This window comes from Harmonia axyridis, chromosome 7 (genome assembly GCF_914767665.1).
Source record: "Harmonia axyridis chromosome 7, icHarAxyr1.1, whole genome shotgun sequence".
Lineage (NCBI taxonomy): Eukaryota > Metazoa > Arthropoda > Insecta > Coleoptera > Coccinellidae > Harmonia > Harmonia axyridis.
The window spans coordinates 23,467,428-23,539,516 of record NC_059507.1 but is presented as its reverse complement, the minus strand read 5'-3'; the positions used below and the strand labels follow the sequence as shown (position 1 = coordinate 23,539,516).

At 33.3% G+C, this 72,089-nt stretch overlaps 1 protein-coding gene and 1 long non-coding RNA gene across 3 annotated transcripts; both read left to right on the top strand.

Moving 5' to 3' along the window:
* The first annotated feature begins 51,015 nt into the window (after positions 1–51,015).
* LOC123684822 (facilitated trehalose transporter Tret1-like) lies at positions 51,016–53,951 on the top strand. Of its 2 annotated transcripts, none has more exons than XM_045624295.1 (2): positions 51,016–51,217; positions 52,423–53,951. In XM_045624295.1, the coding sequence occupies exons 1-2, from the start codon at positions 51,160–51,162 to the stop codon at positions 53,712–53,714; spliced, it is 1,350 nt and encodes a 449-aa protein (XP_045480251.1). In that variant the 5' UTR covers positions 51,016–51,159; the 3' UTR covers positions 53,715–53,951. The 2 variants fall into 2 exon arrangements, with proteins under 2 accessions (XP_045480251.1, XP_045480250.1); XM_045624294.1 differs by lacking the exon at positions 51,016–51,217 and adding an exon at positions 51,581–51,765.
* A 6,055-nt stretch (positions 53,952–60,006) lies between these two features.
* On the top strand, positions 60,007–61,406 carry LOC123684821. Its single transcript, XR_006748192.1, has 3 exons — positions 60,007–60,242; positions 61,093–61,206; positions 61,281–61,406. It is a non-coding gene; the product is annotated as an uncharacterized LOC123684821 (long non-coding RNA).
* The last annotated feature ends 10,683 nt before the right edge of the window (positions 61,407–72,089 follow it).

The window sequence follows — 72,089 nt, the reverse complement described above, 5'->3', positions numbered from 1 at the left end:
TTCTTAGTAGTTGTTGAACGACGCATACAATTTCGATTCTTCACATCACTAACTTATCCCAACAGCTTGAATTTTTTCACCAGTTTCACTATAGTCGGCTGAGAAAGTGCTCCACAACGAGCCAAAAGTGAATTAGTTTTACGAACTCCAACTGCAAAATTTTCACCATTCCATAGTGAATTAGAACAATATCAATGCGTTTTTGAAGAATGTATCTTTCTATTTTCTGTAATAGCGTAGTTTTTACAAGTCGAATGTTGAGAGAAAGAAAGCCTCAAATATGAGTTGTCCAGATTGCGGGCTATTCAAAATGAAACCTCTTATTGGGGAATCCATCATAACTCCAATATTTCGTAGGACTTCAAAAACTAGTAATTATGTTTTGAAAACGCAATACTACTTTATGAATTTATTCACTAAATGGCGAATGCGCCAGGTTACCTTAATAATTAATTGAATTTCTTTACTGAATTTAACTTTCTTTTGCAACAATAAACGTTGTCATGCGAGAAATTCAACAATTTTGATTAAAATAATCATTTGAATTATTGAACAAATATACATAATGTTTAATCACTTGAAATAACAAACTTGTCCTGGTTTCAAGTTTGCCGTTGGCGCCTCGGCAAAATAAAATTTCGCCGCCCTGCTTCGCCTTATTCATATAAAATTTCTCTGAAGGAGCCTCTGTTAAGTGCTTGTACTTTCAATTTTATATGAAATAGTGTTTTTGAATTGAATTGAATTGAATATCAAATTTATTAAAGACGGTTTTGTCGATTTCATCAAAAAGTGGCACGAATTGGTTAAAAGTACGAAGCTATATGGTTAAAATAAACGTAGTTGTAGGTGAAATTCAGTACTAATACGATTTCAATTTTTATTTTACTACGAAGAGTGGTATTTCCACTAAGAAACCTTTTTGTATCGAAAAGTATCAATTGTTTTATTACTTTGAGCCTCTATAATATGGCGCCCTGGCAAAATGTCCGTTATGCCGTTCCTGGCAGCGGCTCTGCTTGAAACATTAATCATGCTTCTTCTTGATATCGAATTTTATACCAAAATTATAATTCTCAAATTTTTTTCAATGCGGAATAACCATCCCTTTCTATGTTCGGCGCTAACATAGTTTCTATCAAACTGACACCAACTGTCAAACTCCTTTGAAAAATTATCTATCCCAACGTCTAGTGTCAGATAATAATATGGAACCTGAGACTGTCATGATAGAATTGTCATAATATCCGAAAAACATCATACCTTTTCAGCCTTTTCAACTTCTCGACTTCTTTATATTCCTAGTATTATTGATTTTCAAAATTTTTTTTAAAGTATTTCTCAGATATTTTGATGATGATTCTGTTATCTGAGACAGATTTACTACATACTATAAGACCACCAAAAATCAGATTTTCAAAAAAATGTTGAGTACCAGATTATCTCCATTTTCAATAAGATACCACTAACCACTACATAATCGAGTAAATGGAGGTGATAAAAAGATGAAAAATTATTTAGTGTTAAAGGCTTATTATGCTACTGAGGAATTCATGAATGATGAAATTCAATTTGCTGATGAATTTTGAGTCATCATTGTTTGGATTATTATTGTTTCATTGGGTTCATATTTATAAGTTTGTAAAATTATTCATTTCTTATTATATTGATTCAGTTATATTTTAACGGGCTCTAAGCCCACTATGTGGGTTATTATGTTTATTGAGAGCGGATAAATTTATTGTTATTTGTTTCAGTAGGCAGCAAAGATTTCCAAGGCAATCAATCTAATTTGCTACCGAGTTGAACATATAATTTTTTCTTCGATTGCTTCTTAGATTTTCTTCGATGATACATGTAGGATATTGTATTTGCAAATTATTACAGTTCCCGTAATCGTTCTATTTTTTCTAAAGTGATAAATTAAAAAAAAATTGATAAAAAGCACAATTCTTGGAATGGTTGGTTGCTATGGAAATCCATGATAATTATAGTCTGACAACTTATGAAATATCTGACAGTTTTTGGGAAAAATATCAGATATATTTATATTATGGACAGTGATAGTGACTTAGAAGTACTCACTCCTCCAGAATTGAGGAAGGTGGCAAAAGATATTGACTATCAGAAAATGTCGAATGTTTTATTCGCAATTGAGAATAATCACTTTGCTGCATAGGCAGGAAAATTGTTATTTTGCTGCCTAGGCAAGATATGCTGATTGATATGTGTCTGCAAAATCAATATTTGCTGTCAATTATAGAATAAAATATTTTAACCACTTTATCGGAAATATATCTTAGTTTTTTTTCATAATGATATAATTTTTCAGACAAATTTAAATAATCGGGAAAATTCACTGGTTTTCTAGAATAAATAATATTGTTAATATTATTGATATATTATATATTATCAAAATTAATATTATAATTAATTAATATTATCAAAAAAGAAGGGAATTTGAATTAAATTCAATCTGAGACCCAATTCATATAATTTTGATTTCGATTAGGATTATTTTCAGGAACAAGTTGGTTCGAGGGAAAAAGAAAAGTCAATAATATTGGTTGAATTCCTCAACCAATATCCCATCGGAAAAATTTATTCTAAATAATAGCGATCCAATCATATAACCACATAATAAGTCATAAAGAAAAAAAATAATCAAAAATATTCAAAGCGATACCAAATAAAAGTAAATTGAAATAAACAAAAAATAAACATATTTATACCTAATCAAAAATAAATATTTTCCAATCATTCAATAGAACACTCATGAACAAAACATAAACCACTATACGCATCAAAGTACTTCAAACTAAATTCAACAAAAACAAATCTGAAATCGAAAGCAAACGAAAAATTTCCAATACCAAGTATCCCTTCAGAAATTCGACTGGTCAAATCTGAAACGACCAATAGCCTGTCCACTCTTCTAAGGGCTGTACCAAAATCCTCCTTCCCATTGGTCAGTCCGAGAAGGGTCACTTCGGCATAATTTGATCCCTTGGTCCTCCGAGTCCGATTCACACTGCAACAAATTGAAAACTGTCAGGGGTGTCCAGACTGCTTGGGCATTGTGTTGGATTGTCCGCTCTACGTATTGATTAACAAGATGGGGTTGCTCTTAATGGAAAAGGGGTAGGATTCAGGAAGAAGCCATTCTAAGAATGCTTAATATTTAGCTTTTGGTGTAACTACGGACTGTGTTGTTCTTTCTACTTGTAGGGGTTCAGTATACAGGGGGAACCAAAATTAATTTCAGGATGTGGAATTAAATTAAGAGTTCACAATGGAAAATTGAAGTAATAGTGACATTGAGAATTCATCTCATCGTAAAAATAGATATAGGGTTTTCCAATAGGAATTATATAATTTAATGAAGTTACAATGACAACACTGTCCAATATTTTTCAGATATTACTTATGTCATGTGTGTTCTGTTTGTTATGTCATTAAATCATGGAATATTACACGCTTCAACAACTTTTTTCATCAAAATTCCACTTCTTAATATTGTGGTAAATTTAAAAATAATTCATGGACGAGGTTGTTCATTGCACACTATTTGTCGTATTGTGAACAAATATGAAAGTGAATTTTCTTCACACGAATCAAGATTTCCAAGTAATAAGCCGTACTCGGTACCAAAACTTTGTTTACCATCAGTTTTCACAAATGAGTTTTAATTTTATAAAACAATTCAACAATTTCTGACGTAGTCCAAGTGTGTTTCTTTCCATTATTTAATAGCGTAAATATCGATCACGAATGAAATGTCAAAGAAAAACAGTGTTGCCCTTATATCCATTTTAAAATTCCTAGTGAAAAACCGTTTATAATGAAAACAATTATCATTTTTGACTCATTTCTACTCTAAACATAGAAATATTAGAAATATTCGAATCAGTATCAATTTTAGAACTATAGTCATTTTAAAAATAATTATTCTTGTCTATTCCTTTCACTATACGAACAATTTCTTGTCAGAAATGGGGATCCTTGAAGCATAATGAAGTGTAATTATTTCTTGAAAAAATGTTTAGAGATTCTGATTTTTTATACGTTATATACCTATAAAATCAACCGCTGGAACTATAAAAATATTTTGTCCATAATTCAGCTTGGAAAATAGTTGAATATAAAATAGTTTCATTATGTTAATTAATTCGAAATTATTTTACATGAAACTATTTTTTTTCAATTCTGTGGTTAATTCATTCATTTCGCCACATCTTATTGAACAAAATCGTGCAAGTATATCTCAGATTCACACATATTTGATTATTGTATGTTGGTAGTCGGAACTCTCCTGCCACAGTTTTATCTGTTATCGGACAAATTTGCGATACAGAAAACTTTTCTGTAAAATCACAATTTTCAAAGCAAAAATCATTGAACGATATTTATGGAAGTATGCCATTAATTCTAATAAAAATTAAGAATTAGAGAAAGTAATGTAAAGTACTCTTACATGATAATGAAAACATTTTGGAATTCATTATTGGAATTATCGAGATACGATTGAGAAATCTTTCAATTTTCAAGGTGACATAGAAAAAAAAAAAAAATCAGTGAATTAATCTCAATTGCAATGCGAAGATTTCTCCCAAAAATTGAAATAATCGAGGAAGCGACTTCAGCATTGAATCAAAATTAATCTGTACAGAAGAACTTAGCGAGAGAGGTAGTGTACCTACACCATTAAAGTTAGATCAGATTATTATTTATTATTGAACCTTTAAAGATGCGACAGATCTTGAGCTTTTCTCAAGTTAGCTAAATAAAATTTCTAAAAAAAAAATGTGGCCTCTGCTTGGTCCATTTTACGTTGAGACAACTAAGGAAATACATACAGAGTAGTCAATATTTCTGTGCAATTACTTTGGTATCGGATAGAAAAACTCTTTTCATGAAAAAAAGTTCTTATAAACGTATATTCTAAAAAGCTTCATTTTCGAGACCTCAGAATTATTCCATTTCTGAAATCAACAGAGCTACACTAAGAAAAAGGTCGGCTGATTTTTTTTCATAGATTGTTCCATTTTCGAGATAATCGAGTACAAAGCAAACACTAGGTATCCACGAAAATCTACAAGAATTAATTTTTCAAATTAACCCATTAGTGAGAAATGAAAGTACAAAAATTGACGTATCATATATCATAACGTTTGGTATTAGATTGAACATTTTCGAAAGAACATTTATAAGACACAAACCATAAAAGATATTCACAAAAATTGTTTATTGTGTTATAAAGTTTTATAATACACTACTAGTGTTATAATACACGACGTCAATTTTTGTCATTTAACACTAATGGGAAAATTTTAATAATTTATGTGTTGGAGGAGAAATGTTTTGTTAAGTTTTTATTGTCCTCTTTGGGGAGATGGGAGGGGTAAAACAGGCATTCAGTTCCCTATCTCTTCCCATTTTTCCGGGGAGAACTTTTGAATTTTCATTATTTTTTTTTTTGTTATAATAAGAAATGAAATTTTCAAGAATATTTTTTGTTCATATGGATGATTAAATTGAAATTGAAATTTTCATGGATATTGTTTCCTTTTCACTCAAATATTTCAAAAAAATGTCAGTTCCTTTAGTGAAGCTCTGTTGATTTCAGAAATGTAATCATTTTCTCAAAAAAAAGACAGTGGTGTAGATTTTCAATGAGAAAAGGATAATCGAACCCCTATATCTACGCCACTGAATAATTCTGGCACGAGACACTTACCTAATTCGGAACATTATATCATCTAGACTTCAATACTTAAAAATTGAAACAATTAATGTAATAATATTATTATTACATTATTAGTTATAAGTTAAAAACTAATTTTTTCTTTAAAATTTAACACCCTGTATCTCGAAAACGAAGCTCGTTATGATATATGTTAAAATAAACTTTTCTTCATGAAAAAAGTAGTTCTATCCGACGCCAAAGTTATTGAACTAAAATCTGGACCCTCATGTAGAACTGAACGAGAACTCCAACTCCAACGCTCTTCTGGTACATTTTCGGTTGGGCAGTGTACACACGATCGCACCCTCGTTTCTTTCAACTACATCGTAATAACAGGGGTAACATAAACTCCGTCTACTGGCCATAAATTACAATTTGGCGGACCAGTCCAACAACCAGTACACCACCGGGTGGTCGAACAGTCACCTGGGTTCAAAGGTCGCAAGGTTACGGACATACAAGGGAGTGAACAGGCCGCAGAGGCCCTAATAGTAGTCAACTGTCAACACATTACAGATATTAATCATAAAGAGTTGCCGCTAGCTGTAAACATACCCAGAAAACGCGAATTTTCGAAATTTTAGATTTTGATAATTTTTTTATGCGATTATTCTATGTTTGTTCGTTCTTTCTATGGTCTAGGTGGGTGGGGTAAGGGTTAGAATAATAGGAGGAAATTATGCGAGGGATTTTTCTACCTGGAAAAGGGATGCATTGATTATAAATGCGTAATAGAATTATATACCTCCGTAACCGTTTGTATCTGTTACAGCACAACTTGGTAACGGTCATTTTGGACCCTTGGGTGTACTGACCATTTGCCAGGTAATAATCTACGAAAAAAATCGTTGGATAGAAAGCATTCTAATTCTCAGTGCACATGTCAGTAGAACCTAATTATATATGGCTAGTAGGCTCAGCCGTCGTGATACTGCCAGAAAATCTGTCATGTAATCATCAAACATTTAATTCCATTAGTCAACTATAAAATCATTTTCATTTTCAAGAAACATATTAACATAATTTTATTTTCAGTTAATATTTCAAAATTCTAACGCATGTAATTTTTGATAGTCGAAATCCCAGAATTTCATAAACTGAAATTATAATTTTCACCTACTTCCGAAAACAAAAATCCCTTCTGATCTACAGAAACTTCAACAGAAATAGAAGATTGTACACCAAGGGAAAAAAGTGTATCTATGATTTTCTGCAAGGTGTGTTTGTACAAATCAAGTGCTTTTTTGCTCAGAAGAAATGCTTTACCGAGAACTCTAGAAGTATATACTATTTTTCACACACAATGCCCCAATCAGAAATTTCGAATTGAAAATCATAATATAATAATAATATAATAATAATAATAATGTTTATTCAACATAGATAAACATGGTGAGTTACAGAGGTTTTTAATTCTAAAATTAACTACCTGTGCGTAACTAAATTGTAATAACGTAATTGAAAATCATATAAGAAATCAATCGATAGTTAATAAGAAATTTCACAAAAATCCTGGAAAATTTACGAAATTACCTTCAAAGAATTTTGTGATTGGTCTCTGATGGAACAAATATAGACAGAATTCATAACATCAAAAACATCATCAGGATGGATATCATTAAATATTAAAAATTATTAGCATTTTTGAAGAAACGAAGTGTTAGATACCAGCAATAAAATAAAGAATTCTAGACAGTAAATTGATTTCTAGACGAAGCTTCAGATGAAAATTTCCTAATGGCTATGGCTATTCGAATATATAAGATAGCAACACTTATGAGCATTGCTGGGGTATTAAAATGGAATGAACTGATGGGGCTGACCACAAATATCTAGAATTTGAGATCAAGCATTCTGGTATCTGTAAATCATACCAAAAATTATGTAAACAGAGCGTTTATGATAGTCTCCATAGAAAACGAGTCAATTGATTTTGTTGCCAATTCTAAAAAATACATTGACTTCTTTGTAAAGTGTAAGAATAACAAATGCTCTACGCAGTCAGTAGATAAAAGCACTCTTGGAGGATGGCCAAACAAAATAAATGAATACCTATGATTATCTAACAATATAATGTAAATTTTAGTATTGAATAAATTTCATGAAATAATCTGAGTTGAGTCGGGTCCCTTCTTTGAGAGAGTAAAATAGCGTATTATATGCAAGTCCTCCAAAAACAGATTTTTCCCAATATACTAGATCATTTTAATGTATAATCACCTGTTAGTATCATCATAATTCATTTCTGACATCAAATTATCACTCCATAACTTATCTTTCATCTCTTAAATAATTCACCCCTGAAATGCAAATAAGTGCTCAGAGATGAGATCATAGGTCTCATCCTCTCAAAGGATCACCTGCTTGTGTTACATCCTACCAGGTAAACGAGTCGGACAAGATCAGGTTGTTTTGGGTTCAGTTACAGCTTCCATTCAATTATCCACTGGATTTTTATGGTTATGTAAATTGAGATGATATATGAGTTAGGGATGCTGAACACACGACCAAATTGAACTTTGATCTTGGGATCAGGTAGACTGGTCCAGGGGTCAAGGGAAGATTTAACCCCACTTAAACGGTGATTTTTATCTCAGGTGTTATCGAGTAGTGGAAATGAATTGGTCTTTATTTATATACATATTATACCTACTAGTTGATTCGGAGATGTCAAACGATATTTATTTATTATATATTATTGGTTTTTTTCTTATGATAATATAACCGAAACCGCTTACCTTTCTAACAGGCCTAACAATAATCGTCTTTTCATAAATAATTTTCGATAGAAGTAACATAATCGAAACAAATTTTGGATATAAATATCCAAAAATAATGACAAATATTGTTTTTTGACTTTTTTTCTCAAAACATCTGCACTTCACAAGATGTTCAACTGAAATTTAGAGTTAACATCACTTGATACGCCAATTTCTATCGCAAAATCATTGTCCAGAGCTTTTCTTGTGAATAATGAGATTCACCTACATTTGTTTGAGATCTTACATTGATATTTTCTGTTTTAGATTCCGATTTATATCTTCTTATGACAAAACCTTTTTTTAATTTCCTTCTGTTCTAATTTCCTCTTCTCTTGACAGCATCCTTCAAAGAAACACATCCTCCCATTCAAGTTGAACAACGTTGAGACAGACCATACACTGAAAAAATTTGTTCATTGAAATGAATAATGGCAATCATCAATTTAATTTAATAATTTAATATGGTTTCAGACCCGGAGATTCCACTGAAACAGCAGCTTTTACATTTACATTTTGTTCAAGGCGTTTATGAAAACTTAGATAAAGGAAAGTGCGTAGCTGCTTTGTTTTTCGATCTGACAAAAGCGTTTGCCACTTTGAATTTCTCTTTTATGCTTTGTGAATACTACAACCTAGGTTTCAGGGGTATTTTTCTTGATTGGCTGAAAAGTTAGTTATCAAATCGGATGATTATGAAGCTGATCTCGGAGTTCCACAAGGCTCAGTACTCGGACCACTTCTGTTTCTTCTGTTCTGTTCAAAGGTTTGCTTCATATTAAAAAATAATGAAAAAATCTAACTAAGCTATCAAGTTACCATTCTTACTCAACAAGGAGCGGTGATATCCTAGTTATTCTTGGACACAGAACATCAAAATACGGCCAATCTCCTACCTATCATGGGATTGTTATGTTCAAGTTCAATCATTTACCAGTCTCTATAAGAAGTAGAAATATATACTATTTCAACAAAATGTTAAAGAATTTATTTATTTTTTTATTAATTTCTTTTATTTATTCACTCTATCTAAGTACATTCACCATACATGTTCAAATTCGTTACAATTAGACCATAATAAAGGTTACTACTTTGTAAAAGAATATCTAGAGGATAATCTCAATGACTTAAAACTTTACGAGTAACATAGTCAATAGCAAATTTTGTAAAGTTTAAACTTATTGAATTTTCTTTCTTTTGCTTTATTATGACCTGTCCTATACCTACCTGTTTGTCTTTAAGGATCAATAAATATTATTATTATGAATCCCTGTTCATCAACATCACGTTTCTGAAATTGAGTGTGTTGTTTGAAGGAAATATTCATTGGATAAAAGAACTTATTCCATTAGATGAAGGTATAAATAGAATTTCAATAAACAGTATTACATTATTGATATAAAGTACAACCGATAGAATATGTTAATAATGAAAATTTCATCAATTCAATGGGAGTTTTTCCTTCATACAATGAAAAAAATTCATCATTAAGATTAACGTATCATTGTATTAATGTTTCTGTTTTTCCTTTGAAAAATGATTACTGAATTCATCAATTCAATGAACTTTTTCATTGAATTCATGTACACTTTCGGTTCAGTGTAGAGATCCGGCGTCCCTGCATTTGTCAGTCGGCACTTCCAAGGACACTACACCGTCGGCGGTTAGGGCCAGGGGCGGCGCGCGGGGGGGACTCGAAACTTCGGGTAACTCGGTCCGTCCAAGTGTCATTACAAGCAGCGGCCATGCCGGACCCCGTCTCACCCCCTCCAAACCCTCCCCGCAGCCACCCTCAGACCGGAGAGTCGGGGATGAAACAAAAGACGGAATAATCCATAGGGCCGTTGACCAATGGCAAGCAGGCAGCTCCTCTATTAACTGCGGGATCGTGTTTCCTGGGTTCTGTCTTGATAATTATCACGGCGTTTTCTTGCTCTTGGTCCTGCGAAGCTGGATATGGACCGGGAAAAGAGGATGTTTTCGTCTTAGTATTTTGTCGTATTCGAAGGTTCTTCTTGTGAGAAAAATGTAATACTATGTTATGATACCAACTAGGAATTCTGTGACTTTTTAAAACATGAGGAAGTTGTTCTTGAAATGGTATTGGGTACTGACGAAGATGGGCCATAATTTTAAGAAAAAAGTTCTAATAATAATATTCTAAAACAAGTTGCAGAATGGGCTCCTATTCCAACACGAATGAGAAATTCGAGGAGCGAGTTTTCGAACAAATGGGTGTTGGAATTGCCTTCTGCAACGAATATTAGACGATATTTTCTCAATTTTTTTTAATACTGTCGAAATTCAGTGAGAAATTCAAATGATAAGTACAAAGTACAACCTAATGACTTTTGTATTGTATCTTGGCAGTTTATGTTACTGTTACGAAAATTGACAGATTACGGAATTTGAATTGTTCGTTTCGAATTTTCAACCAATTTATAATTACGCATTGAATTTGTGAATTATGTCTGACGAAATCGATTTAACACCACCAGAATCAAGAGAAATTGCGAATAAAGTTGTAAATCATTTCACTATATCCAAATTATATTATAATGACAATTGAAAGTGTGTTGAGATTTGAAAGGATCGGAAGTCAATGTAGATAACCACAAAACAAAAAAAAAACAGAAAACAATGCTGTAATGAGTTCATTACCTAGGGCGTAGAAATGCGGGAAGGGGGGTTCTGGGGGTAATTACATCCCCAAGATATTCAAAATATAAATTTTAAGAAATCTCGCAAGGACGAAGAACAAATAACGATATATACAGGATGTTCCTAGATTAGAGAAAAAATGTCCTATAACATGAGTCTGCAAACGCTTTGTTTTTGAGATACAAGTGTTGAAATTCAGGTTTTCTCTCAAAGCACCTTCCCTTCACAAGATATTTGACTTGAATTGGCATAGATTTAATTTAAAGTTTCCATGATGTGATTTTGAATGCAAATCTACAGGGTGAATTTTGTTTGGAAGGTTGCCTGCTTCTTTCCTCCAGAATTATTTTTTTGTAAACCACTGGTAGTATTTAAAAAGGATATTTTGTTCAGTACTACACTTTTTGGTTTGTTGCAGTTTTGTCGTATCTGCAATCGATTTCGAGAAAAAAATTCAAACAGCTCTCTAGAGTAATTCTCAAGAAAATCCAATTTATTATAAAGATCCAGTTAGGTAGCTGTGATAAATGACTAGATTATAAGTTTTGTTACTTATTTACCAACTCTGTAGCGAAGATTGATAAAGATTCGATAACTGGTTAAGCATCACAAAAAAGTAGGACTACTAGAAATACCCTGTATTTCGAAAACAAAGCGCTTGCGGGCTTTGTTTTTGCCATTTTATTTTTACAATTATCCAAGGAATATCTTATTTTATTTTTTTTTATTTTAACCTCATTTATTGCCTCAAAATGATGAAACAAGTACATTCTGCTTTCAAAGATACCTATCTATTTCGGATGAAATCTCTCTTTTTATTGAAATGTATGAATTTTTGTGAATTGAATACTCCTTCATCTTGCCATGAACTCGAGATCAAACGAAAATTTTAACTCTCTTTCATCTACTATAATTGGAAATTTTTTCAAATTTTCATGCAAACAACCAGAAAAATTCAATATAAATCAGTCCGCGCTTTGAAAGATATTTTGTAATTCAGAGTATTTGCATATATGATAAATCAAAATAATTCACGGGTTCGACGAATATTATATACACACAGAATTCTAAGGAGTGGATTGCAGATTCTCGAAAGTTACAGTCACTTGAGCAGAAAAAATAACCTGCTGTTCTTTTGAAACAAGCGCGTAAAAATACAATATAATATTCTAGAGCTTCGGAATATATGCAACTGATTTCAAGAGGTGGATATTCTAAACAATTCTAATTTTTATTGTGTATATACTCTTTCGAGTCCAAGTACATAAATGGTTATTGCAGTTTAAAACCCTGTAGAAATTATAAAAAATTCAAACACACACTGAACGAAACAACATTTTGACGAGTTGATACATAAATACGGTTTCGAAAATACATCAAACCCCAATGGCATCCAATATCACCCCTTTTCCTCCCATTCCTCAGTACCAATAAACCGAAACTATGTCCCCCTGGGATCCCCCCAAACAAGAATATCCGTCTTCAACAATAGATCATATCGGTATGTTCAACATAAAGTGGCAATAAAGTTCCAATTTCGAAATTGCGAAAAGGCCATTGGGAAAGTATTCCTATAATTTAATAACTTGCCAGACTCCTCTCATATTTTCTACATACTTTAATATCAGGTACAGCCTGTCGGAATTCATATATACAGCCGGCCATCCAAATACTGCGCCATACAAATCCAAAAATTAATTGTGAACGAGTCTGCTACTGTTTTGAGCGATTGCTTTGATATGCAGATATCAAGAATGAGGGAAATGTATCCTGGCAACACAGCCTTTTGTGACGTCACCCAGGTAACTAAATACGGGGCAAGTAAGCCCCTAACAAAGCTTCCACTTTTCCTTTGGAGTATTTTATACCAGATTGATGTCGGGTTGGGAGGAATAACATTCAGAGGCAGTTCGCAGAACTGAAGTTGCCGTTTTTGGTTTTTGTTCGATGAATTTTTCTTTCGGATATCAAACCGCTACGCTGGATGAGATGTGAAAGATTGAATGTACCATATATTTTCGTTTGTTTCACGTTTTTTCGATTTTTTTTTTATTTGTAATTAGGGAAATGTGGATGTTTGAATGTTTAGGGCACTTACGGATATTGTCGAAAGTACGTGTCATTATTCTTCATTTCCATTTTCCTTACTGGCACCGTTTATTTTCGCATATTAAAAATTTCAGTCTAAGTCAAGCTGGAAAGTTTTTCCAAAGGCGATTTATAAACTGAAATTCAGGGAAAATTTTTTGTTTCCGTTCAATAAAGGTATATCACATGACCCAAAATAGTGGCCAATTATTCAACACAGCATTATTCAATAAAAAATACTCGAATAATTTTTTTTTAACTTTTCTGGACAGAGCACTAGCCCTGGAAAAGTGTCACCCTTGAGAATTACTTGATTCATTTTCTCCGGAACTAAGTGTAATTAATGAAAATTGATGTGACTCTTGTCAGTTAAACTACTTCTATGAACAAAGTACGAAAATTTCAATCAGGTGCGTCTCAAACTGAGGGATTCAAAGGTAAATTTTACAACAACTCTTTCGCACCTCAATATTTTCAAATTTTCTTTCCATTTCCTTCTTAGGGAATATACTCTTCTCGTTTTTCTATCGGATGTGTTTTCAAGAAAAAAAAATTGAAAATTTCATAGAAATATCGCCTCGAAATCGCATGATTTTTTCAGAGGCGCACTCAGGAAAAAAGCATGCTCAGGCGTAGATACTGTTTTTTTGAACTACCCAATGTTGCACGAACCAATGATTTTAATGGAAAAAATATGACATTTTGAATCAACACAAAATCTGGAATGCATACAAAACAAAATTTGATCAAATTCACTGACAAAAATAATTTTTACATCGGCAAGTATTAAAAATTGTTAACATTATTGAAGAGATAAAATAAGTGGCGATGGCAAATTTCAAGAATAAAGAGGGGATAAGGAGGGGTCAAGGTTGTTTTGTTGAGAGGGGGTTTAGTTATGTCAAATTCATGTTGCAATACTTCAGGAGGGGAACATTAAAATGTAGGTGGCGGCCGGTCCCCAACTGCCCCCCTTAGCGATACCACTGGACAAAATGTTGAAAACAATTCAAAAAATCAATAACAATAAAATGATATTTATTATTAAATTATTTTCTTTTTGGCCATGACTTCTGAAGAATGGAAAAAAATACTTCAATAATGTAAACCAGAATCAGACCTTTCTCTCGAAGAAAATGATATTTCGGCCTATATCTCGGGAAGAAAAAAATTTCAGAGCAGTATAGTATATGTGTTACCATAGTATGAAGAATTTCTTAAAAAATTTCTTATTATTTATATGCATAGAAACCATACGATGTGGTATATTTTTGAAATCAGTAAAAATTCAAAAAATGTTTCGAAAATCTAGTAATCTCATTAAAAAAACAACATAACTTTGGGTCACAGCTTCGTAATTGAAAATCCTTCGGGAAAGACGAGCATGCCACTGGATTTTACGAAAAAAAGGTGCCTGTATAATTTTTTTAATTTCAGAGCTCGTTCATCAGTATTAGCGAAGATATAATTTTTTTTTCGATACCACCTTTTTTCCAATTTTCGCTTATAACTCGAAAACAAAAGAAAGTGGCCGAAAACGAATACCATTCTTGTTAATTTCTCAAAGAAAGAGAACGAGACTGGAGTATCAGATTTTGTCTGTTTCCTGGTTTGAAAGGTGTACTCTGAAACATCGAAATTGGCTCGCCCTGTGCCTACATTATACCCAGGGCTCCAGACTACGCATCCATACTCAAACATTGACCTCACAAGCGCATTGAATAAAGCATTAGTTTATTCTAAAATCAGTTGCAGAATGAGCTCCTATTTTAAAACGAATGCGAAATTCATATTGTTGTTCATGGCTGTTGGAATTGCCTTCTGCAACGAGTATTAGACAATATTTTCTCCAATTCTGTGGTTATTCCGTTCATTCTTCCACATCTTGTAGAACAAAATCGTGTGAGAATATATCAGAAACGCACAGTTTTCATGGTTATATTTTATTATTATATGTTGGTACTCCGAACTTTCCGCCACGGCTTTATCTGTCATTTCATCAATTTGCCTTAAAGAAATCAGTTCTACCAACCAACATATTTCAATGCAAAAATCACTAAATGATATTTATGGAAATATTTCATTGATTTCAATAAATATGCAATGAATTAGAGAAAATAATGTATAATACTCGTACAGAAGGCTTATTCTACCACTCGTTCATTCAAAAACTCGCCACTTCGTGGCTCGTTTTTGAATTTTGAACTCGTGGAAGAATATCAATGCCTTCTGCACTTGTATTATAAATAACTATTCTCTATTTCAGTCGAGTTTTGTAAAATATTGTCGAAATTCAATGAAAAATTCAGATTATACATCCTATGTATATTCTGTATTGTAATTGTAATTGTATTGTATATCTTGGCAGTATGTGTGACTATTACCAAAATTGACAGATTACGGAATTAGAATTGAAATCGAACGTTTTGAATTTTGAAATAATTTATAATTACGCATTAAATTCGTGATGTCTGAAAAATATAGAAATTTTCGCCAGTAAAATGACAAAACCACCACATACACCGATCTCTTGACATTCGCCGTCAATTTTCTCCAACTCATCAAAACCCCCTCATCTCCATCATATCTGCCCAAGATGAATATTTATCCGTTAGAGCATCGGACAAGTGAGCATCCCCCGCATGAATATTCAGACCACCCCAGGGCCAAAATTCCTAGTCGTGTCGAAATTATTCGAATTTGCCTCAGTCGCGTTATATGACACGATTTGTATCTCTGTCCGCAGATGCAAATTACTGCGAAACCGTCCGGATTAATTGCTATCGGAGATCGAGCTGGCCCTGCCGGTGTCACCTTGTCTCGCGCTGGAAATCCCCACTTCTGTCTTTCGCTCGCACCCTCCGGCTTTGATGCCAACCCTTCACGACGCGTCCGTCCCCTCTCGTCGGACTGTCCTGCACCAGGAAGCTCACGGCCATCGCAGATTCGGTCCAGGGGATTCTGGGCAGGCTGTGTTTAATTTGGATCGTTATTTATCCTGATGAAATCACTGTAATAGTACAAGGTTACCTGATTCTCTTTTTTGTCAGGTTAGGTCTGAATGACTTGTCATATGAGGCACTGCCTCAACCATAGAGTAATAAACATAGATAGAGAGAAAATATGCAATTTCTACATGTCCCCAACATGGTTAGATTACGTTGTTGGATTGTGATATATTTTCAAATCCACAATTTCACTATATCATTATAAATGTATGTTATATTGAATTAAATATATTCATTTGAGTGATGCCCGATTAAATATGAAAATTTGGAATCCGATATTTTTCCTAATTGTCGAATTTATAATAAGCAGAATAGTTATTATTTTCTGTATCTATCTGCTGAAATCCAAAGTTTAGCAACTTTTGCTCTCCTTGTATCATCGGTTGTTTCACGTCATTAGGCGCGCTTGAAGTTTGATTTCTCAATTTCTGATATATTTAGGTATTTATTTCAATATATTTTAGTTGATATGAAACGTTGATTCGCTATGGGACCTAAGAAGTGCGTTCTTTGTGGAGAAACTCCTGAATTGAGTGAAGTATCATATATCACTGATATATTTTCATTTCCGCGCACTTCATGTCAAATTTGATAGTTCATGTTGGGGACAAAATTTGCTTACTGACAATGACATATGCTCCCTCTATCTATGTTTGTTACTATGAGGCCTCAACAAATATATCACCAAATGAATTCTGGAAATTACATGTATTAATCGACTATTTTATTAATATTTAACTTGGATTTCAAATCATTCGGTACGGCTCTGGGTTTCTATTCCATAATATCCATCTCAATTTCACGATTCTTGCTTATTCATCTCACTTCCTTTTCAAGAAGTAAACGGTCTGAGGCATGCCTAAGCGCTTCCTTGTCTAGCCTTTTATCTACATCGGCACGGCGAGAAATCGAAAATATTCGTACACCTTTGAAGGCGTACTGCCACTAGCCGCCACTGCTATGATTGCTCATGGATGGAGAACGATTTCTTCTACTTCCGATTCTTGGCCGATAGGTGGGCAAAAGAAGACCTTGAAATTGCGCAGCATTGACTTACTTTTGCGGTATAGAAGTAAGTACATTCTTGGTATCATTCTTGCCAATAAAATATAAAACTAATAAATGTGGAACTATATTAACTAAAACCTAATGGGATATTTCCAAGCTTATACAATGCAAGTATATCCATAAGATCGGCAGTTGCTGATTTCCACATCCTTTCAAATTCATTAGATTACAATAATTACAACCAGGAGATTATGCACGCAGAATTCACTTTTTGCAAAGGATTTATTCAATGTTGAGTGTTGAATCCAAAAACTTTTCTCTGGGGGAATTTCTATATTTAGGAGTGACAGTCAAAAATTCGTTTCGATTTTGAGAGATTGTTTTATTCTTTGGAGGGGTATCGGTCATGTTCTGAAGGGTATTGCCTAGTGCTTCCCTTCGGGGTACTCCTCTGGATTCAACTATGTTTATGATAAGGCCCCAAGAAAATCGTGATATTTTACGGAAAAAAATCGACATGTTTGGTACAAACCTTGTTTATTAGGTGAAGAGAGCGAAGCTGGAAGTTCCGATTTTTAAATAATACGAATTTTCATCATGATAATGAAGGTGTTAAGGCCAAATTCATTTTTATGTTTTGATTTGACAACCGAGTAAACTGGAAAAAAACAGAGAAATTAATTTTTCGATAATTTGGAGTTGTCAAGTTTACTAAATAATGGAAATGCTAGTTCAACTAGTTTTTATTGAAGAATTTCACAGAAGGATTTTATTTTCAACTTGGGATAATATCGAATGGATATTGAACGTTTGAGGAAATCACGTAGTCGTTTTTATTGATATCTCAATGATTTTTTTTTCACAGAAGCAAATGTCTGTAAAATTTCGGAGCGGAACATTCAACCCCGCTTTGGGGCGAGTTGTTCCACCTTCGGAGTAAATTGTTCCGCTTAGATTCTGACAATATTTTGTTGAAATAATGAAGGTTGTATTGAATAAAACAATAATTTCTATTAACCTGTTTATGTTAAGTTTATTTTACGCAGAACTCAACTGAAAAAACAAGAACAAAATTTTATTTTACTGGTTCATATAAAGTTTTTCAATTATTTAAAATGAAATTCCATAAAATCTATAAATCTTATCTAATGTGTAAATATACTTTCAAAATAAAAAATATAACTGGTAACTTCCATATAAACTTTTCATTCATGACTGCCAAATTTGCGCTCCACTTTAGAAGAATAATTTGCATGTCTGTCTATCTCTTTTCATTAAAATGTTATTACCATCGGAACAACTTACCCATGGACCTCCGCTCTCCCCTACCTACTCCAGTTGTTTCAAATCACTTATCTAACTGAAAATTCGTAAACATAACAATTTCCTAAAGGTTCTATATTTTCATCGACGCCTCTAAAATTATTTTCGGTAAATTCCTTCACAATTTCCACACCGACCGCCCAAGGTGGTGGTGCTCTTTGAAGGGGATATTTTCGCAAACCAAAATCCCACCCCGTCTGTTTTCTAACCGAAAGCCGCACTATATAGATACCAGCAGAACAGGGCGGCAGAGGAGGGAATAGCAGAAATTTGCCTTGGGCACCCCTCAACATAAGTTTTCCGCTAACATAAACGCTAAGTGCTCTCAACGTTTACCCTTTCCAGCAAGTATTTCTCGACGGAAGTGAAATAGATAAACGACCGGCCAAAACTTTCCTCTCTGAAGAATGCACGTAGAAAATTGCCAAACCGCGATACTGGTTTTGAGGTTATACGCACCTGTAAAAATCGAAATTATTATCTTGCTAGTTCATAGGAACTAGCAAGATAAGAATATCATGTGATCTGATAAGGACGCTACGCATTTCACCCAAAGTCTGTTACATATTGTCATTCAATCGAAAGTTTCGAAATCTGATGAATTGTTATGAATATACTGAACTAAAGGTATACATAAATTCAATGAAAATTTTAAATTTAATGATGAATTCATCATATTCTAACCGATGAAAAAAACATTAATATTACAATGTAAAGTCGTTCATCATATTGATGATTTCTATTCTTTGTAAAAAGGAAAACATTAATATGATAAGGAGCTTTCTCCCTACCTCAGGGCAAAGAAAAAAAAATATGATAAGAAGGCTACAAATTGCACCAAAGGTCTGTTATTGTCATTGACTGGATATTTTTTAAATCTGATGGATTGTTAATCCTGCACAGAAATGAAAGTGCACATAAATTCAATGAAAAAGTTAATTGTATTGATGAATTAATCATTAATAATTTTTTAACCGATGAAGAGAAACATTAATACAATGAGATTTCGTTCATCATATTAAAGAATTTTTTTCCATGTACCTATAAAGAAAAACGTTAATCTGATAAGTAGGCTACAAATTTCACCCAAAGTATGTTATTGTCATTGACTCAATATTTTTTAAATCTGATAGATTGTTAATTCTGCACTCAACTAAAAATGTACACAAATTCAATGAAAAAGTTAATTGTATTGATGAATTCGTCATTTTTTAATTGATGAAGAGAAAGAGATGTTAATCCTACACTGAACTAAAAGTGTACATAAATTCAATGACAAAGTATTGATGTATTCATCATTTTTAAACCGATGAAGAGAAACTTTAATGTGTGATGAATCTCTAACATCATAATGAAACAAAAGAAATTGGAATGTTTGTAATGATATTAGCTAATATTTTCAAATGTAAATATTTTTGTCATAAATTTCAGTTCTCCTGAGGATGATTTATATATTGACAAAAAATGTGTTTATTCTATTGAAGAATGACAATCATCAACTAGATTTCATTGATATAATCGTTTCAGAAGATGACAATCATCAAGTTTATTTCATTGATACTTACTATGTACTTTTTCATCAATGTAATGAAATTTCATTCCCTATTCCTTATCAATTGATATTATGAACTAGGTATTCATGGCTTGGATTGATTTTCAAGATTATTGGCTTGAGCTTGACTAGATTTCAAGTCAAGTTCAAGTCAAGAGCTTGACTTTGAATCAAGTCAAGCTCAAGCCAAGTAGTAATTTTTTCAATCTCAAGTCAAGTCAAGTATTTATTTATCAAGTACTTAAATCATATCAAGCTACTTGATTTTTAGCAGTTTTATTGTGTAATGTCACATCAATAAAAAAATGATGAAATGAGAAGGAACCTTGCAAAAAACAATTTTTTTAATCAGACTTATTGTAACAGAACCAAACATATCAATATTTTTCAAATGGAAACATAAATTAAATCATTTTATATCATAACAAAATAAAAAATAATAAAAAAATAAAGTTTCTTAGTATCGAGAAACCTCCAGGCTTTGTTTGATTTCATAATTTTTCATCCAGTATCTAAGACACATGAGGCATCTTATAGATTTTTCGCCCAACCTATTGCGGGTTTTTGTAACTGTAAGAGGAGCTCTGGAAAATTGTCTTTCAACAGGAGCTGAAAACGCTGGCGTTGATAAAACATCCTTGGCCATTTGGGCCAAGTTTGGAAAGATATTTCTTTCAAAACTACCAATAGATTTCATAGAAATGTGGCAAAACTACTAATAGAATAGAATAGAATAGAATAGAGTTTATTCAAATATTACATTGATTGTTTAAACTCTAGGAAAAACTGTGAGTTATTTATAATAGCTGTTTACAGTTGTTTAAAATAAATTTCACTCTAACTAAAACAAATTTATAAAATACTAAAATAAAAATCTTGTTCTGTCCCAGCTTCCTCTCCTCGTCACGCCGTTTTATATATTTCGTCTTCATCGGGTTCACAGTAACGTTCGGGAATATCTGTCACAATCGGGATATTTTCATTTTTCTTAATTCATATTTAATTTTTTTTTTTCATTATCATATTATTATAGTTATTCTTTATGTTGAATTTATTATTCTATGTATCATGGATCTATCTTCTGAAGTCAACCAGTTCTTTATTTCCTTCTTGAATTTCTTTATGTTTCTTAGTTCTCTTATTTCTTCTTATTTTATTTATTAATAAAGTCACACTGGCGAATGTTCAGTCTCTCGGCGCTCGAGGAATCCCCTCATTTAGTAAAAGCGCGCACGAAATTGCAGAAATATATGCTGTACGACGTGTGCATATCAAGCTCAAGTAATATCAAGTAGCTTGATATCAAGTCAAGCCAAGCTCAAGTATGTAATTTTTCACTAGCTTGATTTTCAAGTCAAATAGTTGGTTAAAATGTCAAGCTACTTGGCTTGATGAATCCCTGCTCATCAAAAGCTAGATGCTGAAATTGATGTTGTGTCTTCGTTCTTTCGATGTTTTTCATTGTTACTTATTGGTAATTTATGATTTATTTGGAAATGGTATGTGCAAAGAAAACTTTTTTATTCAGCCAATTTCTAAATGAATGTTCTATTTTCCCAAAAACCTGATATAATAACATTTCTCCAAATCTGTCGAAAATCCGTTCATTCTGTAATACCTTGTAGAACAAAAATATGTGCGAGAATATCTTAATTTCAAACAGATTTCATGGTTATATTTCATTATTATATGTTGGTACTCGAAACTCTCCTGTCAAGATTTATCTATTATCAGCCAAATTTGTGATACAAAAAACAGATCTGTCACCCAACCAATGCAGAATTCACTAAATGATATCAATGGCGTCAGCACTTGTATTGTTAATAACTATTGTGTAAGTTATTTTAAGGATATTACATTTTATTATAATTTGTTGTCAAATTATTTAACATGTACCGGGTTTTCACCATAATTTGACCCCCCCTTTATTTTTGTACTAGAAGAGTTACAAAAAAATGTTTTCTACAAAAGTTTCACGAAATCGACTAGTGTTTTTTAAAATGATTTCACAAAACGAAATATATACAGAGTGGGCAATATTTTGATAGCAACTTCATTTTTTCAAATGGAACACCATCTATATTTTTTTATATTTTACTAGCTCTTTTTCCCCTGATTTCGAATATGTAACAAATGTTTGGCCTATCTCTCTTATTCTGAGTACCACAGAGTTTCAAATTCTAAGAACCACCTGGCAAAAGTAATCAATTTTCAAGTGGAAAGCTGCGATAACTCAAAATGCCGTTTCTTGAGTTATCTCATTGGCAACGATGTGACATACGTTTTTCACTATAAATTGGAATTAGATCATTTAGATGCAACTCCATTTATTCTCTCCTTGTAGCTTTCTTTTTTTTAAGGTTCTTCACATAAAGCGAAAATATTTCAAATTTTTCCGCTTCTGTGTAGTGCATATTCGATGAATAGTTTCATTCAATGACAAACGTATGTTTCATATGGTAGCCAACGATATAACATAAAAAAGAGAATTCTGAATATCGCAGCCTTCCAATTGAAAACAATTACTTAGCTTGCCAGGTGGTTCTTAGAATTTGAAACTCTGTGGTACTCGGAATAAGAGAGATAGGCCTAACATATGTTATATATTCGGAATCAGGGGGAAAAGAGCTGGTGAAATATAAAAAAATATACAGGGTGTTCCATTTGAAAAAATGAAGTTGTTATCAATATGTTGCCCACTCTGTATATATTTCGTTTTGTGAAATCATTTTAAAAAACACTAGTCGATTTCGTGAAACTTTTGTAGAAAACATTTTTTCGTACCTCTTCTAGTAACAAAGTTGAAGGGGGGGTCAAATTATGGTGAAAAACTCGGTACTGTTTTAGAGTCATAAAACTTTCCGCCCTTGAAAACAATCCAACCGGCCATATACAATCCACCAAATTCAGCACATAACCTCCCAAATGAGTAATTTTAATTCGCCGAAACCCTCGTTCGATGCCTGGGGCTATTCACCAGTTCACACCACGTTATCTTGACGTTCCCCGCACTTCCTGCCCTAGCCCCATCGTGAATTAACCCTTTCTGAACGTATATACGCGACGCCCCGCGTCCCCGCGTCGCGACGCCACCTTCAGCCGATCCGATACTCGAAGGACCAGGACAAAAGTTCATAACTTTATCATCGCGGCCTCCCCAGTTCCTAGCCACCGCCATTTCCTACTCTCTGAATTTATTTAAATTCAATTCCGCACGCCCAGGAAATGTATATTCACACATTTACACATTTGCATTTGCGTCACCTTTGCCGCGGACTGTCGGTCCTCCCACGCAATTTTCGACAGGAAATTTTGTCTAGATTGGACCATTCGAGCCTGCTGCGTGAATTTTTATGAGAGGCAGGGGGAATTATTGCGAGTGTTGCGCTTCGGGCTTTTTTTTTGTGTGAATTGGTTGTAAGATTGGGCTTGAAACGATTTAACATTCAATTCGATTTATTTCCATCAAATTAGACTACGTATTAATCAAAATATATACAATTTTGCTGCTAGAATGAATTTCAAGATCGAATACATTAGCCTAGGTATGATAACCTGTCTTCCATGTATCCGATCAGAGAAATTTTAAGTCGAGTGTACATTCATTTAACATTGTGGGAAGAAAACCAAAAAATCTAAAAATAAAATAAAACGAAGTAATTTCCACTATGTTATTTAATTGTTAGCAACAATTGTTTCGCCACACTGTGGCTTCATCAGGCTACATTTCTGAACTGATAAGAGTACAAAGGTTTTCGGAATCTTATATAGGAACAAAATTGGCACAAAAATATTCGAAAGGGTATAAATTACAAAGTTATATTGGACCATTTACGGCCTGGGATTTCCAAACTATCGGAAGAAATTCAATAAAGGGGATGAGTTTACATCCGTTTGTTCGTTCAACAGAATATTTTGGGTATTATACCTGTTTATTTCTAGGGATTCTAAGAGTGTTAGTCTTAAGCTCTTGTTTTCTAAATGAAGAATTTTAAAGTTATTATTGAAGGTATGGTCCCATTCTTTTAAGTGATTCGCGTAGGTTGAAAACGAACTATCAGATGTATAACTCTTTTGGTGTTCCTTTATCCTTTTATTGAAAGATCTTCCTGTTTGTCCAATATAAACCATAGGGCAATCATTACAGGTTAACTTGTAGACACCGGATTTAGTTTCTTTATCTGTTTTGTCTTTATTGTTTTTAATGAACATCTCTAAGTTGTTACTTGTTTTGAAGGATATTGTGTAATTGAATTTTGTTTTCAAGTATTTAGCAATCTTTTCAGAAATATTATTAACATAAGTTAACGAAAAAAATTTAGTATCAATACCATAATTTACCTTAGGGTATGTTAGACTCAAAGCTTGCTTTCTTTGTTTATTCCTCAAAATTTGATCAATAACATGTGGACTGTAACAGTTATTCACAGCTATAGCTGTGAATAACTGTCAATAACATGTGGACTGTAACAGTTATTCACAGCTATAGCTGTGAATAACTGTTACAGTCCACATGTTATTGATCAAATTTTGAGGAATAAACAAAGAAAGCAAGCTTTGAGTCTAACATACCCTAAGGTAAATTATGGTATTGATACTAAATTTTTTTCGTTAACTTATGTTAATAATATTTCTGAAAAGATTGCTAAATACTTGAAAACAAAATTCAATTACACAATATCCTTCAAAACAAGTAACAACTTAGAGATGTTCATTAAAAACAATAAAGACAAAACAGATAAAGAAACTAAATCCGGTGTCTACAAGTTAACCTGTAATGATTGCCCTATGGTTTATATTGGACAAACAGGAAGATCTTTCAATAAAAGGATAAAGGAACACCAAAAGAGTTATACATCTGATAGTTCGTTTTCAACCTACGCGAATCACTTAAAAGAATGGGACCATACCTTCAATAATAACTTTAAAATTCTTCATTTAGAAAACAAGAGCTTAAGACTAACACTCTTAGAATCCCTAGAAATAAACAGGTATAATACCCAAAATATTCTGTTGAACGAACAAACGGATGTAAACTCATCCCCTTTATTGAATTTCTTCCGATAGTTTGGAAATCCCAGGCCGTAAATGGTCCAATATAACTTTGTAATTTATACCCTTTCGAATATTTTTGTGCCAATTTTGTTCCTATATAAGATTCCGAAAACCTTTGTACTCTTATCAGTTCAGAAATGTAGCCTGATGAAGCCACAGTGTGGCGAAACAATTGTTGCTAACAATTAAATAACATAGTGGAAATTACTTCGTTTTATTTTATTTATAATGAATTTCCGCCAAGTAAGGACCGAATCCATTAAATACAAAAAATCTAACAAAATAATAATTAATAATAATAATTCTTTATTGATCCCTTTGACATTACAAAGAATGTATGGAACAAGTCATATATAATGAAGTATAAATTAATAAGCTATTTCTAAGAAAATGAACACAAAGATATAATATAATCTTAAAACATAATAAATGAACAAAGATTATCTGAATTGACCATCTTTCATGTATTCCCCCACACTGTAATTAGCTTTTTCAATCAATAAACGCTTTATGGCATCCCTGAATCTGAACTCATTTAAAATCTTAATCCTCTCAGGTAGATTATTGAATATTTTAATGCCCTTATAAGATGGGGACAGTTCAAATTTTGTTGTCCTATGTTGAGGAAGACACAATGTTCTTTGGTTTCTCGTGAAATAATTGTGATAGTTCGACAATCCAACCAAGTTTCTCAGATTACGTCTTGTATTCATAAGAGATTTGTATATATAAATACAAGGAACCGTAAGGATGCGATGTTCAATAAAGAGCGGCCTGCAGGAGGAAAGTGGGCTGACATTGAAAATCATACGCATTATTCTTTTTTGAGCTATAAATATTCTGTTTACGTCGACAGAAGCTCCCCGTAATAAGATGTTATATTGTAAATGACTGTAAACTAAACTGTAGTATACATCCAGAATAGAATTCAATGGCAGACATAGTTTTAATTTATATATAGCGTAATAGGATGTATTGAGTTTTTTACTCAATACATCAATGTGTTCGCACCATTTCAAATTACTATCGAGATGTACACCTAAAAATTTTACAGTTTCTGTAGAAGAAATTTGTACATCTCCCAACTGAAGGGTCAATGGGACAGAACCCCTTATGCCAAAAGATATAAGGTTTGTTTTTTGAATATTTACAATAAGCGCATTTGCTCCACACCAATCAATGAAGCCCCTCAATAGACTGGTACAGCATAATTGGAGCTCATTAATATCTCTAGATGCTACGGCAATAGAGGTGTCATCCGCAAACAAAACTAATTTAATCAATTTATAGCCATTAACATATTCAGGCATATCATTCACGTATAAAATAAACAAGAGAGGCCCCAACACCGATCCCTGAGGAACACCGATATTGACACCATATTTACTCGAATATGAGTCACCCACCCTGACAATCATGGATCTTCCCGCCAGGAAGCTATGCAACCATTCTAAGAAAATTCCTCTAAATCCTAAATTATATAATTTATCCATTATAAACGGTATAGTTAGGCAATCAAATGCACGCGATAAGTCGAAAAAGATACCAGCGACACATAGGCCATCATCCAACCATCTATAAGTTTTTTCAACAAATGACACAGCGGCGGTCTCAGTTGAGCAACCAGCCCTGAATCCGTGTTGACAACTTGTGATGATATCGAATTTATTCAAATAACATCTGCTTAGCAGATTTCTAATATTGTGTAATTGCCCCACACAGAGAAGGAGACGCCAAACAATGGTATGTTTATTTTTTCTTCAGACAAGTAAATAGGGAATACCACCACATTACTGCTCAGTTCAAAACGAAATGAAAGATTTTTGCTGTTACGACCAACGATTTTTTTTGGGATTTCCACATAATTTCTTTAAACAATAATCTACATTGTTTCGTTTTCCGCTAAATAATTGATGATATGTTCAATGTACAAAGCACTGATATATTTTCAAAATATTCGTGAAAAAAACCTACATAAATCATTACAACAGCGGTATAGCTATAATTTTGGGAAAAAAATAATCGACAGTCGTACAGTCCTGCTCTCTAGGTACTTCTATGCTTCCCAAAGAGAAAGAAGATGTGAAGAAGTGAATGTTCAACTTCGTACACCGTACGTAATTTGGTCATCGCAGGAGGGCCAGAAGGAAAATGCCACTTAGTGGTAATTCCTCAAAAGTTGAATTTAGTGTACCATAAAACATCTCTGGATAATTCTTAATATACTTTTTTGTTTAAGTATTATGTTCCTTCACTTTTGAGATATGTTTTAAATCAATTGGTAAGATGTTAAGAAATTTGGAACCGAAGAAAAGGGTTGCGGATTCGAGTCCTGCTCGAGTAAGTACTTTTTCCAGAATTGAAAAATTGTCTGAATGCCGTGAAATTAATTTAATTTATTGAATATTAACATTCATGTATTTGGTAGAACTGTTTATCCTAATATTTTTCTGGTTCAATTTCTCTTGATTTATGAATATTCTTCTCATACATTGGCGGACCTATATTTTTTTCAGAATAATTCTTGGCATACTATTCATGTATACAATAAACAACATGGGGCTCAACACCGTCCCCTGAGGAACCCCAATCTTCACTATTGATTCCGTACTACATCATTCCCAAACTACATCCCACACACTACTGGCCCCAGTAGACATAAATTCATCGATCGTTGGCACAACTGATTTCGAAAGTATGAAGAGCATGTAATCATCAAAAAGGACACACTGCTCCACACTGGCTATGATTTGTTGTACTGTAGTACTGTAGACAAATTTGAAAGTGTTTCTAAGTACTGGTGAGTACTTGGTACTGGTATTCTTATACCATGTAAAGAAAATTCACTTTCAAATTTGTCTACAATATGACGAATGGTTAGTCGATTAACTGAATTATGTAGTCCATAAATTTATACAACCTGGTCAGCTTCTCCTCTCCCCTCATAGTTTCTGAATTTCCACCACTGTTCAGTATAAGTGAAACAATCTCAAACGTTTCTTTGATTTACCGTCCCCATTCACCACGAGCACGAATTCAGATTAAGTTTTAGCGTTTTCATTTTTGATTTTAAATAAACCGCATTATCAGCCTTTGACAAGATTTTTGGTATAAAATTTTCATGTGAAAATACATGAAAAAAATATACAATAATTAAATCAATTAAAAAATTATTGTTCGTTCGGAAAGTTATATCATGCATATATTTATTCTTCACTAAAAAATTCAACTAATTGTTTTTCCATTCCAAAAAAAATCATATACAGGGTGATTCACCGTTATAAGACGTTTATGGAAAACTAATTATAATTTTGTGCTGAAAATTTGCATGTTGTGGTTGGAGATAATGATCTCTCTCCCTAAATTATTTTCATATCTCTCAATTTCTGGTTATACCGGAAACAGACCACTACTTCCTAATTTCAAATGACACACCAAGTTTATTATTGCATCATTAGATAGTTTAATTGAAGAAAATTTCAGTAATATGTCATACCTTGGGTATAAACTCATTCTTATGAAAAAAACTGTGCAGGCGACGAAGTTCACATTCTTTTAAATATTTATGCACAAAAAGTTTTTTTCAAAAAAATCTTTTTCATTTTCGATTCTGCATTTGCGAAAATGAAAACCTACGTACTACGTATTTGTAGTTCACTGTTCACGGTTTGGACCAAAAATTTACAGGGCGTTAATCAGAAGATTCATCAAACTCAAGATTTTCAAAAAAGAACCTATATTTTTTATTATTTCAGTCAATTATACGAATAAAAAGAGGGGGGTTACTTAAACAATTTCTAACTGTGTGGTGTAGTCTGTAATTTCCAGAAAACACAGGAAGAAGCTAAAATTCGATGTTTCGTTAACTAAATTTGACATTTCATGAATTTTCATTAATTGTTCGTTAGGATTGTTGAAAAATTCATAAAACAATAAACATCTAATTTTAGATTCTTTCTGTGTTTTCCGGAAGTCAACGACTACTGCACATAGTTAGAAATTGCGGTTTTTTCTCATTTAAATTTCTTCCTTGATAACTCTCAAATTATTCATTTTTGGTATAAGGTTTGCTCAAGAAAACCTTCTCTTTTAACGTGAAATTGAGTGAAATAATGCGTATGATGATGTTGATCATTAAAAATCTCACCACGTATTATACAGAGTGTCCCGTAAAGACCACGTCAAACTGAGAGAGAATGTAGATCATAGGATGACCCACCTGCTATGATAAAATTCCCATTATAATAGTCTTACCGTTTTCGAAATTTTTTTTTTGGAAAATAATGAATTTTTGCCCCTTTCAATAGTTTTGTCCTTACGGTTGGTACAATTTTAAACCTTTTTGTTTAATTTTTCCAGTAAAATATTGCTGAAGAATGACTTCAACGTTTACATTAAAAACATCCTCCGAACATTTTAAAGGGGGGCTATGAGAAATATTTTTATTGGAAATTTTGGTAGTGGATTATTTGGCTCATGAAGTTTAGCCCATCGTAATGGAACCAAAATGTAACGAGCCACTTCTGCACATAACACCAATAAATTGTCTATTTTAGAGTGATTTCAAAAAGGTATGACACAAGTCATTTCGTTTTCAAAGAACAAAGATATGGCTGTTTTTATCCAAATAGGTACGTTTCTGACAAAATCAAGTTTTTAAATTCTATTAAGAAATCTTCTATGTTGCATTACTTGGTGAACAATAGCAATTGTTTACTTGCGAAAATATTACACGCATAATTATTCACAGCAGTAGCTCGTTACATTTTGGTTCCACTACGATGGGCTTAACTTCATAAACAAAATAATCCACTACCAAAATTTCCAATAAAAATATTTCTCATAGCCCCTCTTTGAAATGTTCGGAGGATGTTTTTAATGTAAACGTTGAAATCATTCTTCAGCAATATTTCACTGAAAAAATTGAACAAAACTATTGAAAGGGGCAAAAATTCATTATTTTCCAAAAAAGAAATATCTCGAAAACGGCAAGACTTTCAAAATGGGAATTTTGTCATAGTAATTGATCTACATTCTTCCTCGGTTTGACGTGGTCTTTACGGGATACCCTGTATATGAATATGACTTTGTTGGCAGTGAAAATAGTCAAAAGTTCATCAGTCTCATCTAGTAAATCGACAACACCCCCCCATATTGTATCAAATTCCGCCAACAGGAGACCATAGCACCATCAGGCGTATCTCTGGACCATAAATCAGGCTAGGAGATATCTTTATATTAAATATTTAATTAGACGACATTTTGATTCATAAACGGGTCGTTAACGGACCCTATCGGACGTATCAAAAGGGTAACGTCTCCATATCGCTTTTGGGAAATAACCCAACGCGCTATGCAGCACTAAGGGCCATCCGACCCGTTTACACCATGTTATCTTGGCCCCTCGGACTGCCCCCCGCCCGAATTAACCCTTTCAGAATACTGCTGTAGTCATTATGGCGTCGGCTATTGCGTAGGAGGAGAGTACACGAGAGGAAATTTGGTGTTCGGGAGTTGTACGACGACACCTCCGGATGAACAACCCGTATTGGAAATTAGGTAGTTTTAAGGGGATTAAATCTGTTTTTGTACGCTAGTTCGCTTAACCTATCGCGCTCTATTATATTTTCACTATGTCTGTAATTTTATAATTTCGCGCTGGAGAAATTTCATGTTAATGATGGTGCGAAACAAGGAAAAATCGAGAAGATTATGTAGTTGAAAATGAGAATTAGAGAATTCGTCGTCAAAAAACAAACTAGACCAAAAGTATACATAATAAATTTTCTCAGAAGAAAAATATTTGGCAACAAAATAATTGAAAATTTCTGCACGACTGTAAAGAAGATACAAAGACTATCCCTATCCTGGTTGATGGGGATGGCACAGAGCGCAAAAAAACCCTTCAAAAATGCACAAAATTTGGTAAAAGTGAAACAAAAATTGACCTGTTTCAGGATTTTGTTGCCAAATATTTTCCTTGTGAGAAAATGAATTTGTTTAATAATTTAGAGGTGCACTGTATTTAGATCGATCTACAGAAACATTAATACAATGAAATATATAGGTAATAATAATTGTATTTATTTGACTTCAAACTAATCGGCATTCGTACATCATGTGAAATATTGTGTTTTAAATAAATTATTATAACATTCCTTCATTCCTTCAAATGTCAAAAAACAATGAAAAAGAATAATATGATATAATACTTTTCATTTAATCAAGGAACAACCATTACGAGGGAAAAACACATCTCAGTTTGAAACTGAATTAGAAAAATTTCTTCTTAAAAATTACCGAGTGTTAATTTCTTTAAATAATGATCTACATTGAAGTATATCAATATTTTTCATATGAAAATGAAAAAAAAATTAATAATTTTGGTAACTTTTCGTTTATTGCAAAATAATTGATGGTATGGTATCTCTATAAGGCACTGATGTATTTTAAAAATATTCGTTAATACAAAAAATAATTACAAAAGAGGCTAAAGTTCAATTTTGTGAACATTTTCAAAGAGACTCGTAAATTACTTCCCTTCAACGAAAATTGGAAGTTTTATAATATTCTTAACTTTTACTGATCATTTAATCGTTTTGGCAACATCGTACATTATTTTTCTTCTCCTCTGGGCAAATATTGACAAATCTCGAGAATGTCACGGGGTGGTGTACCCTCATAAAGAAATGGAATGTTCATTATTACAAATCTTCGTTTCATTATTGGATCAGTTATACTTTGTATCAATAATTTAAAGAGTTTTCAAATTAGAGGTTTCATTTTGAATAGCCCAATATCTGTCAGTTGTCACTTCTGGAGCTGTCATCTTTCGATATGTGACCAATAAAAGTTCCAACCACACTAAAAATGGAACGATACACGCTTCAAAAATAGTGAAGATTTAGCAGTTACAGCTCGCAAAACTAAACTTCTCGACCATCAATAGTATCTAGAACTGGTGGGAAAATTTGAGCTATTGGAACAAGATAGAGGTGTAAAGAATTGAAATCATGTGCGTTACTCAAGAACAACTGAGAATATTGCTTCTATAGCACATATGATAACAAAAACCCAAATTTGTCGATTCCTCATCGATCTTGCGAATGAGGAACAAACGACATTACATCGAATTTTGCAAAAAGACTTTGGTTTTAAGACCTTTATAGTTGAGTCGAGGTAATAACTCAAGCCGGTCAAATAACAGCAACGTTGTTTCTTGTTTCTTCTCTGATTGGTTTTTTGACTGGTGGTGTGATTGGACCTTACTTATTCGAAAATGAGGCTGGTGCAAGGGTGATCACAATTGGCTAACGAGATTTTGTGATTTAACACCTTTAGACTGTTTTCTTTGGGGAAACGTGAACGATAATGTTTACTCCAATGTTCCACACTTAATTCAAGATCTTAAAAACGGAATCCGCGAAGGAAGAAGGACAGCCGCAAATGTATAAATTGGTCATGGATAATCATGAAAAGGATATGATGCTGCAAAGATAGCCATGGCTGCCATTTGACTGATATCGTTTTCCATCAATATCTTCCTCTTTACAATGAAATATTATGTATTGATTTTTCTCAAAATATACTCGTTTTAATTAATATCAAAATGAAATATATCATTGGAAAACCCTTTGTTTGTTACTGTCCATTGAAATTGTCCGAAACAGTACGACTTTTAATGAAAAAAGTTCTTCAATTCATAGAATAATTCCTCGAAACAACTACACTCAACATCAATTTCAACATTTTTGATGAATAGGGATTCATAATATCAATAAATGTCGAGAAATGACAGTCATCATTATATTGATGAAATAGTACATCATCGTATCAATGAAATCAAGTAGATGAGGGACATTCTTTAATATGTATAATGACCGAATTTTTTTCAGAGTGACGTCTTTCCAGCTATTGAGAAAATTTGAGAATTTTATATGCAAGGTAGTTGCTAGAAAAAAAAATTTTGGGGGTTTCGTTGACTTGAGCTCTAAAAAAGTATTGGAAAGAATGCGATCAATAAAAATAAAAAATAATAATAATAATAAAATCGAAAAGTTTTTCGGTGATATTCGAATCCTGTATTTCTGAAAAATTTCGAAGGGGGTTCGGACCCCATTGAACCCCCCTAGCTATACGGTCTGTTTATATGCCTATAAATCCATAACCATCAGACAGTTCGAAAATTAGTTCGCTTTATTTCAGGCTAGAGACCATCGATTCATATGAGGTTCTCACTGTTATTCATTTTAAAGAGTTCGTCGATTCGAATTTATGGCATCCTACCAAATGAAATAAAGATGATAACTAATTACAAACATTTTGTCAGTGAATGCAGATGTTTCATGCATGTGAAAAGTATTCATAAATTATTGTAAGGGGTTGATTGATGGGAATTGTTTTCCACTGCGGTGGATTCTGTCTTTGATTTTGTAAAGTAACACCATATCAACAATGCTTTTTTTGTATCTAGTGTATATTTCTATGAAAATTGCACACACAGGTATCCTCACCTGGGTGTATGAGCAAATTATATGTCAACTAATGTATTGTAATGAAATGTATACTTCTTTTGGTATTTTTCGAGTAATAATAAATTCTTTTCTATTCTAAATTCTAAATCTCGAGAATGCCACGTTGTATAAACTCCTCTTTTTTCTTTAAAAAATAATCACATTTCTGGCAGACTCAGCGGATTCGAGGGTAGTGTTTTCCTTTAAGCTTTGAAAGATGTTGGAGTCGGATTTTGTGTTGTTATCGGCTTGAAATTAGGATAGGATTTATTTGAAGTGATGCATTCAATATTGCTTAGAATTTCAAGGAAAAATTGCCTTGAACGATCTACTCGATGAAGAGTATCGATTCATCGAGTAGATCGTTCAAGGCAATTTTTCCTTGAAATTCTAAGCATTATTGAATGAATATTGCCTCACTTCAAATAAATCCTATCCTAATTTCAATCCGATAACAACACCAAATCCGACTCCAACATCTTTCAAAGCTTAAAGGAAAACACTACCCTCGAATCCGCTGAGTCAACATCCCAATAGACAGAACCAACTTCCATCTCCTCCATCATCAGAAAGCATTCCCAGTACGATCCCGTACGAAATAATACGGATCGTCTACATCCAAACTTCAGTTCCATCGACCCGAGTCTAAAAGCTACCCTGATTGCATGCTGACCACAATTTAACTTACGATCTTGCCGATATGCCTGGCCTCTCTAACGTCAGCAGAAACTTATTGATGGAATTGATTAAGGGATATAAACCGAGCTGGAGGGGTTTCCTTCCGCGAATTATACGGCTCTGGTTTGAGATCTTAATGGGAAAAACGTTGGATTAAGAGATCGTTACACACCACTTGGAAATGGAGAAGAATTGGAGCATTGTCGGAGAGAAAAATTAGGAGGGCACTGGCGTGAAGTGAGCTTTTGAACTCTTCTTCATTCATACGCCAATAACGCCCTTGGAGATAACATATACCCATATATTAGACGTACAACTTTGCTCCCGCCTTTTTGCAATAAAATTCTGTAGCGGTAAGTGGTAGTCGAAATAAATATATTGTAGATTTCATACAATAAGCTTGGGTATTTGTAAAAATAACGCCATCGAAATAATAGTCCATTTATGTCTAGATCTTAAAGTTATTCTCGATTAAACATGACATACAAGCCAAATTCTCGTCATTTATTATTATTATTATAATATGTTGAGGCTTTGCCTGTAAACTCTAAAGTTTAAATAAGAAATGCTGTCACAGAGAAAAAGTTTATAAAAATAAAAATTATAAGAATAAAGGGAAAAAACAAAATTCGAGCTATTGAATGAAAAAAGAACACAAAAAAAAGTGAATTCACTTCACAATCACAGAGCACTTTGTGAGGCCCACAAGTCGAATTTGTTCTTGAAACTGTTCACACTAGGCGTACAAACTATATCGGTCGGCAATCTGTTACAATCCTCGAATACTCTGTTGGAGATGAAGTACTGCCTGGTGGTGGTAAAGAATCTCTCACGTGAGAGTTTGAAAGTAAATCCTCTGAGGGTATTAGAGTTGAGCACAAAAACATGGCTGCGATCACAACCAAAGAGACTATGTGGCGATCTATAAGTTATGATGAGATCGCCCCTCAATCTCCTCAACGAGAACCTGGAGATATCCATTAGTGCTAATCTTCTTTCGTAGTCTGGATGCATAAAGCCATATGATATTCGGGTGGCCCTCTGCTGAACTGATTCTAAAAGAGTGATATCCCTGATGAGCCAGGGATACCAGACAAGACCGGCGAACTCCAGAACTGGACGAATGTATGTCTTGTATAATTGGGCTGCAGCCATAGGATCGCAAACAGCGAAGGACCTCCCGAAGAGAAAGAGAAGCTTTCTTGCTCTGTTCGTGCAGTGTGCTACATGCTGACTCCATGACAGATCCTCCGTTATAATCACACCCAGATCGTTGTGTGCAGATACATTTTCAATCAGCTGTCCCTCAATAAAATAAGAAAATGCAGCCAGTCATCACACCACCTCGCCGTTGAGATCCTCCCTGTTGGACAGAACGATGGAAAGTCGGATAATTGAACAGCTTTGTATCGTCTGCGTATGAACAACAATGAGAACTCACACACGCCGGCAGATCCGAAATATATACAAGGAACAGAATGGGACCAAAAACTGAACCCTGAGGCACGCCACTTAAAACATTTAAACTCATGGAAGGTTTACATTTCTGCTTCAATTTGAATAAATCTGCGCCTGAGGCTTATCAGATGCACTCCAATACCTATGGTGAGGCCTCTATTAGTGAACGTGCCGAGAGTGGTATCAACACTTCAAGAACGGTGATTTTGACGTCGAAGACCAGCATAGCAGTGAAAGAGAGAAGGTTTTCGAAGATGCATAATTGGAAGCATTACTTGATCTAGACTCGTGTCAAACGCATTAGTAATTGGCAGGATCATTCGGAGTGACGCAACCAACTATCTCAAAACGCCTAAAAGTCATGAGAATGATTCAGAAATTGAACGGCGTTTGTTTGCTTCTGAACTGCTGCTTGCAAGGCAAAGACGAAAGGGATTTCTGGATCGCATTATGACTGGAGATGAAAAATGCGATCATTACGATAATCCCAAGCGCAGAAAATCATGGGAATATCCCAGCCATGCTTCCATGTCGAAAGCCAAAACCGAAAATTCACGGTTTCAAGGTGATGATCAGTATTTGGTGGAACCAGCTCGGCGTAGTGTATTATGAGTTGTTGAAACCGACTGAAACAATCACAGGCGATTGTTATCGAACGCAATTTATGCGTTTGAGACGAGAATTGAAAGACAAACGGTCGCAATACAACGAGAGACATGATAAAGTGATTTTACAGCATGACAATGCTTGACCCCATTTTGCGAAAGTGGTCAAGACATACTTGGAAAACGTTGAGATGGGAAGTCCTACCCCACCTGCCGTATTCTCCAGACGTTGGTCCTTCGGACTATCACTTATTTCGATAAATGGCATAAGGCCTGGCTGACCGGCACTTCCGGTCTTATGAAGAAGTGAAGAATTGGATCGATTCGTGGATCGCTTCAAAAGATGACCAGTTTTTTCGACGCGGGATTCGTACGCTACCCGAAAGATGGGAGAAAGTAGTGGCCAGCGATGGACAATACTTTGAATCCTAAATATGTAAACAGTTTTTCACAATAAAGCCTCGAATTTCGGAAAAAACGGCAGAAGTAAAGTTGTACGCCTATGTATCATTCTATAACACAATGAACATATTTTTTTCAGTGCGCTCCTTCCATTCAAAATAAAGTGATTCTAGCGATAAGAAACAACAAAGATAATAATTTGTTAAGAAAACTCAACTGAAATCTCCATATTCCCAACAATCTCGAAAAAAAAAGCTAGCTCTCAATTTAGGAGCAATCATTCCCATCTTCGAACAGAACAGACCAACTCGACCAAACTTCGCAGTCGTCCCTTTCACCCTCCCACCCCCTAAGTCGATCGATTCAAATCTGCATGATTGAGATGATTCCTGCCAACACTCGAATGAATCGAAAATGGGATAGGATGTTAGTCAAAATCGAGTTATCCGGTTTGCGGTTGGCCTGTACGGAACGAGCTTCCTATTGCCAATGTGCATGTATTATTACAATTTGTTCCACAATTTCAACAGCTTCTGGGGCTGCCCCAACAGCCACCGCGGAGCGCCAGTAGTTTCTTCCTCTATAGTCTGCCGTCTAGGATATTACATTAGCCCCACGTCTAGCGTTTTGGCGTTTTGGTCTGCGATGCGCTATAATTCGATTGCTTCAAGGACTAGAAAGCAATCTCTGATGGGCGTTTCTTCGACAGGTTGCCGCTTCCTAGAGCAAAAACATGAGGTATTCTTGTCGAGGAGTACTCAAACTTGCATTTAAAACATTGGTCAGGCGTAGGACACTGCACCAGCTCAAGTTCCTGAAAAATATCAGACCCTTTGTTACGCATACCTATTTTTCCATTCTTCTTCAAGATAAACTACAGTCTTGGCAATGTTACACCTTTATATGGTGAATATTTATGCAAGGAACAAAGATTAAATCCCGGTAGTTAAATAAAGATGATATAATGCGGTCATTTGAACAATTAGGTACCTTTCAAACATCGTTTCGAGAAAAGGGAGGTACTCGTAGGCACTAAGCGTGTACGAAATAGGTCGTTATAGACTCTAAACATCGAAATTCTGAGTTAGTTTTTTGTAGAAAATGAAGTTGGTGTCTTATCATATTTTTATTTTGCCAACACTCGTTTTCATGTTGACGTCATCATAATCATTGTAACCGTTGTATTCGTAAATGTGATTAAAATGTTTCGACTTCTCTTAAAAATTTCTGAAATCAACAGAACTTCACTAAAAAAATAGGTCTCTTGAATTTTTTCGTAGAATGTACCGTTCTCCAGATAATCGAGTACAAAGAGAACACTATCCACGAAAATACACAAAAATTCATTTTTCAATTAGTGATAAATGAAAGTACGAATATTGTCATAGAGTATTATAATGCTTTCAGATGGCATTTAATTGAACATTTGAAAAAGAACATCTGTCAGACACTCAAACAATACAAATTTTTTGTGAAAATGTTGAAAAATTAATATCCGATAAATGTTCTTTCTGAAATTTTCAGTTGAATGCCATCTGAAAGCGTTATAATACGCAATGTCAATTTTTGTACTTTCATTTATTACTAGTGAGAAATTTTGCGAAATGAATTTTTGAGGATTTTCATTTTCAGAAATGAAACAATTTTCTTGGAAAAATGAAAACACAGAAAGAAACTAAAATTTGATGTTTCGATAACTAAATTTTACATTTCTATAATTGTATTGAAATATTCATTATTGAAAATTGTATTGGTTTATGGATTTCTCAACAATCCCAACGAAAAATTAGTTATAAGTCACAGACTACTCCTCGAAAACTCTTGAAGTATTCTTTTTTGGTATATGGTTTGCTCAAGTAAGTCCCTCTATTTCTATAAGACTGAAATCGACTGAAATAATAAAAAACATTGGTTCTAATTAGAAAATCTTGTGTTTTGATGAACTTGAGTTGTCCAAATTCATGATCTTTTCATAAACACCCTGTACATTTTTGGTCTAAACCGCGAACCGGTTTATAATACTACGTATTTGCAGAATCGAAGATGATAAAGGTTTTTTCGAGAAATTCTTTCCTGCAGAAATTTAAAAAAAAATATGAGTCTACATCGCCACCATTTTTTTTCATAAGATTCCCATTAACTCATGAACCATTGAGTTTTTACCCAAGATATGGCATATCGCCGAAATTTTCATCAAAAAAACTATCTAATGAATCAATAATATACTGGGTGTGCCATTTGAAATGAGAATGTAGTGGTCTGTTTCTGGCAGAAACGGAAATTGTAGAAAACTGAAAATATTTTAGGGAGAAAGATCAATGTCTCAAACCCCAATATGCAAATTTTCAGCTCAAAATTGTGATTAGTTTTCCATAAACTCCTATTAGGCCAGTTCGGTGAATCACCCTATATTATAATAAAATATAACAATAAAATCTATGGAATCTCAGATATTCGCGTTCGATTTTGGTCTTCAAGATGTGGCAGAATGAACGGGTTAGCAATAGAAGAGATACTTTTTTATTAATTAAGTTAAGCAGATGAGATACTTGGTATGGTTTGTAATAAAATAAAAGTAACCAAAATATGAAACACTATATAATAATGAAATATAACAATAGGATCCATGTGAATCTAAGATATTCTCGATCGATTTTGGTCTACAAGATGTGGCAGAATGAACGGGTTAGCAATAGAAGAGATAGTTTTTTATTAATTAAGTTAAGCAGATGAGATACTTGGTATGGTTTGTAATAAAATAAAAGTAACCAAAATATGAAACACTATATAATAATGAAATATAACTATAGGATCCATGTGAATCTAAGATATTCTCGATCGATTTTGGTCTACAAGATGTGGCAGAATGAACGGGTTAGCAATAGAAGAGATAGTTTTTTTATAAATAAGTTGAGCAGATGAGATACTTGGTATGGTCTGTAATAAAATAAAAGTAACCAAAACATGAAACCCTATATAATAATGAAATATAACAATAAGATCTATGTGAATCTAAGATATTCTCGGTCGATTTTGGTCTACAAGATGTGGCAGAATGAACGGGTTAGCAATAGAAGAGATAGTTTTTTTATAAATAAGTTGAGCAGATGAGATACTTGGTATGGTCTGTAATAAAATAAAAGTAACCAAAACATGAAACCCTATATAATAATGAAATATAACAATAAGATCTATGTGTATCTAAGATATTCTCGATCGATTTTGGTCTACAAGATGTGGCAGAATGAACGGGTTAGCAATAGAAGAGATAGTTTTTTATTAATTAAGTTGAGCACATGAGATACTTGGTATGGTCTGTAATAAAATAAAAGTAACCAAAACATGAAACCCTATATAATAATGAAATATAACAATAAGATCTATGTGAATCTAAGATATTCTCGGTCGATTTTGGTCTACAAGATGTGGCAGAATGAACGGGTTAGCAATAGAAGAGATTGTTTTTTTATAAATAAGTTGAGCAGATGAGATACTTGGTATGGTCTGTAATAAAATAAAAGTAACCAAAACATGGAACCCTATATAATAATGAAATATAACAATGAGATCTATGTGAATCTAAGATAGGGCTGCCATAAATGTTGGAACATCGACCGGGACAAGAGACACAGAAATAGGTTGAAATACCACAACAAAATTAAAACCTCATCTGAGAGGTAATCATTTAATAATAATCCAGGGTTTCTAGGGTTATTGACATTTTTGCACGTTGAATTATAACACATTCCTCGACACATTCTCCAATAAAATAAGATTTATTCGGACATATCTGAAATAATTTATAAAGAACAAAAATAATATCAACTTGCAATGAAAACAACCTGAAGTCGCAACAATAAACAAGTAGGTTTGTACCCTTTTGTTCAGGCTTAATCCTCGGTGCCATTTTTTTAGCCCATTTATAAATTTCAAAGTTTAGGCCTTTTCAAGTAATTTTTCCTCATATAATTATAAAATTCTACGTATGTCACACATGAACATTGTGTTCCAGAATTGCGAGAATATTTAGGCACATTTAATGAGATTCGTCTTTATTTATTGTTCCCTTGTTTTATTGAGAAACAACATCTATTTATCGTTTTGAAATTTCTGCGAAAATGAAAGAATTCAAATAGGTACTTAAATTTTTCATAAACGGAATCTTCAAGCGTTAAACCTTTCCCATTCAATATACAACAGATTCTTCCACTAGATTTAATTAAGGAACAGCATTCAAAAACATTCATACAAATATATCGAATTTTGTCATTGGCCGAATCCATTATATTCGAGATAACGGGTGTTGTGAAAAATCTCTGACTTCACTGTCAAATTTAACTTATTGCATTGTATTCATCGTGCTAGCATTCTTTAGTTTGTTCTAGACTTGTCTTGTTTGGTTCCCAAAATATTTATTTAGGTAGTAATCTTCCATTCAACTCTTTCTTAGTAGGTACCTATCCTCTCAATTAATTTTCACTTTGATAATAGTGCAGTAATTAATGATTTTTCAATCCTTTCAATCGGTTTGTCAATCAGAAATGCTTGACTGTGTAGAAATAGAGTATAAAGTTCTAATAAAGAGTAAAAAAAATCGGTTACAGCTTTAAAGGCACTTTTTTCAGCTAAGAAATTTTTTTCCAATGACACCCATAGCTTCAGCAAGCGTTCAATAGCCAGAAGTAGTAAAAGCCATCGAATTCTAGAATAAGAAAGTACATTGCTGTAAGTTGTTTCTGCATACTCACGGGAACCTTTCATCGTTCGATCCTCACAGAAAATATCGAAAAATATTTGTAAATTTTAAGACCAATAGACTGGACAGAAATTGACATCATATCGGCGGAAGTGGAAGCAGTATTGTGAAGTCTATGCGCTGGACAACCGATAGTTTCGTTACCTTCGGAAAAAATCTTTTCTAATTAAAAAAAACTCGCCTTTATTTTACTTCGAAGGAAGTACCTATTTGTGTTATCCGCACTGACAGTGAAAATATTTTATATGTAAATATAACGGTCCTCTAAGGATTCAATATAAAATAAAGTGATTGTATAAGACGATTTATTTGGCCATTTTTTAATAATTTCAATTTCAATCCTTCGGTTACTGAAAAATAATGTTTGAGCAACGGAAACAGAATTTCAGATTTATGATTACTGGAATCCGTTGAGATTCCATGAAGAAAAATTTTGTCTCACCTACTCTATATAAGGAAATAGAATCTCATAACGGTCAAATTACTGACCGGGACAATTCAATAACTAACCGGGACACCGGGACTCAATGGTCCAAACCGGGACATGTCCCGGCGTACCGGGACGTATGGCAGCCCTAATCTAAGATATTCTCGGTCGATTTTGGTCTACAAGATGTGGCAGAATGAACGGGTTAGCAATAGAAGAGATAGTTTTTTATTAATTAAGTTGAGCACATGAGATACTTGGTATGGTCTGTAATAAAATAAAAGTAACCAAAACATGAAACCCTATATAATAATGAAATATAACAATAAGATCTATGTGAATCTAAGATATTCTCGATCGATTTTGGTCTACAAGATGTGGCAGAATGAACGGGTTAGCAATAGAAGAGATAGTTTTTTTATAAATAAGTTGAGCAGATGAGATACTTGGTATGGTTTGTAATAAAATAAAAGTAACCAAAATATGAAACACTATATAATAATGAAATATAACAATAAGATCTATGTGAATCTAAGATATTCTCGGTCGATTTTGGTCTACAAGATGTGGCAGAATGAACGGGTTAGCAATAGAAGAGATAGTTTTTATTAATTAAGTGAAGCGGATGAGATACTTGGTATGGTTTGTAATAAAATAAAAGTAACCAAAACATGAAACCCTATATAATAATGAAATATAACAATAAGATCTATGTGTATCTAAGATATTCTCGATCGATTTTGGTCTACAAGATGTGGCAGAATGAACGGGTTAACAACAGAAGAGAGGTTTTTTTTTTTAATTAAGTTAAGCAGATGAGATACTTGGAAAGGTTTGTGATAAAATAAAAGTAATCAAAACATGATGCTCTATAAAATAATAAAATATAACAATAAAATCTATGTGGATCTAAGATATTCTCGCTCGATTTTGTTCTACAAGAAATGGCAGAATTAACGGGTTAGCCACAGAAGAGAGGTTTTTCCATTAAGTAAAACAGATGAGATACTTGGTATGGTTTGTAAAAAAATAAAAGTAAGCAAAACACAGCTCAGATTTGTACAGCGCCCCCTACTCTACACCAAACGCTTCAACAAAAATCTCCTCCATCAACCAGGGTCGGGGGCACTTGAACTTCACCGTGATCAAGCCCAACTCTCTCTCTCAATTTTCCACATCGGGTGCTTTCCGTACATTAGGCAGCAACCCTTCCTGTCCCAGAACGAGGCGACGAACTTTCTGCATAATGCAATAGAACAAGGAAACAGGATCCAAGGATGCGTGGGCTGGGGCAAAATCCGGCATGATTCTCCTCTGGTCTCAAGAGGTCACACACAGTCGGCAATTATTTAGCGAGGGTCCATTCCTAGAGCACGGTCCGCAGAGGGCTGAAGAGGGGAGGGGGAAGGTCTGCCTCGACCTGAAATTACATCGCTGAGGGTGTAAAGGGTTACGAAACCTATGGCGCACGAGAGACGAGGGCGGCGCGTGCATTGCCATTGTTTGCTATCCGGGTCGAAGGTGATACTGGTCAGAGTCCATTTTGGAATGGGTGGAAAGTATTGTGCGTTATGATTTATTGTTTCCTTCTGGAAATGGTAGAATGGACGTTGTGTTAATTTGATTTGGAGCTGTAGTCGCTTGTGATTCGTATATATGAAAGTTTTGAGGCGAGGATCTAGAAATGAAAAGCTATACTTTCAACGTCATCGTTTCAATGATATTTTCAGTTTCTTCGTTTTTACAAATTTTATACTTTTTCTATGTTTTCAATTCCTATTTAATTTCTTTTTTCGTACCTGTTTCATTATTCATAATTCCCTAAAATCCTTCGCTTGGTTTATATTCCTTTCGTTAATTACTTCATTAGTTGTTTGTCTTTCACACAGAACCAAAGTGTATACAATTCAATGGAAAATTCAATTGCTTTCATGAATTCAACCAATAAATTAATATTAATACATTAATTCAATGTAAAGTCATTAATACTGATGAAAGTTTTATATTGTATCAATCAACAACCATTAAATCAATGAAATGTTTATCATTACAATGTTTGGTTTATTGTTTGCATCAATAATGCACTACTGTTCTCTGAAATTGTCCGAAGCCGTTAATGTACGATTTTATACATGTGATGAAAAAAGTTCCTCTATCCAATGAATATTTCATCGAAACAACGAACACTCAACATCAATTTCAGAATCGTTCATAAATAGTCCAATGAAATTAAATTTCATTGTATTGATGAAAAAGTACACCAGCTCTCCTCTATATATCTGAAACTATAATTCATTTCTCATTAAATGGGACACCCTATATACGACTGAATTACAATTATACAATAGACACAAAATGAATTGAATATCGAAATAAATGAGAAATATTTATATATGAGGTGTTCCCTCAAAAAAATGAAGTTAAAAAGCTCAATATTTCAGAAATGGATGACATTTTTGAAAAACCGATAGCGGGATGATTTTCGACAAATCTGCAGCTAATAAATTGCGTTGAAAAATATAGGGTGTCCCATTTAAGAACTCTCCTGTATATCTCTAAAACGGTAATCAATTTCTATCAGCTGCTATGAGTATCATATAAACTATAAAAATTATCGAAAAAAAAAGTTTCCGAATTGTTTTGATTGCAAGCAAAAACCAAGATATAGCAAAATATTTGAAAGAGTCATTTTTCAGAAACGCCTTGTTACTCGAGAAAAAATCTATCTAGAGATATCCAAAAAAGAGATCGAGGGTTCTTGAAGATTTTTTTCTCTGAATCTTCTAGTTCTTGAGATGCTCTCAGTGAGCATCGAATTTGAGACACCCTGTAAATTTTATCAAGGAAATCAACTTTATGATTGCCATCCTTAATTACAATGAACTGTTTTTTTTTTCATTGTAAGACCTAGAAATAAAAATCAATTTATACAACGTCATCATAGCAATGACATATTTTCCTTTATCTCATTAAATAAGGTGTCTGATGACCAATGGGACAACTCTCAGGTAGAGATAAAATACATATGTGTGAGTTGGGAAATAATATTCAGTCACCTCAGAACCTACAGGATTTTTTCGAAAATCAGGTGAAATTTCGATTTCAAATCAGTTAACCGATTTTGGAGATTTAAGATATAGATAGATAAATATATGTTCATTTACATATGATTGGTGACATTTCTGTACTTCCATGTCGTCCATAATCGAATAAAAACAGTCTGTATTATTGTTGAAAAATACTGGAACAGAGATATCAAAATTCAAATAAACAGAAAATTAATTCCAGTTTGATTTTTGATGTTTGTTTTTTTATGAAAATTTTCGTGATACTTTCTTGCTAATTTTTTGCTATTCGTGTGGCAGAAAAATACAACAAATCATGAAAAATGCTCCAAACGTTCTTGAATTACCTGAATATTTGAGTGAAAACTTAAAATTTGCTAATGAGATACATAATTATAATACACGACGTCGAGATGATTTTTACATAGAAAAAGTTAATACTACATCAATGAATAAATCCACATTTAGCAGGGGATTAGTTATCTTCAATAAACTACCTGAAAAGATGAAATATTGTAATAATTATAGAGAATTCAAAAAATGTTTAATGAGTTATATTTATGAAGAATTTAATTAAGTTAGTGGATTGCATTTGTATTGTTTTCAATAGCCGAGTGCTAAATAAAGTTATTATTATTATTATTATTTATTTTCTGCTGGCCATGTTTTGACTAAGGAATTGATCTCAGATGTTACTTGTTAGCCCAACTATCCCAAATACCTTTATTACAATAATAAGGGTATGGTCCGTATATCATAGGTAGTAAGGTTACATACAATTTTTCAGAGCTGCTCTTACAGTTACAGAACCCGCAATAAGTTAGGCGACAAATCTATAAGATGCCTAATATGTCTTAGATCCTAGATGTGAAATTATGAAATCAAACAAAGCCTGGAAAATTTATATTTTCATTGTTTTTCATTTTGTTATGATTTATAATGATTTAATTTATGTTTCTATTTGAAAAAGTTGATATTTGCGGTTCTTTTATACAATAAGTTCAATAAATAAAAGTGTTTTTTCAAGGTTCCTAATAATTTTCTTATTGATGTGACACAACACAATAAAACTGCTGAAAATCAAGTAGCTTGATATGATTCAAGTACCTACTTGATCAATAAATATTTGACTTGACTTGAGACTGAATAACTACTACTTGACTTGAACTTGACTTGAAATCAAGTCAAGCTCAAGCCAAGTAGCTTGAGAATCAAGCCAAGCCGTGAATCCCTACCTGAAATATTGAAAACCACTAGTAACCGCTCTGAAATTCTCGGCGATATACCTTACCCTAATTCGCACTAGTCTGTTACGGTACGCCACTGCCTCGGCGGGCACCTCACGCACCATAAAATAATTTCCACCGGCTCATTGTGTATCCACCCTTCTGGACTAAAATCATTGGTGTAATTTTGTTTAAATGAGTAATTTTTGAACGCTGTCAGGAAAGTTTCACAACATTGGATAATTGCAAAGTTGTTGAGTTAGATTCTCAAGGGATCAGGATGGGTTCCTAGGAAATTCTGGATCGATGATTGTACGAAAAGTCGGGGGAAAACTAACGGATGGATTTTCCTGGAAATTTCACGCTAACATAAATATGTTGACCTAGGGAGGAAAAGGTGTTGCTAGGGTTACCTATCTGATCATTCTTTCGGAAATATTCTCCAAGAGGAACTTTCCTAGGGAATTTTCACGCTTTCAAAAATGCGAAAAAAATTTTTAATTGTTTCCTTGAAATAATTGCAAAGTTAAATAAATTCCATTTTGTGGGCTTGTTTCACCAACGAAAATTCTTCTTATGAATGTTTTTCAATTTTATTGTGAACTTTCGAAGAGGTAAGACATATGGGCAGAAAATAACTCTCTGCCAAATATGAACTGAGTCTAAAATAGACCATTTCAACACTGTCAACCTACCAAATCGAATCCACAATTGAAAAAAAATGTTCATAGTATAAAATTAAAAATCAACTTGAATTAATTGATACAATGTTCATTTTCATCAATATAATGACATTTCATTTCTTAAAATTTACCCTTATTGATTGATATTATGCATCCCTGTTCATTAATATCACGATTCTGAAATTAAAGTTGAGATTCACGGCTTGGCTTGATTTTCAAGCTACTTGGCTTGAAAAACTACTGGATTTGAGCTTGACTTGAAATCAAGTTAAGCTCAAATCAAGTAGTTTTTCAATGTCAAGTCAAGTATTCATTTATCAAGTTCTTGAATCATATCGAGCTACTTGATTTTTAGCAGTTTTATTGTGTAGTGTCACATCAATAAAAAAATGATGAAATGAGAATAAATCTTCCATAAAACACTTTTACATATTAAACTTGTATAAAAGAACCGAAAATATCAAGATTTTTTAAATAGGAACATAAATTAAAACACTATGAATTAAAAAGAAAAATAATGAAAAAATAAAGTTTCTTAACATTGAGGAACCCCCAGGCTTTGTTTGATTTTATTATTTTCCATCCAGGATCTAAGACACATGAGGCATCTTACAGATTTGTCGCCTAAGCTATTGTGGGTTTTTATAACTGTAAGAGCAGCTCTGTCTTTCAACAGGAGCTGAGGATGCAGGTGTTGACAAAAAATCGTTGAATATTGATAAAAGAAATAAAACACTTGGCTATATGTGAAACGTATAGATATTTTTCCAATCCATTTTTTTATCAAAATTCTTGGAAAAGTAGAAAATGCCACCCTCCAATATTTGCCGGCCTGCTAGAGCGGGCCCTGTGACTTCAAGTTCTTCTGCTGAGTTTCGATTTTATGAAACACTTGAACATTTTTTTTTTTTTTAGATGATTGAGTGAAACAATCAGATGATGCGGATTAACCATTGTTTTAAATTCGAATGCGCCCACGCCTAATCCTAGTTAATTTCATATTATTCGGGAAAAGTAGAAAATGCCGCTCTCCAATATTTGCCGCTTCGGCGAAATTCGTTTTGTTTCTTCCTGAGAAAAAATTTCATTCTTTTTGGTTTTTTATATAAATACATATATGTAAGTGTGTAATATTTTTTGAATAAATTTTATATATTTTTTTGTTTCTAATATTCTCTTTTTTCGAATCTATTTCATATATTTTCAATGTGGCTCCAGCTTTTAGATTTCTAAAACTACCAAAATCTACCAATAGATTTCATAGAAATGTGAGAAAACTACTAGCAGGAGTAGCAAGGTTGAAGAGATGCACTTATTATTCAGTTGTTTATTCTCTACGTATAACATGATACTTTTATATACGCGTACTGGTTTACATTATATGGTTACAATTAATATATAGGCTGTGAGTAACGCACTACAGCACTCAAAGTTAGCAAATCACATGATAGAAACTTTGAATTGGAAATATAAGGCAAATTTAGGTTTGAATATCTTCTGTAAGGAAGATGCTATAAAAAAACAGAACAATGCGTTTGTTTATATGACTTTTTTTTAAATTCGAGGAATTTTCGTTTTCACCTTCAATTTAGGAAGTATGTTTTTCGTGTATGTATTTTCGTCCTTAACGATGGATACATGTTGAAAAACATTGGAAATTGATGTAAAATAGTAGATTGTGCAACAAGTGGGGAAAGTCCAACTTTTCTCGCGAGTGCGGCAAACACATGAGCGAGAAAAGGACTTTCTCCACATGTTGCACACTATACTTTTCCTACAACTGCACAAATTTCAATAATTCAAGTAATGAACTTGATTCAAATCAAAATGGCCTTCGTTGACAGTATGTGCTAATTCATTGCCTTTCCATAGAAACGACTCAAAAGCCCAATTTCATTGGTCTACTAAGCGAGGTGTGGGCAAAGTGCCGTGAGAAATAATATTTCTCACAGTATGAGCAATACCATAGTATAAGGAATGCTATATACTTTCCTTATACTATGGCAATACATAGTTTTGAAATTGAGTGATCCAAACTCTACTTTTCATAGCAGTTGTGGGAAAAATAACTTTCTGTATGAACCGAGTAAAGAATAGACCAGACATTTCAACTCCATCAACCTACCAAATCGAATCCAACTCCTTCTATTCCTGTTAGTTCGTCAGAAATCAACACTAGTCTCAAGTCACCAAACTTATAACATATAAAGTCCGCTAAAATAAACCAACCTCAACGCGAAAATTAAAATGATGCCTCTGCACGGAAAGCGAGATCAGCTCCAAGTTGGAAAATGCTGGAAAGCCAAGCATGAAACATAACGGAAGGAATGTAAATAACAAACATACCAAGAGGTAATTTTGAATAGGTATGTTTATAAAGCGCGTCCACCACAGTTTTCATTCGGATTATTTACCCTGGAATTTCATATAATGGTTCTTACTTCGTTCTCTATCCTTGCTTGCTCCCTGCTTGCCTTTCTTTTGTAATTAGGCATAAAATTAAGGTCCTGTCTACGCGGAAACGGCGAGTGAGTCTCCCTGGAAAATGCCTGAAGACAGCCTGAATTTTGAGAGTTGAATTCTCGAAGCACCAAGCAATGATCTGAAAAAAAAATTAGATATATTGAGTACTCAAATTTCGCCAATTGAAGACAATTTTTGATAGAGAACGTAAATAGAAATTCATCAAGTCAAGTAGCTTGATGTTTTAACCAAGTAGGTACTTGACTTGAAAATCAAGCTTGTGACAAATTACATACTTGAACTGGACTAGATTCGAGATTTTTATTGCTTGATTTAATATATCAAGCTACTTGATATTATTCGAGCTACTGTTGCACACTATACTTTTCCTATATCTGCCATGGATAATAGCGTATTCTTCATAGCTCACTCAATTTCAAAACTATGTATTGCTCATACTGTGAGAAATATTATTCCACACGGCACTTTGCCCACATCTCGCTTGGTAGAACAATTAAATTGGGCTTTTGAGCAGTTGTTTCTATGGAAACGCAAGAAATTAACAGATGCTGTTAATGAAGGCCATTTTGAATTGAATAAGGTGCATAACTTGAAAGTATAAGACTAAGTTGAAATTTTGGAATTGGAGGTAGATATCACAAGTTTTTAGGCTGTAAAATTTCCTGCGGATTGCGTTACCAGAACCTTCAAAAATACAACTAGAATATCGAAAAAAATTTACCAATCTTTCCATAACAACAAATACAACTAAGCTAGGTTGAAATCAAGATTGACAATTAAAAAAACCACTCGAAAATTCATGCCGATTTCAGTTGTATCATTACGTCAGAGCTCTCCATCTCGATAAAATAACCGACAGCAATGACATCTTGATGGATTTAGCACGACAATGGCCTATTAGACGTTTATGGAAAACTAAACATAATTTTGTGCTGAAAATTTGCATATTGGGGTTTCAGACAATGATCTATCTTACTAAAATTTTCAGATCTCTACAACTTCCGGTTATACCGGAAATAGACTACTACTTCCTCATTTCAAATGACACTCCCAGTACATTATTATATCATAAGTACCTTTTTTGATGAAATTTCAGCAATATGTCATACCTTGGGTATAAACTCAACGGTTTATGAGTTAATGGGATTCAAATGAAAAAAAATGGTGGTGACGAAGTCTCACAATTTTCGAAAATTTCTGCAGGAAACATTTTTTCAGAAAAATCTTTTTCATTTTTGATTCTGCAAATACGTAGTATTACGTTGTTGGAATGTTCATGGAATTTTTATTCGTATTTAACTGAAGAAACTATTATTTTTACTGTTACCGTGGTCACTATGAAGAATTAAGGATTGAATATCATATTATATATATCATTATTCTCAACGTTATTTTTATCAATAATAGTCAGTAATATCAGCAGGTATGAATCCTGCTCTAAATTATCTAGTATTTAACCGCAATACGACATAAATCAATGAATTTGAGGAAAATTCAAATGAAAATGCATTATTTTCCCACATATTCTCATTGTGGAACCATAAATACTTACTTATATTTTAGTGTAGATTTTTTGTGAAAAATAACAAAAATACATTGAAATGACTCGGTATTAGTGTTGTTTTTAACAATTTCAAGGGTTTTATCAACTGAATCGCAAAAATGACGCGTGATGTTGACTTTCATTCGTCCAGAAAAGTTCGTTACATTGTATTCACAAGTAAGTATAAATTTGAAGTAGAATTTATCCGAAACATTTTTCGATGAATAGAACTGACAATAAAATTTCTATCATAACAAATTGTCTCGTATAATTTTTGATTTGTTGTATTTTATATTGTACCGTTCATCGTGATGAATTTCCTTGCTTCAAATCTTTTCATTCTTAGTTTTTCAAATCATTGATTGAAATCGCTATCTTGATTGTATAATATCACCCAAATAGTTCACAAAAGTAAGTAGAAATATTAAGTGGAAACAATACATAATGAAAATATATTTCAAATGTGTTTCCTTTCTATATTTGATTCTTTTAATCAGTAAACATATGTTCTCTTCAACAACACATCTTTACCTTGAAGAAATATTTTATGGATAAACTTTTCATATTAGTGATGGTTCATGTATTTGTGTGTTTGTATTGTTTTGTCTGAAAAGACAATTTTGTTGTTGAACCATTGAAAAGCAATAAGACAAATCTTTGAATAATCATGACTGACGAAAATGTGGACAATTCATCTAGTAGGGTCTATTCAATTGTTTTTGCATGTAAGTTGAAATTTTTATTGAATAAACATGTCGATTATTTTTTAATTCAATATTTTTCAATTTTCTAACTACGTTCTGTAGATCAGTTTTTTCATGATAAATTTGATTTGATTGAATTTCATTCCTTTACAAGAATGTAATTAAGATTATTTTATCATCATAACATTTATGACAAAAGTTTTTGGGACTTCAAATCACAGAAATTCTCGAATTTTATATTCTTTTTTTTTCTAATTAAAACTATAAGGCTACTTATATGATTTAAGTTGATAAATGGTTGAATCATATCGAATTAAACACAAGGAAAAATTTCATCAATAATATTTCAATTCGAACCTCAACTGCTTTTGATTTTTTATCAAATTGAGTCCTCACAATTGACTTTTCCAAATCATCACAAAAACACCTTTCAGAGTTTCCTAGGCAAATCTACATTTTTCAAACAGAAAAATCTGCTGCAAATTCACCGTCTTCTATAGAACGGAATAATCGATTTTCATCTTGTGTCTATCCTCATAATTCGTTAAACGTAAGAAACTATATTTTGAACACTCAATTTGAATAAGAGCTACATTATTTCGGTCATTGGATCTATTGAAGTAACAATAACATTTATATTATTATTATTATTTCAATTATTTTTTCTATTTTTTTCAGCATATCTCTATTCCCTGACGAATGAAATCGCAATCTATTGGACCTCGCCAGTGCTGGCCAAACTCAGATACATACAACCTGGCAACCCCCTAGACAAAAAATTAAGTACAAGTGAGCAAGAATGGTTAGGATCCCTGATATGCCTTGGCTACATGGCAGGTCTCATACCTTACAGCTACCTCTGCTCCAGATATGGCCGAAAATACACTCTTCTATCCCTGGGATTCATTCACTTAATCGCATTTGGTCTATATACCACCTCAAGCTTATCCTTGTACTACGTCGGGAGATTCTTGAGTGGAATAGCATCTAGTGTTGGCTTCGTCGTCTTCCCTATGTACATATCAGAGATCTGTAAAGATACAGACAGAGGAAAGCTGCTAGTATCACGCCAGATCTTCGCTGGATGCGGAACAGTCATAGCTTACGTAGCTGGCAACTATCTGTCGATGTTATGGTTCAACATACTGATCTGCGTCTTCCCGTTGCTGTTCCTGATATCATTCGGACTACTAGCTGTGGAAAGCCCTTATTTCTACGTCACCAACGAGAGATACGACAACGCCAAAGAGGTCTACATCGAGCTCACATCTCCCACCAACGGTGAAGAACCAGCAGACGAAGAAATCCAAGAGATGAAGAGAGCAGTGGAGATGACAGATGGAGAATCTCTTGGGGCACTTCTGTCCCAAAAACATATCCAGAAATCCATCATAATCGTCTTGGCCCTCTTCATCTTCCAACAGTTGACAGGTTACATGGCATACGCTACGTACACTGAGCTTATAGTGGAATCCAAGCATGCCACCGTCATCATAGGTATGGTAGTATTGATAGGGAGTTCTTTATCCACCATGTTTGTGGATAAGTTTGGAAGGAAGTTACATCTGTTGGTGTCTGCAAGTGGGGTGGTCTTAGCCAACATCGCACTTGCTGTATACTTTACATATTTCAAAGCAGACTATTATACTCCGATAATTTGCATTTCTGCGTTCTTCCTATCATATAATTTGGGTTTCGCGTTCATACCACAAATCTTATGTGCCGAGATCTTGCCTCAGAAGATCAAGTTTGGAGTGGGGGCCGTTGCTGGAGTTCTTGGATGGGGGGTTGCCTTCCTGATCACTAATTTCTTCTTGGAAATGAATAATATCTACTTGATTGTGGTGTTTTGCATTTGTCCTGCGATACAGCTGGCTATTATCTATTTCTATGTGCCCGAGACGAAAGGGCAGAGCTTCAGGATGATACAGGGGATGCTGCAATTTGACATAAGTCCAGAGTCGGAGTAGAATTTAAGCTGGTAGCAGCATTTTGAAGTTGTTTGAAAATATTTGTTGTTCTTTGTTCTCGACTCTATGAACATATTCATATAAGTATGGCCCACTTCCAGAATGTTATATGTTTTTTCAGGGAGAATACTCCATACATGTAATTTGTTAACAGCTATTTATAAGACATTCTTCGAATTCTTCTAAATTTGATTGTTACTTGATTGTTGTTCAACAAATAAAAGTATATGTTTTTAATTGTGATTATATTTATAATTTCCTACTAGTCTTGAGTAAACCTATAACAGTGATATGAAAGACACGAATTGAAATAAAAAAGAATCAATCTTTTTTTCAGTATATTTGAATGACATAATAATAATAAGTGAGTTCATTAAAATACAATAAGTAAAAGTTCAAATTAAACACAAAAAAATTTCAATCATTTACTTCTTGCTATACTATCTATATTTTACCAAAAAAAAATGTAAATTTGAACAGCTCCTTCTGGGTGTTGCAGTTTCTTTTTCAGTATTTTGATATTTATTCTGTTGAAACTTTAGATCTTGTTGGTACGTAACCAACCTATGGTCGAAAATCAAGTACGTTTATATTCTATTTCACAGATAGACAACTTTATATCATTGAGAATCTTCTCCATAATGTTGAACATTACCTACTGCTAGCTTTTACAATACAAATTTTATATTTCCAGCAACAAATATCACAACCTATATATAATTAGTTACTGAATATTCGATTGTTATTTGTGATAACGGTGATAGATATACCTGAATGTTGATAAAACGACGTATTAATAGTCATGTTACAATTAGGTCATATACACTGTGTCCGTAAAGTATGGAACAAATTCATTTTTAATTAAATAGACCATTTTAAAAAATAATCCTGAAACACTTCGATTTTTGATTTTAATTTACCTTATTTTAAAATAATAATCTAATATACAGGGTGAATTACTTTTGAGTAATGACGTCACCGTAATTTTTTTTAAATGAAACACCCCCATTTTGTCTCAATTTTCCGATTACTCTAGCTGAGCTGTTTCCAAAAATGTATCACATGTTAATTCCAATTAGTAGGTACAGGGTGGACAAAAATACAATAGTTTTGTGAGTGCTCATAAAGTAACGCGTAACATTCTGTATCAGTTAAATTAACAATATTATCAAAAATACTTATTGTCTAGTGGCAATTGGTTTGAATGTAACACACTGTAGTTTGTTACATTTTTAGATTAATAAAAATGAGCTGTTTCCAAACATGTTGGGTACTTGTGGTCTAGCAGACAGAATATGAAAGAAATTATTTCTTATCAATTCAAAAAAAAGATAGTCGTGTAGTTTTTTGTGAAATGTCATTATTTGTTAAGTAATTCATTGGTGTTCAATGACAATGTTTTAATTATTGCTTAGATTTAATATATTATTTTTGTCCACCCTGTACCAATTGGAATCAACATGTGATACATTTTTGGAATCAGCTCAGCTAGAGTAATCGGAAAATTGAGACAAAATGGGGTGTTCCATTTGAAAAAAATTACGGTGACGTCAATACTCGAAAGTAATTCACCCTGTATATTAGATTATTTTTTAAAATACGGTAAATTAAAATAAAAAATCGACGTGTTTCGGGATTCTTTCTTAAAATGGTCTGTTTAGCTAAAAATGAATTTGTTCCATACTTCACGACTCAGTGTATACCTATCTCGAATTCATGCTAAATTAAATCATTTTTGAAACAACTGAATGTAGGGATCGGAAAAAGTGTGCTCTAATTAACTTTTGGTGGGCTAAACGGGATGAAGGATCTTTTGGAATTGAATAAATATATGTAGGTATATAAAGTGGATAGTTTCGGCGAGTATTAATAAATAGTAATTTACGTAACAAGTCCGGAAAATAGGGTTTTTTTGGACGAATAGACAAAATGGCACAAAGTCTGTGAGTCCAAAAAAACCATTTTCGGGCGTGTTGCGTACAATATTTTTTCGGCAACCGCGTAGAATAACACTATCGCTGCTGCTTTCCATATTTTATTGCGATTGCGATCAAAAAACATGCAAATTGTTGACAACTAATTTCATATGAACTGTCAGCCGTTTTCTCGGTTACTATGGTAATGATCAACTGCATTTATTGGAAATATACCTACCAAGATTCTCATATTCACAATGACACTAACAACGTGATTCTTTTCCGGCCTAGTCCGGGAAGTACGTACTTTCCGGACTAGGCCGGGAAAAGCTACTTTCTCAGAGAAAAAGCGTCTGGGAAGTGAGCATTTCCCGGACGGTTACCGAAAATAGTAATTTACGTAACAAGTCCGGAAAATAGGGTTTTTTTGGACGAATAGACAAAATTCCAGGACGAGCGTAAGCGAGTCCTGGAAGTCTGTGAGTCCAAAAAAACCATTTTCGGGCGTGTTGCGTACAATATTTTTTCGGCAACCATGTGAAATAACACTATCGCTGCTGCTTTCCATATTTTATTGCGATTGCGATCAAAAAACATGCAAATTTTTGACAACTAATTTCATCATATGAACTGTCAGCCGTTATCTCGGTTGCTATGGATTCTATGATTCTTTTCCGGCCTAGTCCGGGAAGTACGTACTTTCCGGACTAGGCCGGGAAATGCTACTTTCTCAGAGAAAAAGCGTCCGGGAAGTGAGCACTTCCCGGACGGTTGCCGAAAAAAAGTATTTTTAAGTTTTTCTATGATGGAGAAGCATTGTATTTGGATATTTTCTCCGGACAATGCGAAAGTTTTTACATGTTGAATCAAAATGAAAAATCCGATTCCAAATGATTTCCAAACATCAATCAACAAAACTAGCGTAGAAATAGACAGAAACTGTACAAACTCACAACTATCAGCCCACTTCTCATTCCACATGTGTAGCGGGCATTTTCCAACTTTTCTCTGTCCCAAAGGGCCTTCTCTTCGCAACTCACAATTCAATTAAAATCAGTAATTGGCTTTCGAGTTGGAATTAAGTTTGAATTCACAATGTCTAGTTTAAGTTTTAGTGGACTGGGCATCAAAGTATACCTAGAGTTAGGATGGGAAAGGGCAAGGAAATTTGTGCATAAACTTTCCCATTTGCTGGCGTGCAGACTGTGACCCTAAAGTTCGGAAAGGGAGAGCTTTGTAGTGTTGGTACAGGTAGTTCGGGCACATTCTCGAAGAAGACGTCTAGTTATATCAAGAGACTACGGGACAAAGTTTGCTCCTGTGAAGTCTGACCATGGAACGTTTCGAATTCATGCTATTGTTGTTCATGATTTTTTTTAGTAAAGTTTGAGTTGTAGATACTCCGTGAATTCTGCTAAAGACATACAGGACAATGATTGTCTGTGTGCGCATTTGTACAAAACAACATAACAAGTAACAAGTAGTTAGAATGTTAGTGTGCATTAATGCAGCATCAAAAAACAAAAATCAAATAACAATCATTAAGTAAAAGTTGGATGTCGTTCGTCCCATTCATCACAATGGTCTCAAATAATAGTTTGAGACTCAGTGATGACAAATTCTTCTTCAAAATTTATTCTGTCCATTTAGCCGTATACAGGTGTCCCAAAAAGACCACGTCAAATGAAAACGGAATGTATAACAGAATGTGCTCTGCCTGATATGAAAAAATCATTCATATGAAATTCTCACAATTTTCGAGATATTTGATGTTGTATGAAAATGTTGAATTTTTTTCTCTTGTCATATGTTCTCTCATGCTATATGTGAATTAAATCCTTTTCGAATCAGTTTTTTCCCGTGAATATTGTTGAATGATTGCTTCAATTTATGCACTGAAAAATAGCACAAAATATAATACAGGGATTCTGAAAAAAATATCTAAAATTCACGTTTCGGAGAAAGAGATTTTTTGTACCGAATTCGATCTGAGGTGGTGTAAAAAAAGTTCTCAAATGTTTACCGAAAATGGAACATTTCTTATATTTTACTTGATGACACTTGTTGGTCGTATGATTCGTGGAACCAATTTGTGAATTAAATAAATAAAAAAATAATTTTTCAATGTGTCTTTTTCGTTACGATCAATGTTATTGAGTAGTGATACATGAGAATAGTTTCATTCATTCATTTGAAGAAGGTAACTGCTGAGTCATGGACAGAGTATACCAAATATCGTAACAGTCTTATGAAAGTTACAAAAAATAAGGTTTATGAGGATAAAATTAAACAAGCGGACAATAATTATAGGAAAATTTGGCAACAGATAAATGAAGTAATGAATACGGTGCTCGGGAGGGTTGAGAGTAATAAATACCGTGTTATTGATGAGAGGGGAGAAAATATAAATAGTGATGTAGAAAAAGCAGAATACTTCAATAAATTTTTTGCTAATGTTGGTGAAACTATGGCTAATAAAATTAATACAACAAATATTTCTGAGATTCCCCTCAGGAACTCAAGGGTTCGTGGTTCGCTGTTTCTTTATCCTGTACAGTGTAATGAATTGATTGAAATTATTTCAACATTGAAGAATAAGACTGCTACTGGTATTCATGGTATATCAGTTGAAATTATAAAAGAATTTCATCAGTTTTTCTTGGCCCCCCTATGCCACATAGTGAATATGTGTTTCATGAACGGATGTGTCCCGGATTCTGTTAAGCAATCGGTAAAAAAACGCATACACAACATTACATTTCGTATCTGGGACCAAAATTCATCAATATATTGCCTACTTCATCGAGAGATGTAAGTACTAAAAGAAAAGTTGAGAAATTAAAATTATTTTTGGTGGAGAATATCACAGTTTTTATGGATTTGTTTCAGATTAATTTCCGACATCCCCTGCCTCGCCTGCTTCTTGATTTCTCATTCCGATTTTTGTATGTTTTCATTATTTTATGAATTTAATTTTTTTTCTCGCAACTGAACTTGCCTAGTGTAATTTTTTTTTGAGTTCATATTATTAGGTACACTTGGACGAAGTTACACAACACAAGCTTGGCTTAGGTGTCTCGTCCAAATATTGACCTTTGTTTGTATATTACTCTCCTGAATAAATTGATTTGAATTGAAAAATTGAAAAAAAAATTCAGGAAACTTACTGGTTTTTACTTTTATTTTTGTTTTTATTGTTGTTTTGTATTTTAGATCTTATGGTTTTTGAGAATGGCAAATGCCGAAACAAACCAGGATAAAAAAATGAGGGTTCCATTTTAGAAGAGTTTGAAGACTGTTTTTTCTCTTTAGATGCATGAAGTCGTACCTACATTAACTGCTTCGGGACAATTTCAATGAAGAGTAATACATTATTGATACAAAGTACATCTGATCGAATAATGAACTGAACATGGTAATAATGCACATTTCATTAATTTAATGAATTTTTTTTTCTGATAGAAAAAATCATCAATATGATGAACGACTCTTCAATTCATTTATGTTTCTGTTCATCGGTTGAAAATGATGACTGAATTGATCATAACATTGAATTTCTTCATTAAATTTATAATAATAATAATAATGTCTTTATTGAAGAAAACAAAAAAAAAAATATTACAATTCCGAAAAAATCAACCACAGGGCGGAGTTCAGATGGTGATGAAGCCATACACCCCTCCTCTTCCACTCAAACCCTGACGAAAAATATATGAAAAAAAGCCTTATACATTTCGAGACAATAATGATCGAAAAAGAGAAGAAAAAAAAAATGTAACAAAGAAAAAATTTCAATAACTTTCTAGTTTCAATGTTTAATTATAAGTGAGTCATATGACAAAAAAAGAGAGAATTACTGATTACTGAGCCCACACTGATCCCTATAAACTACATCCCTGATTTTAGCTCTGAAAGATGATACAGACAAATTTACAAATGAACTACAAATATATCTGTTATAAAATTTTCTATATACACTTTTGTTTCAGTATATATAGATGAATTCTAATTATAATATCTCATTCACACGAAAACCACGACATTTTGAATGAATAATCGTTTTACGATTTTGCAACTTATTTTCAAATCTCATTCCGATCGGTAAAACAGACCTTGGCTATCAATCCTGGAATTTTTAACTCTGTTTAATAAAACCTTCGGCAATATAGTATGAAAGAAAAAGGTAACAAAAAAATATGCACAAAAATATAAGGAAAATATTCACCTAATTGCTCAATTTTCTTTGATATCGGTATAATGAAAATGAAATCGACAGTTTCGTATAGGTTGAATCTTGGGAAATCCATTGTGCAACAGATATGTGTAGCAACTTCAGACGCACAGTTGTCGAGGAAACTAAAGAGATAGACACGTTATCAACTGAGTCAGTCACAAAAATAAAACATATAACTTATGAATATTCATATTTCTTAGTAGAAAGAGTTTAAGAATTTGTATGGATTGATCACTTGCGATTCATCCAGCAGAATCATTAATTCAATTTTATAAGTGCAAATGGCTCTAATTCTCAAACTCTTTTTCTTATTTATTTCAGTTAGTGTAGTTTTATGCTCACTTCAAATAGATATTTGGCGTCTAAAATTTACTCCAGGTCAGTTGTACTTTACTGCTTTTCGAAGGTTATTTTCGTTATCCACTTCACAGAGTGTTTGAGTTTTTTTTTTGTTTTAGTTTTAACTTATAATGAGATAAATTTTGGTGTGAAATTTTTTATGATATATATTTTTTATGTCTTTAATAGATCCATAAAACTCTACGAAATTAGCATAAAAAAGCAACTAGAGATAATACAAAGCCAATCCTTTCAGAAAATAAATTCATTTTTTCATTGTTTTTCGCAAAACACAACGATATGAAGATATTCAAGATGAAGAAATCAGTGAAAATTTACTTCTTATCTTTGGACCTATTGCTACAGAATTATGATTCATTATTCACTACTGAGAATTTTTAATCTGTCAAGGATAGATGTGCATATAAGCTCATTCTAAAACCATTAAAATGTAAATAACTCTTTACCTTATTCGAATCTGAAATATGCTAAATGGAAAAATTGTTTTGAGTAGTGAGGGGAGTAATCTATAATCAAATTTCATGTACAAATCAGCCTACATATCAATAGGTATAATAAAAATTTTCGAAAAAAGAAATGAATGACATTGCGTTGAAAATATCACGCATCATATCACTTTGCAGGTTGATTCAAGAATTGGGATTTCATGAAAAAAAATGCATGAATACGAATTTGAACACTACTTTTTTTTAATTGTCGATATAAATTAAACACAAAAGGTACATTAGGGGTACAAGCGAAAAACCGGCTAAAATAAACATTTTTTTGAGGAGAAAAATTATGAACTCATGAGATTGGCAGGGTGCTGGATAACTTCCGTGAATGGTTATTACCAAAAGTATTTTATTCCCCAATTCATTTCTTTCAGATGAAACAGCAACCAAAAAAACTGAGAAGCGAAATAATTTATTCGAGAAAAATATCATCGAAGTCCCATGCCAAAAAAATCATAGGAAGAAACAAAATAATTGCGTAGCAATAGGTAAAAGTTGACGTATTTGAAATTTGAATAATCCTGAAAAACTATGCGAAATCACATCATTACTTTTTTTTCAGATCAATGTCCCGAAGGTTATTTAAAGATTGGAAGATTATGCAGAATGATATACTCATAAAATGCTCATAATATCACCTAACAAAAATGTGAAACAATGGATTTATTAAATGTATATTTATTCCTCATTGATGGAAATTTCATTTTAGATTCTACTATAGTTTCGAATCTATATATTTTATTTGACGTTCGAATTTTAGACATTTGAAAATGTAAATTGAGGAAATTTTAGAGGTGATTGATAATTTTGTCTCCGATAAAATAAAGGTTCAAATGATAAAAGAATAGAAAAAATTTTCATTGGAGCTCAACTTCGGGTAATCTCCAAATTCATTGGAATTACATAAAAACAAAACACCTAAATTCCAAAGTTTGAAAATAAAAACGTTTCCAGTAAAATGCCAAATTCAATATAAAATATGTGCTTTTGATATGAAATATTATTTTGTTAGACGACCAGATTATCAAAAGAAGTTCTTATATATTGGAGAAGTGAGAAATGAGATGATTGTTTAATTTCTGCACATTTGCCATGAAACCACAAACAAATCCTTTGCGTGGCCAAACCTTTAGCGTCAATCCCAACCCTTAGTTCGAATTCCAAATTACAGGATATAACTTTACCGACCTAGTCCAAACGAACTCTAGTCCTACCCCGCCTGAAACTTTCACTATTGCCTACTAGATGGCACCACTTCCGAATAATCACCCCACAAAGAGTCTACGGCAGAAGAACTCACCCCCAGGGTTTTTTCTACCCCTTCGAGAAAAAATAAAAAAAAGGGACGGGTTTTTTTGCAACGTCGACACCAACGTCAGAGGATGGTCACATTTCCACCCCTTCTCGAATTAAAAAACCGGTGCTTGGAGGTATGGATATAATGGGGATGGAAGGTAAACCCTTCGGTCTGTTTATTTAGGCAAATGAATCAGCCGTCTAAGGCTGCTACACTGATTCGGAAGGTTTTGGTGGAATACACTTCGCATATAGAGGGTGGACGGCATTTCAGTGATTTCATACAGTACGTAATTTTCTTTCTTCTCCTTATTTTTTTAGTGATATGGTTCTTGATTGGATTTTCCGATCGTGCCTGGTCCTCTTTAGATATTTTCATTAATTTTTTTAATTTATTCTATGAATGACTCATTGGATCTGGATATTTAAAGTTAGGAAATCAATGCAAAACAAGTAGTGAGAATATAAATACGTCTTACTGAAGCGATTTATTTTTTGTAAAACAATAATATGAATAGATAAAATTACCAAAGTGGGTCTGAATAAATTCCTGCAAAAGTATTATTTCTTGCATATAAACAAACAAACAAAAGCTATTTTGCCTAAGAAAATTAAAAGAGTATTATTTTTATTTTTTTCTTGATAAGGTTGAAGTTTTGAAGGAATGGCATACTGGATTTTTTTCAATATCATCCACAGAAGATTTGTTCATGCCAAATGTTGTATTTTTCAACACATATTTTAAAATTGGGACATGTTGCTTCGTGAAAAGTTCTATTGAAAAATGAAATACGAATTGCTTGTTGCATCCCTTTGAAATACCTATATCTACAAAATTATGAAAAAATATTCATAAGCAGCCTTCTCATTAGTGAAACATGCCCACAAAATGACATTTCTCCAACTCTTGTTTTGTTTTTGTTCACAAAAAAGACCCCCTTTGATTTTCAATTCATTTATTTATTTATCGTTTATTTATGTAATATTCTGACTCTCATTATTATTATTATCCTCAAAAACTTTTAAAATCTTTCGGTAATACTCTGTTAATTCATTTCTCGATGATTTCGATTTCATTAAAAATACTCTGAATTCTATATGTTGCAAAAACTGAAAATCAGTAAATCCCAATATAATGAGTATAATAACAAAATGGTGTAAAAAATCTTGTAGATTCATTTATATTTACTCATGTATAAAAAACAAAAGAAAATATCAAACGATGTAAATTTTTGGAAACCGGGGAAGAAATCTGAAAAAAAATCCGAAACTACAAGAAACAACACATGGATAAAAAAAAATCTGTTCGTAGCTACGTATATTATTTTAGAATATGGACGATACCTACGTCCACTGAAAAAACAGTGCTTCCTTACATTGAAGAATAACAATCGTCAACTTGATTTCCTTGATACAATGTACTTTTTCATCAATTTGATGACATGTCATTTTCTTTTCATTTATCTATATCATAAATCCTTGTTCATTAGTATCACTATTGTAAAATTGATGTTTGAGTGTTCGTTGTTTCGATGATATACCTATTCATTGGATAGAAAAACTTTTCTCATTTTAGATGTATAAATTTGATTTCCTTGATACAATGTACTTTTTCATCAATATAATGAAATTTCATTCTCTTTTCATTGATATCATGAATCCTTGTTCCTTAGTATCACTATTGTAAAATTGACGTTGAGTGGTTGTTGTTTCGATGAAATATTCATTGGATAGAAGAATTTTTCCCATTTTAGATGTATAAATTAGTCATACATCAACTTCGTAATGCTGATCAAATGATTTCATTGCGTCACCGCTTCAAATTCAACCGTTTTCGTTATACATGGTGAGTCAAAAATATGTACCGAGCTCTCTGGGGGTGATTAAGTACATTGAAAAATAAGTATAGTGTGATGAATAAACTCATGGCCCAAAATGCATATTGTGGGAGATATATATCCTTCCAAAGTCGATAAAATTTAAAAAAATTTCTCCCCAAAACTTTGGTGGCATTCACCGTTTAGAAGTTATGTGGAGAACATTTTTACTCACTCTGCATATGGTGCTAAAAATAAATTTTCGAATTTTCTTATGGCCTTTGTGAAAAAACTTTTTCCAATATATAAACCAACTCGAGCATGCATCGATTTTTCATATACAGCTGATTAAAGTCGACTATAGAGAAAAATGATTACTGCACTCACAGAAGATATACACTCGGATATATAAAAAGTGATATCAGGTTCTCAAGTAAATTGAGCTGTGGAATTTAATTCATTTTCAAAAATTTTATTGGATATCAATTGTGATTGATGATGTTAACATCTTCTGAATAAAACTGACTTATCTATGTATGTATAATATCCGGAATAATTTTAGAGGATTTAAGAAGCTCTAAGGAATATTTATCGTAGACAAAATATTCTTCGACCAGGTCCTGAAAAAACATCCACTTGCCCAATCATTACTGTGTTATCTTTGCAGTCTTTTTCCTTTCGTCCTTCCTTCGTCCGAAGGATCGAGTCACCCTAGGCCGACAGCAGTTGTTTTCAAGTGCCCAAGGGGCGGGTGGGATTCCCTGCTCCCCCTCTGGACATTGGTCCATTCGACCCTCGGTGATTTCGGTGCTTTTTGTTGTTTTCCTACCTGACACACACACAAAATGGCTCCATTGGCTCTCTGGTATTGATCTCCGGACTTGATCTCCACAGAGGGGTCGGCGTTGGGATACTTTTTACGATATCTACGGGGTTATTTATTGGCTATTTTTGAAGGGATGTTCGGACCTAAAAAGTTGTAGGTTGTTTGTTGAGTATTACCAGAAATGAGGGATCTACGAATGCTCAGGATGGTGTCACGAACTAATTTATATTTTCCTCTTATTCTTTCTACATTGAAGGTAATTAAGAATAACACTTTATCCTTGATGGTATTAATCATTTTAAGAAGCAGAAATCCTATGAGCCTCCTGTTAACAAAATTTCAAGCGATTTTATTTGTTATAGAAATTGTTATACCTACTTTGAATTAAAAAAAAAACACAAGTATTATTCAAACTTCGAAACTAATAGCAATAAAAGATGAATTATAATAATAAAAATAGATTCTACTGAAAGAAGTACCTATAGGATGTTTTTTTTCATCTGAATAGCACCAATAATGAAAAAGGTTATGAGAACTTTTCATTCATGCCATTTTCCAATTTTAACTTATAGCTTGAAAACAGTTGAGCTTACATATAGGGTTCTCACCAAATTCTCTCAAATATCGAGCCCGAAAATAAGCCATTATTTTTTTTCTAGCTCAAAGGGATTCCCCTCAGTAGACCTGATACATAATATCATGTTGAAAATTGATAACCAATTCACACTTTTCACAATTCACAATTTTTCTGTCAGACGCTTTGAAACCTACTTGTAGGGTAGGTATAGGTATCTATGTTGGAATTTGGTGAATGCAAGAATGAAGTAAAATAAAACACAGAAATGATCATGATAATCACTAAAACAAATTTACAGCAGACTTAGCCAATGGAAGATTTCTGGACTATTTTGTCTAAGAATGTATATACTACAAGCAACAATCAAAACAGCGGATTTTTAGTAAAATTCAAATTGGCCAAGGCGGGATGGCATCTTTCATCAATTGCCTTGGCCAATTTAAATCTTCTGATGGAGACAATCATGTACCCATCAGAAGACTACTTATTAGATGAAGACCATGAAAGTTTACATTTAATTTGAAATGAAAATTTTATTGTTCATTGAATTTCAAGTTAAACCTATTCTGAAACGTTTCCGTGAAACACAATTTTTTCAAATTGTATGAAGAAATTTCTGCTGAAGTTTTTGAGAAATACGTTACAACAAAATGAATTATTTTGAATGTTTCTCGTGCATCTGAGAAACATTTCCTCTCGCAAAATATGTCTGGCAATACTGATTACCAATTTTTGATGATATTGTGTACAATATATAATCAGCATATTTCTATATACACCGTGTCCGTAAAGTTTGGAACAAATTCATTTTGAGCTAAACAGAACATTTTAGGAAATAATCCTGAAACACGTCGACATATGTATCACATGTTGATTCCAATTGATACAGGGTGGACAAAAATACAATAGTTTTGTGTGGGCTCATAAAATAACACGTAACATTCTTTATTAGTTGAATTAACAATATTATCAAAAATACTTATTGTCTAGCGTCAATTGGTTTGAGTGTAACACCCTGAAGTTTTGGTGAATTTTTAGATTAATAAAAATGTATAAAAATAATAAATAATTTTTTTCATATTCTGTCTGCTAGACCACAAGTACCAAACCTGTTCGGAAACAGCTCATTTTTATTAATCTAAAATGTAAGAAACTACAGGTTGTTACATTCAAACCAATTGCCGCTAGATAATAAGTATATTTGATAATATTGTTAATTTAACTAATAAAGAAACGCGTTACTTTATGAGCACACACAAAACTATTGTATTTTTGTCCACCCTGTACCAATTGGAATCAACATGTGATACATTTTTGGAATCAGCTCAGCTAGAGTAATCGGAAAATTGAGACAAAATGAGGGTGTTCCATTCGGAAAATATGACGGTGACGTCATTACTCGAAAGTAATTGACCCTGTATACTAGATTATTATTTTAAAATACGGTAAATTAAAATAAAAAATCGACGTGTTTCAGGATTATTTCTTAAAATGGTCTGTTTAGGTAAAAATGAATTTGTTCCATACTCTACGGACACAGTGTACCTTAAACACTTGATAGCTCTGAATTTGCCCTCAACTCAAGTAGGCATTATTTTGTCATCAAAATAAGTAAAGTCTGTCGCTCCTGGAATCTTGTTCTACCAGCTGTAGGTAAAATTAAATAATAGACAAAATGAGGAGAACTATGGAGAACAGGTCCTGTTCAATGTTCATCGCTGAATTTATTCGGAAAATAGTTTGTGTGATTGGTTCATTTAATAACGAGGAAAATAATCATTACATCCTGTCCACTGTGTATTACCATCTCAAATACCCCACAGCCTCCAATAACTCCACCAGACCAGCCTCCAGATGCCAATTCAGCTGGATGCTCGCCAGAGATGACAGCCTCCCCAAGGATTACATATCGACTACTTCGGAATATCCCAACATAGTCTAAGGAAGATTCAAGTTTGACCCAGCATCAGCAGCGTGTTCGACCACAATAAGCGCGATTACAGTTCTATGTCACATTTAATCTGGTTGTTCAAACAGAACTGTTTAATTAAGGGATATGTTTCAGGCCCGTAACTTAAACACAAGTGTCCGCTAGCCCGGCTTAGAGAGACTTAGGCAAATAACTGCTTTCGCCATTGCAGGGACCTTCTAGCCGATCGCCATATTTCTGATTAATTGAAAGCCCCTGGTAACCCCTAGGTGCGGGATTGTCCACGCTTAAGCCCTGTTCGCGGAGTTTTGGGGGGCCCTGGATGTTAGTTACGGGGTTCGGAGTCGATTCGAATTAATATATTTTCGGAATTGGCTATATACGTTTAATGGAACTTGTAAAGTACGGCAAAATGACTTCCTTTTTCGAAACGCGAAGAAACTGATTTTTTTTATACGTCTGCCCCAGAAAATGAGATTTTGCGCATGATTATATCATTTTTGCAAACGCATTGCTTGAAAAATGTTATTTTTCGTATATTTTCCTTTTCACTACATCGAAGAATTGTTCTGATAACGCGCCGCCAAGAATGTTTTACATTACAGTAAAAGGAGCAGAAATACAAGGTATTCCTCAATTGGTGGTACAAATGAAAATGAGCGATTCCACGATTGATTTTAAGAATAAAAAGTTTTATGAACATGAGCCCAAAAACGTTTTGTTTTCGAGATACAGGGTGTTTCTTCTAGTCCTACTTTTTTGTGATGATTATTATTATTATAACGTGATACAGTATTGAGGCTTAGCCTGTAAACTCTAAAATATGTTAAAATAAGTAATGATTGTACGGGTTTATCAAATCTTCATCAATCATTTCGACAAAATAATCACTTAAACTAATAATCAATAAATTCGTCACATCTCACTGATTGAAAGGACCCCGCACGTTTAGTATGGAAAATGGCTTTCCGTGAATTTGGCTGAATTTTTGATATGTTGTAGTTCTTGATGAACTGATCAGAAAAGTCCTCAGCCATAAAGCTCAAAAATGGACAGTTTTCGAGATATGGAGCTTTGAAAATGGATTTTTTGCACTTTTCGGCGTTTTTGCTCATCAATCAGGGAGCTCTCATTTCTGGTTTTTATGGAATTTGGATGTTCGGCGGCCAGAACCCGACTGAGAAATGATCTTCCTTGGTTATATCAGGCACCGCCATCGATAATTTTTTATACACTGTTCCACATTGGCTATGAAATGAGATACAAAATCCAAGATGTTCCATACATCTTTCCATGCCACAAGATGACGCCAGAATAATTCACATGATCGAGAAACGACATATTGTGAAATTTTTTTAAGAGAGACCCTAATAACTGAATCCTCATATATCTGATGTCCAATAATATCAAATATGTTAGCCGAAATGTTCATAACCAGGCATCGCGAGCTGTAATGGGGGAAAATGGGAAAATCATAATCATATATCCTCAGGGATAACAATTGTGATCACTATTGATGTCATTTACATATGATATGTGATTTGTTTCTCACAAATCTCGATAATCTGACAATGGGGTACCAAGACATTTTCCTCAGAATGTCTCGAAATTGATGATAGCATCTCACAGACAAACGAATCCGTGAAAATGTCTGCAGTTTTGATACAATATAGTACTATCCTGGTAGAATATAGAAATCCAAGTGTTGGAAGCAAACTATGAATGGAACTTCCGATATTAACCCACGAATTCTTGAAAATACTATTTTTGTTAATGAACTTTTTGAACTTCACACATACGAATGAATACTATCTAATAATATGATCGTTGGCAAAATGAATGAGTAGATCAATCAAAAACAATATAATAATGAGAGTAACATTCATAATAATAATAACAATAATGATAATAAACAAAAAACTTTTAAAATTATATTAGCAATCGCAAGAAATCATTTAGAATATTATGAATCGAATCGGGGGCAGAATAAATGATTTGATAACATAAAACTATATCAACGAACGTAACACAATCACAAATCATCTCAAAAATAAGAAGAAAAATCAAGCCTTTCACGCCATGTAAACTTCTATCTAACTACTCGATCTTTGGTTGGGTGGATACTACCTCATCAAATCATAATATCATTGATTCATTCTGTTGGCAGCATCGATCACATAGTTCAATAAATCGGAATTTGGATACTTGACTCCTTGGTTATGGCGAGCATAACCAAGGAACCACAAAACGCTAGCAATGTGAGCACAGCATCCTACGGTCCGGGCACCCGATTTGCATGTGCAATAATAGTCCTGTATTGACTCTTCATTTTCGTCGTTAGTATACACAATCCAGAGCTGATATTTTGCTGCGTTCCGGAATCTGGAATAAACTCATTATTATATTGTTTTTGATTGATCTACTCATTCATTTTGCCAACGATCATATTATTAGATAGTATTCATTCGTATGTGTGAAGTTCAAAAAGTTCATAGAAAAAAAATATATTTTCAAGAATTCGTGGGTTAATATCGGAAGTTCCATTCATAGTTTGCTTCCAACACTTGGATTTCTATATTCTACCAAGATAGTACTATATTGTATCAAAACTGCAGACATTTTCACGGATTCGTTTGTCTGTGAGATGCTATCATCAATTTCGAGACATTCTGAGGAAAATGTCTTGGTACCCCATTGTCAGATTATCGAGATTTGTGAGAAACACATCACATATCATATGTAAATGACATCAATAGTGATCACAATTGTTATCCCTGAGGATATATGATTATGATTTTCCCATTTTCCCCCATTACAGCTCGCGATGCCTGGTTATGAACATTTCGGCTAACATATTTGATATTATTGGACATCAGATATATGAGGATTCAGTTATTATGGTCTCTCTTAAAAAAATTTCACAATATGTCGTTTCTCGGTCATGTGAATTATTCTGGCGTCATCTTGTGGCATGGAAAGATGTATGGAACATCTTGGATTTTGTATCTCATTTCATAGCCAATGTGGAGCAGTGTATAAAAAATTATCGATGGCGGTGCCTGGTATAACCAAGGAAGATCATTTCTCAGTCGGGTTCTGGCCGCCGAACATCCAAATTCCATAAAAACCAGAAATGAGAGCTCCCTGATTGATGAGCAAAAACGCCGAAAATTGCAAAAAATCCATTTTCAAAGCTCCATATCTCGAAAACTGTCCATTTTTGAGCTTTATGGCTGAGGACTTTTCTGATCAGTTCATCAAGAACTACAACATATCAAAAATTCAGCCAAATTCACGGAAAGCCATTTTCCCTACTAAACGTGCGGGGTCCTTTTATGATTATTCAAAATCTGACATTTTGGTGGTTTCAACTAATAGCAATGCATTATTCTAGCCAATCATTCGGAATTATACCGACAACACTACTTCCTCATTGATAATACCTAAGATGTCTAAAAACCAGGTGTATGAACTGATTAGCTTTTGTTTTGCCAATTTTGAGAATATTAGTTAAGCTTCGTTATGTCAACTGTAGGTAGCGCTATCAACAAATTAACTCTCTCTCTCTCTCTCTCTATTACAAATATTTGAATTCATTCCAGCAAACGTTTCGTGTTTTGTTTCACGACTTTGCACGATCATACTCGATTACACATCGCTTTTGATTGGTCAGTATCGGGTTTTAATTAATGTATCCAATCAAAATCAACGGAAATGACAAGTATGACATTGCGGCGCCGCCACGAACTAAAACTAATATTTTCAATTTGGTCGAATCTCATTGCATTTAAAATTTGACGAGTGCATTCACCATGTTTTTAGACATCTTAATAATACCATGTTTACATTGAAACGTCAAAATGTTACTTTAAATTCGTCATTATTGACAACTTAGAGTGCATTATTGAAGAATGAACACAAACCGATTCAGTGCCAAGAGAATATTGATTCAATTGTTGAAAAAAAAAAAATCTTCCCAAATACAACTCGTTCTTCAAATTTTACCAAATAAATTTTTTATTTTCATTACTCAAACTTGTTTATTTGAGGCAAAAACATTCAAATGAAACGAATTTAGACTCAATCGGTTTGTTTTCATATTTTTGTAAAATAAACAAGTTTTTGAGGAGTAGGTAAGAAATTACTGAAAATATTTGTAACACTCGTGGCTTTACCTTTGATAATATAAATTCTCCCTAGGATTTCGAGAGAATTGTTGTAAATGTTTTTCCGAAATCGGTAGCACATATGAAAAAATTATAAAAATAAAAAATATAGTATTAGATTGAAGTATTTATTTTCATTTTTTTAAACTATCAGTGTATCACGAAAAAAAGGTCTGGAAGAAAAGGGGACACTCTTCCAAAAAATATATCGGTTTGTAGATTTGCAATCGAAATTATCATATCACGTGATGTAAATTCGAAATTGGATTTACCATGCCAGATTTCAGTTGAATATGTTGTGCAGGTGTTATGAGAAGAAAACTTGTAAAAAATGAAACTTTAATATCCTGTATCTCGAAAACAAATCGTTTGCGGACCCATGTTCATAGGACTTTTTCTTCTCAGTATTGCACAATGATTTTCCGGGTGGTACTTCAATGCCGAAATAAATTTCCAATGTCACTTCATTTTTTTTCTCTATCAAAGGTTCGTAGGGGTTGAAAGTTGTGGATGAACAAAACTATAATGGTCGACTTTCATTCGGTGACAAATTTCATCAGGTACCATCATCCAAAGTAAATGAGCTATGACAAAATGCACACACTGAAAACTCTTCGAACTAACTAATGTTTCAAAATAAAATTTTTTCTTGAAAATTTCTGCAGAAGATACAAAGATTTAAAAAAAAAAGTACCACATGACTCACTCTCCCTATTCAAAAAATTTAGAGGGTTGATGGCACAGGGTGCAACAAAAATC

Excerpts from the sequence above, each read along its gene's own strand:
- LOC123684822 (XM_045624295.1), top strand. The coding sequence starts at position 51,160 with ATGACGCGTGATGTTGACTTTCATTCGTCCAGAAAAGTTCGTTACATT. Across the intron at positions 51,218-52,422 it reads TCGTTACATTGTATTCACAA|CATATCTCTATTCCCTGACG; the intron begins GTAAGTATAAAT and ends TATTTTTTTCAG.